Source organism: Gossypium raimondii, chromosome 10, assembly GCF_025698545.1.
Source record: "Gossypium raimondii isolate GPD5lz chromosome 10, ASM2569854v1, whole genome shotgun sequence".
NCBI lineage: Eukaryota > Viridiplantae > Streptophyta > Magnoliopsida > Malvales > Malvaceae > Gossypium > Gossypium raimondii.
In genome coordinates, this window is record NC_068574.1 from 48,306,452 (window position 1) to 48,378,540 (window position 72,089).

At 32.9% G+C, this 72,089-nt stretch overlaps 2 protein-coding genes, 2 long non-coding RNA genes and 1 other non-coding gene across 13 annotated transcripts; 4 read left to right on the top strand and 1 right to left on the bottom strand.

Moving 5' to 3' along the window:
• The first annotated feature begins 5,241 nt into the window (after positions 1 to 5,241).
• On the top strand, positions 5,242 to 6,053 carry LOC105778504 (calcium-binding protein CP1). Its single transcript, XM_012602220.2, has one exon. The coding sequence runs from the start codon at positions 5,413 to 5,415 to the stop codon at positions 5,902 to 5,904; it is 492 nt and encodes a 163-aa protein (XP_012457674.1). The 5' UTR covers positions 5,242 to 5,412; the 3' UTR covers positions 5,905 to 6,053.
• Positions 6,054 to 20,365: 14,312 nt separating this feature from the next.
• LOC105796864 (uncharacterized) lies at positions 20,366 to 25,047 on the bottom strand. Of its 9 annotated transcripts, none has more exons than XR_008190066.1 (6): positions 23,076 to 25,047; positions 22,660 to 22,700; positions 21,483 to 21,617; positions 21,056 to 21,089; positions 20,539 to 20,591; positions 20,366 to 20,470 (listed from the first exon to the last, which is right to left on the bottom strand). XR_008190066.1 is itself a non-coding variant. In XM_052622661.1 (2 exons), exons 1-2 carry the CDS (start codon positions 24,835 to 24,837, stop codon positions 22,624 to 22,626), a joined length of 273 nt encoding a protein of 90 aa, XP_052478621.1. In that variant the 5' UTR covers positions 24,838 to 25,047; the 3' UTR covers positions 22,272 to 22,623. The 9 variants fall into 9 exon arrangements, 1 of the variants encoding a protein (XP_052478621.1); XR_008190061.1 differs by having other exon boundaries at positions 21,433 to 21,617; XR_008190063.1 differs by having other exon boundaries at positions 20,376 to 20,591; positions 21,433 to 21,617; positions 23,076 to 23,397; positions 24,642 to 25,047.
• A 4,504-nt stretch (positions 25,048 to 29,551) lies between these two features.
• Positions 29,552 to 30,431, top strand: LOC128033766 (uncharacterized). Its single transcript, XR_008189804.1, has 2 exons — positions 29,552 to 29,819; positions 30,117 to 30,431. It is a non-coding gene; the product is annotated as an uncharacterized LOC128033766 (long non-coding RNA).
• Positions 30,432 to 41,420: 10,989 nt separating this feature from the next.
• Positions 41,421 to 41,527, top strand: LOC128034224 (small nucleolar RNA R71). The gene has a single exon (XR_008190355.1). It is a non-coding gene; the product is annotated as a small nucleolar RNA R71 (small nucleolar RNA).
• A 6,490-nt stretch (positions 41,528 to 48,017) lies between these two features.
• LOC128034074 (uncharacterized) lies at positions 48,018 to 48,773 on the top strand. The gene is made up of 2 exons (XR_008190145.1): positions 48,018 to 48,116; positions 48,191 to 48,773. It is a non-coding gene; the product is annotated as an uncharacterized LOC128034074 (long non-coding RNA).
• Positions 48,774 to 72,089: the final 23,316 nt, after the last annotated feature.

Below are 72,089 nucleotides of genomic sequence, written 5' to 3' on the forward strand. Positions count from 1 at the left end.
CATCTTCCGTTTGAACTTTAGGAATCCGTAGGATACAAATGACATGTCATTAAGGTTACATGATTTAAGTACTGGTCATGAACGTCCTACTGATGGTTGAGGGCCTGCATGTGTTGCAGATACTCCACAGCTCGTGTGAGCAGCATCATGTAGCTACATCCCGACCCATAGCTCGTATGAGCATACCGATTTATAGCTCATGAGAGCATATCGATCTTCAGCTCGAGTGAGCATACCGATTCACAGCTCGTATGAGCATACATGTACATAAATTGATGGATTACAATTACATGAGCTAGCCTACTATGTGTGAGCTATCCCGGGTATTAGTATTCTAAACGGTTCAACGGGCAATGTTTGGATACATAATGATAGGAGCTCGATACGAACTATTACAAGTATATACATGAATATGGAAACTTGAATTTTTTGATACATGTATTTGGGAACTTGATCAATTGATGTATTCATCCATGTTTATTGGCTTATATAAGTAATTACATGGCTAACATGGTTGGTGTATATGTGCTTAGTCATTTGGCCAAATTGTATTGGGATATGCTTGTTTACTTACCTATTATATGAATAAATGGCAAGTTAAATTCTATGTTATACAAACTTACTAAGTATAAATGCTTACTCTGTGTTATTTTCCGTGTTTTTAGTAAATCAAAAGCTTGTTCGGGTTGGAAGCTCATCGGTGCTATATCACACTATCCATCGGTTTTTTTGGTATATTTGGTTGTTTAATTTTTGTTATAATGGCATGTATTTTTGGTTGTGGTTTTTGCGATTTAACTTGGCTTGTGATTTGGCATTTTGTTGGTGAAATGGTATAGTTTTGGTATGTAAATATTAGCTTTAATACGGTTGATGATTTGCTTAATGTATTTGAATGATGGAAATTGAAATGATAGTTGAATGTGCATATTGTATATGTCTTATAACTTGTTGTGAATTGGTACTTTGCCATGGAAGACATACATGTAGATTGAGGCTAATAATTGAGTGGTATATTTGGTACCATTTGGTATGTTTTGGTAAGGTAACTATATTTCATATATTAAGGTAAATGTGCGTATAAGTTAGTTGAGTATTTTGGTCAAATAGAGTACATGATTATACACATTTACATGTTGTCATTTGAGGTGCCTAAGGGCATATTGGTTGTATGATGTTGTATCATATGTATATGACTTGTTTATGCTTGATTTCGATGCCTTGTTATTGTTTGTAAGTATTTGAAATGTTGAGTGTAGGTACATGCCAAATTGGGCAAGAAAAATGGTTTGAAAAATGGCCTATTTTCATCCTCACGGGCAGAGATATGGGCGTGTGTCTCAACCGTGTGTAACACATGGCCAGGTGACACGGCTGTGTGTCCCCTGTAGCTTTCAAAGGGTTTCAAGTCAAGCTGTTACATGACCTAGCACACGGCCTAGCACACGGGTGTTTGAGGTTATTTCGAAGTGTACACATCCTGGCACATGGGCGTGTGGCTTGGCCGTGTGACCCAAGTCAGTGAGTAACACAGGCACGAACACGGGCTGGGACATGACCGTGTGTCTCTACTTTGAATGTCCACATGGCCTAAGACCTGGGCGTGTCTCTTGGCCGTGTGAGTCACATAGCCGTATGACCCCTACAATGTTGAAATTTTTTAATGTTTTCTGAAAAATTCTTTGAGTTTCTGATTTATTCCCGACTTATTTCTAAAGCATATTTAGGGCGTTGAGGGCTTGTATGAGGGATAATATGTATGTTTTGATCTGGTTTTAATATGTTTATTGCTATGATATGAAATGTTTGAAATTTATGTCCGTTTGAATTGTAAACTCCGGTAATGCTCTGTAACCCTATTTTGGTGACGGATACGAGTTGGGGTGTTACACTGTTTGTACTTCGGTACCCCCTATTTGTTCTTCGATACCCCTAATTGTACTTCGGTACCCCTATTTGTACTTCGGTACCCCTGTTTGCACATTCGTGCCTCTGTAAGCACTACGATCCCCCTGGATATAGACCTGTGATTTCTTTGCACTTTGGTGTCCTTATTTTTGTATCTAAGATGCTCTAAAATGTAGAATAAGGTTAAAGTATGTGAACCGAGTATTGATGAACTTGATTAAAAGATATAAAGAATTACATGGAATTAATATATTCTAGTGATGATGAAATTCTTGAATACTTATAGACAATGAAATTGAAAATTTTAATTGTCATGTTATAATTTTTAAGTGATTATGTTACTTAAAGCAAGTCAAGTAAAATTTACACTATAATCTTACTAAGCTATTAAGCTTATTAGTTTATCTCATGTTATTTTGTAGTTAACAATTGTGGACGGTTGGAAGGATCGACATAAAAGCTCACACTATCCATTTACTTTTGGTAGCATTTTCATCTCTTTTTGGGTTGTGGCATGTATATAGGTTTTGTTGTAAGAAAGTTAAGATTAAAAGTTGGTAAGATATGAAAGTTATTTAGTATTTGTGATTATGTTATGTGATGTTGAATGGTAAAGTTTAATAGTATGTTTAGAATATAATAATGTGGTTGATTATGAAAATTGAATTGAGGTGTGTTAATGGATAAAGATTTGGTGTAATGTTTAGTTATAATTGAGGTACCTATGAATGGTACATTAGATAGAAGTTTAGGTTATTAATTTTGATATGTTTTAAATGTATGTTTTGATTGTTTTGGTCATGGGATGGTTTGTGTTTTTGGTGTACCTTATTGGGAAAGTTTTGGCTTGATTTTAGATTGTTTGAGGAGTTAATTTGGAAGCACACGGCCTCGGACACGGACTGTCACACGGTCGTGTGGCACACACGGTCATCCCACACGGTAGTGTGTGATCTGTTAGTTTTTGTGCAGGTTTCACATGGGTTGAGACACGACCGTGTGTCTTAAGTCAAAGAGTTACACGGCTTGCGACATGGTCGTGTGAATCAAGTTAGTAAGTTACACGGTTTAAAACATGGTTTAAGACACGGGTTGGGACACAATCGTGTGTCCCTACTTCGAATGCCCACACGGTCTGGGCTGTGTCACACGACCATGTGACCCCTCTTTCCAAATTTTTAAGTTTTTCCTAAAATTTATGTATTGATTCATTTTGATTCCCGATTGCTTTCAAACTAATTTTAGGGTCCCGTAACTTGAATTAAGGCCTATGTGCATATTTATGCTATGAAATGATTCATGTTTATAAATTAATTGAATACTTGTTTTGGATTAAGATAAATTATTCTATTTGGTTCTGTAACACTCCGATCTTGAAACCGGTAATGGAGACGGGATATGGGTGTTACACAAACTCTCATTCTCTCTGCTTGATAAACATTAAACATATAGGAGTACTCGTTATTTTCCTATGCGCTCGAAAACTCCTCAAGAACGTCTGACCTAACTGTGAAAATAAATTGAATGAAACTCTACAGTAGAGATAAATATCATTTTTTTGCGCTTCCATTAAGGGTCGTTGAAAAGGACTTACACTTCGTAGCATCAGGAGCTCTTAGCACATTCATATGATCATTGTACTGCATGAGATGTGCTTGAGGGTCCCTCCTACCTTCAAACAATTCTTTTGGGACTTTAAAGTCAGCCGAGTAACTTACAGTTGCTACTTTATGAGCTAAGGGATTGTTAGAATAAAAACCAATCCATATCTTGTGAGTCAGAATGCAAAGCTCGTACATATATACGTAGAGCATCCATTTCATTTTTCCATGGTTTTGCATGTACTTCAGGGCCTTCTTCATGCATGATGGTATTATTGTAGAGATCAGAATTGTCAGGCTGTACCTTTCTTCACAGCTTTTCATTCTGTTTCAATAACTCTTGCTGAAATGTTTGATGCTGCTTGAACCAAACATTTTGCAAAGTCATTTGCTCCCTCATTAACCTCATTTGCTCCTAAAGAGCAAAAAACTGTTGTGGGGATGCCTCCTGATCAGAGGAGAGTGATAATCCCTAACCAGATGGGATATTCAAGTCCAAAGAATTCGAGGCTCTTACATTAGCCGAATTACCCAAAATTTTCAATTGATCGACAAACCAACCAACAAATAAACCAATCTCACTAAGTTGATTACTGGAGCTAGAAGCCCCAACCTCTCTCAACAAAAAATTAATGGGGAAATTCTCATTTGGGTGTGCCATTTTGATTTTTCTTTACAAAGTGAAAATATTTTGGTCGGAAATCTATCCATGCTTATCGCACCAAATTGTTGAGTATTTTTCTCTATCGCTCTTAGATGGTGGTGTTTGCTTATTTATATGATATGGGTACTGTTCATTGATAGACATATTAGTTAGGTTCCATGCACATAAACACATCCTACCCTAGATTTAACACATGTTTATGCATTCTCATGTGCGATCTCATGTGTTACTTCGCAGAACATAGGTACCCATCTTGCGAGTTCGGTCTGAGAGCTCAGTCTGTGAGGTTTTGCGAGCTCAATGGAAATCAACCAATCCAACCTGAACCCATTCGGGTCTTGGGCCGATGATAACAAGTATTATAACAGAAATAATTTTTATTTTTATATAAAATTAATAAAAAAATCCACTGAAATTTTAACTTAATATATTTTCATCATAATTTTTAATTTTTAGCATTTCAATTAAAATTTTATTTTATTTTTATATAAAATTTTTGTTTATATATTTTATAATGTATCCATAAAAAAAACATAAAACACAATTTTTGTAATTGTTTTTATTCGTTAAAAAAAGACTAAAATCATCTCGATTCATTAAATTTACACCTTTAAAAAAAACAGTGCTCCAATTTTATCAACCCAATAGTCGCACGTGAACTCTGACCAACAATCGGTCAAACCCTGACTGTCATGACTGCATCCACTTATTAAAGAACATTGACGGGAAGAAGAAGAAGAACAATTTTCATTTGATTTAAATTTATCCTTCATTTAATATCTAATAATTGTATTATATTTACGAATTTTTAGTTGAAATATTTGGAGATTGGAATTTTAATCTAAGAAAATATTTAAAGTATTTCTCAAATTTACTTTAATATAAATTCAAATGTATTTTCATCTTTCAATTAAACTATAAAAAAGAAAATACTCGACCTTTCAACAAATTAGTATTCGTTGTTAAATGAGGTCAGTCCATACGAGGGCAGGATGCCAACATCCCACGTGCCTGCGTATCTTACACCGTGTTTTACCTTTTAAAGCCTCCAATGTCACGGGCCCCCACTCTCAGCTCTCTCTCTCTCTCTCTCTCTCTATATGAATTAATAAACCAAAGGTTCCCTAGCCCTTTCTCTCAAACCAGAAGCCAAACTTGATTTTCCTTAAAAAATATTGTTTTGACCCTAAGAAAGCCAACCTGTTTGCCCGAAATTTGAAGGAGAGGCAAAAGAAAAAAATGTGTCCATCGGAGAGAAACTTAAGTCGGCCGGCGATGGAAAAAAGTTCATCGACGGAGTTCAGGTCGGCGTTCGAGGTTCTGGACGTAGATCGCGACGGGAAGATCAGTAGAGAAGATTTGAGGATATTTTACTCCGGTTTTTGTAGCGGGAAGTCTGGGTTCGATGACGACGAGATGATTGGGACAATGATTTCGTTGGCGGATTCGAACAGCGATGGGTTCGTGGAATACGAGGAGTTCGAGCGTGTTTTAGGGTTGTCGGGAAACAAGGCGTCGGGTTTTGGGGTAATGGAAGATATTTTTAAGGTAATGGACAAAGACGGCGATGGGAGACTGAGCCATGAGGATTTGAGAAGTTACATGAAATGGGCTGGCTTTTCTGCTTCCGATGAAGATATTAAGGCAATGATCAGATTAGGCGGCGGTGATGGAAACGGTGTTTCTTTCAATGGTTTGCTTAAGATTTTGGCCCTTAATTTTGCTACCTAATATTATGTATCAAGCTTGATTTTGAGCATTTTTGGACTCTTTTCCTTCTATGTTTTAAATTTTGGTTGACATGATGAATCAAATTAATAATAGTTGAAAAAATAGAAGTCTCTCTAAAATAGGGATAAAAAAGGGAATTTATTTCTAAATATTTTGTTGTTGACAAAAAGCATCATCATTTAGCAATTACCTATATTGTTGATTATTTTGTTTTGATACTTTTCAATTTGTGGTTGCCTCTTCTCTCATTGAAAGTGCACCCACCAATATCAATATGTTTTAATATATAATTTTAAATTTATTTATTTTTTAAACTTAAGTTAAGTAATTTAATGATTATGTCTACTTTAATATAATAATTCATAAAAATAAAAAAATTGATCTAAAATAACAAAATTTTATGACCATCATTATAGGCTAATGTTGTAGCCGAGCTGAACTTGAATAATGGGTAAGTTAGAGGTGAGCTTAATTCAAAATTCGAACCTTTTGGAGTATTAATTTTTAAGTTTGATTAAGTTTATTTATCAATTTTTACGTTCAAGTTTGAACTCAAGCTCGATTAATCTTATCAGTGATTAAGCTCTTTCTATAAGGGTGTAAATGTAATTTGATAATATAAAATAGGTTAAAATGAAAATCTTGATTAGGTTCGTGAGTTATTCAAATAAAGTATTACAGAACTCAGATTTGGCTCAATGAACACCTCTAGTTGCTCAAGCTTAGTTAAAAAAAAATACTAAATTGAATTTGAGTTGGTTCCGAATCGAACTTGAATAGCTTGAGAGCACTAATGTTTCATTTAAACATGAGTATAGGCTAAATCTAACACAAACATGTATTTTCAAAGTGAGAAGGAACACACAAAAATAATTAAAATATGGAATAATATTTGATGCACAGTTGGCGGATAAGTCTGCATCATCAGTGAATAATAATATGATACATCATCATTAAATTAAAAAATTATGGAAGACTTGAAAATAAATATTAATAATTTTATTTAAACATAATTAAAAATTAATCACAATTATTATAAATAAATATTAATAAATTTTAGATTTAGGATCTTCAATTTAAAGGTTTAGGCGGAGTCTTGGACTTAGGGTCTAAGGTATCAAGTATAGGTTTCAAGGTTTTAGAATTTATTTATAAGTACTTATTATTTAATTATGTTTAAATAAAGTTATTATATTTATTTATAGGTCCTCCATTATTTTTTATTCTATTTAATGATGATGTGTCATGTTGTTATTAACTGATGGTGTATGAGACATAAGCATCGATAGTGCATCAAGTATAGAGATCTCACCATTATACCTAATGACTAGAACACTCACCTCCAAATTCTCCTCCTAAGAACTTGGGAAGTAAACACTTAATAATGTTTACAATTCGGTTTGCACTCTCTCACAAAAATAATTCCTTAACGAACAAATTAGAATGCACTTAATAAGCTCTCATACATAACCTAGACAAGCCTCATAGCATATATCAATTTCGGCTTTGCTAACATAGAAACTAAGTGAATATGAAGTAACTCCTTGAAAATAATTATTACAATTACAACATTCAAACAACAATCAATCGAAGATCTGATTTCCAAAACAACAACATAGTTTTGATCGATCCTCCACATTTCAATTGTTGATTTGAATCACTCAAATACAATCCAATCTTCAAAAACCAATGATTGGTTTCTATAAATGGATCATAGTATCTTCAATAATGCAGCATATTAACATGTAGATTTTCTTCATTAAATTATCAAATCAAATAAGAGAAGTATTTATACTACCTCAGTGGCAATCTGCAGTTGGCATTGTCGAGTGCCACTCAGCATCAATCAACTCATCTTGCCTCAACATATGCCATTTTGAGTGACATTGTTTTAATTTGTAAAATATTGATGTGGTTTTTTTTTTGTATAACACACGTTTAAATTTTTGAATAAATTTTAATTGATTTATTTTTAATTATTGTAATTAATGTAATATAGTATTTGTTGTTTGAATTCTATACATAATTAATGCATAATTTAAACATTTGTAGATCAACAACTTTTTAATAATATAAAAAATCTTTTGAAATCATAATTAAAATATTTGTACCATATTGATCCGATGGAATCAGCACTTCATGCAATTAGGGATTACGATTTTGCACAAGCAGTGTGGAAATCAGTTCTACCACGATGGTGTAGGGGTTCTTTCTTCAACTTACCAAGAGATAAATAGGTTTTATGGAATATACAAAATGAAGGTAGTTTACTAGTTCCTAAAGGTGAGCGGGCTACTTTCTTTTCGATTACCTGTTGGTTCATTTGGAAACATAGGAATGCATTTATCTTTTAATGGTTCTAGTAAAGTAGTTCAGAACTTATTAGCTCAACCTTGGCGTAGACTAAGTCCTTGGGGGTTAAAGGGGTTGTTAACCAATGGGCGTGTATGACCATAATAGTTGGTAGATGGTAGCTACTAGAGACAAATTAGGTTAAAGTCAACGTTGATGGATAAGTGTAAAGAAGTAACCCGAAGGCATCTGTAGAAGGGACAATGAGAGGGCCTAGTGGAGGATGGTTGGTAGGTTTCAAAATGGTAATAAGTATGAATGATATATTTTAGATTGAAGCCAAAGCGATCCTTGAAGGACTAAAATTGGCTTGGAATAGAGGATTCAAGTGAGTTGAATTGGAAAGTGACAACGCAATGTTGATTGAGACTATTCGGAGGGGTCTGGCACCAATAAGTGTGTTGATGAAATCAGGAAAATACATGGTTGGTGCTAAAAAACGTGGGAAGTCAAACTTCGACACATTCAGCGGAATGCCAATAAAGTTGCTGACTACCAAACTAAGGCAAATGAAGGTGAAATTGATTAACTAGTTATTCTGGAAGACCCATCGCACTATGTGAAAGGCTGGTTGGAAGAAGATATTAAACAGTCAGTGTTGACTATTGATGGATTACACTAGGATTGGAGGTCGCTTAGTCATGTTCTACGTTTATGATCTACCAAAAAAAAAAAAACTTTTGTACCATATTTAATGTACAAAATAGCTTTACTTAAGTTAGTTAATGCAAAATAGTACTCTTCAAAATAATAATTAATAAACATAAAAATGCATCAATTATTTTGATAATTCAAATATAGTACTAATAAAAATTCTTAATCATTATTAAAGCATTTGGTCAAATTATAAAAGTTGATATATCGTAAATTAAACTTTTCACTAATTAATTTTCTTTTCTTTTCTTAATAGTTGATAAATTGACTATAATAACTTGCAGTTATGATATATTATATTTGATTATATAAATGCATTATTTATAAACTTTTATATATTAAATATTAAATTAATTATTTTATAAATAATTAAAATTTTCTATTTGAAACTAAAGATTTTTTTATATTTTTGTTAATGAAAACATATTAATTTGAATATAAAGTAATTCAATATAAAATTTAATTTTTATTCATTATATAAAATATTTAAAATTTTCTTAATAAAATTATAATTCTTATTTATAAGTATGATAAATTATCTGATTAAGTAAATTTATGTAACCAAATATTTTATTAAAATTAAAATTCCTATTTATAAATATGATAGATCCTTTATATAAAAAAAATTATAATGGTAAACTAAACAATATTTTACTATAAACGATACGTTTATAGGCGGTCGAAGACAAAACATAATAAAACATATTTTTAAATATTTTATTTCAATAATTAAAAATAATAAATTAATAAAACTATAAAGATATACTTTCAACCATGCCTTGCCTTATCGCATTGCATGCAACCCTTGTCTTTGGATTTCTTCCCTCTCTTCTCCTTTCTATTCAAATGGGTTCGAGTTGATTTGTTGATGTTAAAAATGAAGATGAATCAGGGATCCATGGGAAGATTATTGCTGCTAATTGGATGAAGGTATGATAATATTTGAGTGGAGATTGTAATTCCAAACTCCCCTCAATTTCCTTCCCTCTAAACAATTTCTTATCCAGCCTTTATTATTCCCAAAACCATCTAAGCATGGTGTCATGACGATGGGAGTAAGTTTTTTTAAAACATTTGTTCTTTTAATAATAATCATCATACTAAATAATACTTAATATTAATTAATAGTAATAACAGATAACAATATAGTTTTATAATAATAATTAACCATATAATGATAACATGAAATTTGAACCTTTCCATGCTTCATTCAAGCTTGATTCATGTCGAAACCGTTTTTTGAAAACAAAAATTTAGTTGTCGACTTTAAAAACAAAAACTGGAGTCGCCACCGATCTTTTATTAAGGTGTGATCGGCTCACCTTAAAAATTATTTTGGTCTACGAATTTTCGAGAAAACGAGTTCGGGAGTCAGTTACGCACGAGGAAGGGTTAGCACCCTCGTATTGCCCAAAATCGGTACCAAATTGATTATTTGATGTCTTAGTGTCGAAAGTTTTAAAGATTTTAAAATCAACTCAAATGATGAAATTTGAAAAAGATAGTCAATCGTTCAAGTCATGTAAAAAAATCGAGTCCCAATACGTTAGGGTACAATTCCTCATAATCCCCGAACTTTGAATATCACTTTATTTTATGCGAAAATCTTCATTTTGAGAAAGTAACATGCCACACTCAATACGTTAGGACACGACAAGTTAAGTTCCCAAAAATGATTTTTATACTCATGCATTTTGAATAAAGAATATTCTCGGCTATTTAAGATTGACAAAGAAAATCAGAACCCAATACGTTAGGGCTCAATTTCCCTCGAAAATCTCAAACTTCGAATATTGCTTTTATTCAAAAAAAACATTTGAATCAAGAAAATAACTTTGATGTATGGTTAAAACCAAATTATATTTTCAAAAAGGGTATGTTAAAAAAAATTAATGTACAATATGATACAAATACTTTAATTTAAAACATATACGAATAAATATTTACAAATATATATATACAAATACAATATACAAGTAAATTTGCACATATGTATACGCCTATATAAACAAGACATATTAGTACACACAAAAGAATGACTTAAAAAGAATGTAGGTATATCTGCATATAAAAATCGTAAAAATAAAAATAAAAGTATAAAATATGCATGTGTTTATATTTACAGAAATAAAAAGTGTATAAGCATACATGTATGTATTGGAAAATCGTGTAAATACGTATATGTATATATTTAAATACTTATATATGTACAATATATATATAAAATAATAGAATATGTAAATAAAAACATTTAAAATGATTTTTAAGCGTGTACATAAATATATTAAAAGCGTGTACATGTTATCTGACGTATATGCATATATATATATATAAAGTATAAAGTCTATAAAAATTAAGAAAGTAAAATAAAAATATAAAAAAGTATGTATGTATAAAATATAATGTATGTGAAGGTTAAAAATAAAACAAAAACAAAACATATAAAAAAAAAGCATACGAATAAATATATGCGTGCTTGTTTTAAAGCTTATGAACATATATATTTTATATAAAGAAATATGTATATATACTATATAAAATGCGTATATAAGTTTAGAAATAATTATAAAAATGATAGTAAATAATATGATAATAATAAATAATGGTACAATGATAATAGCATAAAAATAATAATAAAAATAACTAAAAAAAATGGACTCAATTGAACTAAAACGGAAAAAAGTGGGGCAAATTCAGAAAATTTAGAAACAAATTAAAGCAATAAAACAAATCAAGAGGATCAAAAGCGAAAATATCCCATTGGGATAAAACATGCGGGTTTGATCGGGTTTTTGAGCCGGGTCACACGGGCTATTGGGTCACCAATATGGCACGTTTACAAGCACGCAAATACACCACCAAAACCCCCAAATTAGCATTTAACCTATCCTAAAACAGATCGACAAAAAGCCTAAAGCGCTCAATCTTTGCCGCCTTCATGCTTTCCCCACCGTACAATGACACCGCCGATCGAAAGGTAAGCAACTCCTCCTTCTTCCTTTATTATTATTTTTAAAAGAACAAAACATAAAATAGAAATAGAAAAGAAAGAAGAAGTCTCAAAAATAAACAAAACCTTCTGGATTCCTTGAATCTTGTTTTCGTATTTCTTAATATTTTCAATACAATCTCCTTTTTCTCCCTTTTTCCTGTATCTCCCCCACTCAAAATACAAATGATTGGCCATTTTATAGCCCGAGAACAACCTATTTTCACCTTTTCATTGTTTACTTTGTTTGGACTCTTTAAAAGTGACTTGTAGGTGATCGTGGGAGCATGCACGGGAAGGCGCGCAAGGCGGCGATGGCGTGGGCTGCTTTGTTGAGAGCAAAGAATCGGTTTTTTCTCGCTTAGGATTTCATTATTTTTTATTTTTTGGGCTAGGTTTAGTTTGGGCTTAGTGTTTGGGTCTTGGGCTGGGGTCAATTGGGTATTGGGTTTTAATTTTATTGGGCTTGTTTATTGGTTGGCCATTTTATAGCCTAAGAACACCCTATTTTCCTGCTTTTCCGTTGGGCAGAAAAAATTGGTATTACAGCTGCCCCTCTTTGCTCGTTATCGTGTGACGAGAATGGAGCAAAGACTTAAAAAGACCAATTTTTGCCCGGCCATATGGACCTTAGCGTTAGTAGCCTCGTTCCTTCCTACTGCATCTCCAGGGGTATAGGAACTGGTGCTTCAATCCACTCCTACTGTAATGTCAGAGAGATAGGATTCATACATTGTAGCTTCTCAAAAGAACTAAATTTGCTATCTTTAATCTGCTCCACTACAACTTCAGGGAGATAAGACCTGTAGCTTCAATTTGTTCTGCTACAACTTAAGGATAAATCTGACGCGATCTGCTCAACTGCAACTTCAGAGAGATGAGATCTGTGGTTTTAGTCCACTCCATTGCAACTCCAAGAAGATAGGATTGGTTACTTTTGTCTGCTCCACTACAACTTTAGGGAGATAAAACTTGTATCTTTGATCTACTTCACCACCAGTATGGGAAGACAAGATCTGCTTTCTTCGATCTACTTCACGCCAATACATGAAGACAAGATCTGCTTTCTTCGATCGATTCCACTGCCGACCGGGGGGATAGAATTATTGGCTTCAATATACTCCACTGCAACCTCAGGGAGGTAAAATCTGCCATCTTTGATCTGCTCTACTACTGCTTAGGGAGATAAGATCTGTAATCTTCACTCTATTCCACTGTTGCCCAGGGAGATAGAATTACTGGCTTCAATGTACTCCACTGTAACCTCAGGGAGGTAAAATTAGCCATCTTCGATCTGCTTCGCTGTCTATGCAGGAAGGCAAGATCTGCTATCTTTGATCTACTTCACGCCAGTACATGAAGACAAGATCTGTTTTCTTCGATCCACTTCGCCACCAGTATGGGAAGACAAGATCTGCTTTCTTCGATCTACTTCACGCCAATACATGAAGACAAGATCTAAAATCTACAATCTATTCCACAGCTGCCCAGGGAGATAGAAATACTGGCTTCAATGTACTCCACTGTAACCACGAGGAGGTAAAATTAGCCATCTTCGATCTGCTTCGCTGTCTATGTAGGAAGGCAAGATCTGCTATATTTGATCTACTTCACGCCAGTACATGAAGACAAGATCTATTTTCTTCGATCTACTTCGCCACCAGTATGGGAAGACAAGATCTGGTATCTTTGATCTACTTCACACCAGTACATGAAGACAAGATCTGTTTTCTTCGATCTACCTCACCACCAGTATGGGAAGACAAGATCTGGTATCTTTGATCTACTTCACGCCAGTACATGAAGACAAGATCTGTTTCTTTTCAACCTGCTCCACTGCAACTCAGGGAGATAAGGCTTTATGATTCCACCGACCTGTTCTCTGTGGAAGGTGACCTGTATGATTTATTTTATGAACCTAATTATGCCTAGGATGTCATGATCAAATGAATCAAATGCTCCTAACTAGACATGTATGAATGACATTTGAATGAATGTAGAATGTCATGAAAATGATATTTTAACGCTTGAGTTATCATTACTCCAAGTTTATTAAGGTTTCATCACTAATGTGTTATAACACATTTTTGCTCAGCTGGCGTCTCCAAAGAAACACTTAGTCAGATTGCCCAACTGTAACCTTCAAAGTTTAATCTACTGGGATGCAAAAATTTGTACCATCTTTCTCTCGTTGTAACCCAAGAGTAAAAGATTTGGCCTTTTCTCAATTCCCTACTATCACAATTCAAGGATACAGGGTGTGAAACTTTTTGGTCTCTTACACCATTCCCAGGGTGTTGTGCCAAATGCTTATGCACAAATGAAGAAATCTTCTCCAAGAACAACTTCTTCTTATTATTCGGTGATCATTGCTTTCTTGTTCATTGAAGCTTTGTCACCAACACGATATCTTGCCATTTTGTTAGACAAGAAAATTCAAAGGGATAGTCTTAATTTAGACTCTTCTTTATCAGATTTCCAACCTAGTGCGTTCTAAACAATAGTCCTGTTTGAGGTTCCTATATTATTCAGAAACTTCTAGAGTAATATGCAAAACTTCCCTTGTGAAAGTTTTATTAGTCCATTAATCATTATTCTAATGCAACATGCTTGCAAAAAAGATTATGGATAAGAATAGAGTTGGTTCTGAGCATAGCTTGAAATGAATAAGTTGTCAAAGATAATAAAGATAAATGACAAAGAAATGTGTATATTGGAAATGAATGAAGTGTTCCAAGAATAACAAAAATGGTATAAGGATTAGGTGCCCCAGATATCATAGCTTGAACTTCTCTGTACAAACTTGCTGAAGACCTTTCTGGGTCTGACATGTGTTTAGGAGATCTACCATACTCTATCGATGCCCCAAGATGTCGCATACCCTTTCCTACTGATTCGGTATAGCAAGACCATCAGATATCCCATTCGATCGAGATTTGAGTTGCTCGATTACTTTATGCCCCATTCGATCAATATTTGAGCCGCCCTTTTTCGGGTTTTCAACTCAAATCCCCTTTGGTCTAAGGCGCCCTTTGCGAGTTTTCACCTTAGCCTCTCCTTTTTTTTTTTACTCAAGGCTCCCTTTGTAGGGTTTCACCCTGGTCTCTTTTTTTTTTGACTCAAAGCGCCCTTTGTAGGCTTTCACCTTGGTCCCACCTTTTTTAAGCAGAGTATTTCCTGACTGAATCTGAGTTTATAGGACTTTGTAATTTTTTACCATCCATCTCACTCAAGATCAAAGCTTCTCTAGAAAAGGCTTTCTTTATAACATATAGACCCTTCTAATTTGGCCTCTATCTTCCTCTAAAATCCTTTTGTATAGGAAGGATCTTTTTCAACACTAGTTCCCTCTTGTGAAATTCTTTGGGACGAACCTTCGGGTCTTCCTCTTAGGATAAAATGTAGAGAAATGACAATTCGACTTCAATGAGTAAAGCTATGATAAGCCAAAGAGGAGGATATTGCCCCAGCAAAGAAAGTTTACTGCATCATTCATAGCATCGATGTTGAACCTACTGTCCATTTCTGACATCATGCTGTTATTCAGGTTACAAGCTAGTGCTTAACCCGAGCATATCTGGGTATGACCATGTGAAGACATCATTGAATTCTTGGGGTAGCTCTATAAGGTCCCGCCTCGTCTTTGTGATCATGTCAATTCCAATCTTCACCAAGCTCACAATTTGTGATAATTCATTGTGATGTAGGATCTGTCTATCCTCTTATTCTATCACCCTCCTCAAGTCTGGAGATAAGCTACAATCTATGTCATCTTCAAAGTCATGAGATCCCTCTAAACACATGTCTCACTCAAAAGGAAATTTTGAGTCTGTAGCAGCGTCACTCATGACATTGATATCTGGGGACCCATAGTAGGTATCCGAGAATATACAAAAGAATGTATGAATAATATGAATGAATGGTTTGGCAAAAAAAATCCAAAAAAAAATGAAAAAAACGTAAAGAATGAAAGAACATTTGCTCAAAGATGATTACAATAATGTATTTCATTAAAATAATAATGTTCAGACGTGAGCCTATTTCACAAAGAAATCCTTATTGCTTCTAGGCTGAAAGCAACAAGTGTGTTCTGAACATTACTCTAACAGACTCTAAATACTTCAGGGGTTTCCTCCGCAGTCTCATTATTTAGAACACCTCTAGGGCAAATATCTAACAAGGACCCTTTAAATTGTATCTGCATATATGGCATCGATGTGCAAATTTCTCACCACTTCTTCATACATTGCAGTCCCTCCATCCTCAATCATGATTGGGTAGCGGATTTCCTGCGCTAGACGAGTCACCAAACTTGACAATACCCATGTTGATAAGTCTTTCAACTTGCTTCTTGAAGGCAGTGCATTTCTCAATCGAGTGTCCCGTAATTCCCGCGTGGTAGTCACATTGTGTGTTCGCATCATACCATTCAGGATACGGAGGTTGTAGAGGCTTCACATGAAAAGGGGAAACAACATGTGCATCAAACAAATTTTGATACAGTTCCTTATACGGTACTGGGATTGGTGTAAACTGGAACTTTTCAGTCTTTATGCCGGAATCTTGCCTCGATGGATTTTGTTGATTACCAACCACCTTTCTTGGCTGAACAGTAAGTGATTTAGAGTAACCCGTGTTGTTCACCTCATTTTCTCTTCTTTTTGAGACTGACCTCTTGTTACTCTCCTCTATATCAATTTTCCCACTTCTTATCGCATTTTCGATCATTTCACCATTCATAATTATGTCAGAAAAGCTTTTTGTAGCATTTCCTAACATATGCGTAATGAATAGGGCTTTCAGTGTGTTAATAAATAGCATGGTCATTTCTTTCTCCAAGAGCGGTGGCTGGACTTGGACTGCGACTTCCCTCCATCTTTGTGCATATTGTCTGAAGCTTTCACTCGGCTTCTTCTCCATGTTTTGAAGGGTGATTCTATCAGGAGCCATGTCCGTCACATGACTATACTGTTTCATGAATGTTTGTGCTAAGACCCTCTATGAACCAATCGTGGTCCGGCTCAGCTGATTGTACCACTTAGATGCTGCCCCTGCAAGGCTGTCTTGGAAACAATGTATTAAGAGTTGGTCGTTGTTAACATATCCCGCCATCCGCCTACAGAACATGGTGATGTGAGCTTCTGGGCAGCTTGTCCCATTGTATTTTTCAAATTTAGGCATCTTAAACTTATGAGGGAGTACTAAATCTGGCACTAGACTCAGCTCTTTTGCGTCAATGCTTCGATAACTTTCAGTGACCTCCATCGCCTTGAACTTCTCCTCGAGCCACCTACACCTTTCCTCTAACTGTTTCGGTAACTCCTGCTTCATTCTTTCCTTCTCAGCCGCTTCATCCAAGTCAGGAATGGCAGAGTTCACAGGGTTGTTTTCGGGATTAGAACCCGATCCAGCTTGGAAGTTCGAAATACCAGCCCGTAACTGCTGAGGCATGATGGTGACGGTGGACTTGCACGGGTATTCAGCTTGAGTTCGCATATATGGAGGGGTGAAACCTGGTAGATAGAGAGGTTCATCATCATTTCCCTCATCGACATCTGCCACGGGGCCCTTTCCTTTATCACTTCCCTTAGTGATCAGTTGGGTTAACTTTGCCACTATATCTTCTTGGGATTCTCGCATCTTCTCAGACATCTCTTGTTTCATCTTGTCTAACCACTCCTGCATTTGTAGCTGAAGCCGGTCTTGCATCTCCTTCTGGTACTGTTCGAGCTTTTCTAATCTCTGATCCATATCTTTTGTCTTTGCTCGAGTGCCGTATCGATGTCGGGTTGGTTGGTTGGTTTCCAGGTTAACTGAGCAATGATTTTAACTTATTAGGATCATTTAACGGTGTCTAATGCATATAATGTAATGAAATGCAAATGCATGAAATGAATGCGGAAAGAGACGTTGATTCATATTCAATTCTTTACTAGAAATCTTCACTAGAAAACAAATCTATTTACATAAAGCGGATATGTATACGGCTTCCCCCTCGTACTCCAAGCGAAGATATCGACCATTCGGATATTAAGATGCATCTCGCGAATTTCAGCTCCTTTTTGTTCGATCTAAGTCGCAACTCCTTGCTCACTCACGTTCATTAGCTTCTTTAAAAGATTGGAACCTTTGATGACTTTTGAATAAACTTTGACAATTTGGATCCTTAGGTCATGCAGCAAAGTCGTATACTCCTCTTGTTAGGCTATTACCTTTCGTGTCACATTTTCGTAGACTATACTCGAACAACCGTATTATCCTCCACCTTATCAAGAAACCCGTTTTCCCTGGCAAGTTCTCTATTAACAACCAAACGTGAATCAACATCTCTTTTATATGATGAAATGCCATGCAGTCAAAAATGTCATGCAGCCAAAACAAAACACACAAGTTAGTATCATGCATAAAATCATAATTCAATGTACACAGGAAATTATAAAAGCACCTATTCAGGACCCCTCTAGGGTTTGGTATAGCTCTACCTAGGGTAAGCTCGCTATATGAGGTTTAGTTTCTAGAGTAAGGGTACCCGAACCAGCAGATTCCTCGATCCTCACCCATTATAGGCTCATATGGATCGAGTTCAGTTCAGGGGGATACATTTCCCTATGGCTGCACGGAGATGAAAATCTCACGAATACATAGGTACAGATGTATCCCGAAAGTGGTCCACTACCCTGCACGGAGGTGAAAACCTCACGAAGGACTAGTTTCTCGCTCCCACTTAAAGGGTAAAACTGACCATGTAATGCAAAATGTAAATGCAAATACGAAGTTACTAACACCATGATGGAAAAAAAATCAACGAGTATGAAGGGAACTCATGAATTTTTTTAAAAACCTTTTGATTTCCGACACAAAGACAAACATAATCAGTTTATGGCTCGACTCTCCGTGTCCCCAGTGGAGTCGCCAAGCTGTCGAAACCGTTTTTTGAAAACAAAAATTTAGTTGTCGACTTTAAAAACAAAAACTGGAGTCGCCACCGATCTTTTATTAAGGTGTGATCGGCTCACCTTAAAAATTATTTTGGTCTACGAATTTTCGAGAAAACGAGTTCGGGAGTCAGTTACGCACGAGGAAGGGTTAGCACCCTCGTATCGCCCAAAATCGGTACCAAATTGATTATTTGATGTCTTAGTGTCGAAAGTTTTAAAGATTTTAAAATCAACTCAAATGATGAAATTTGAAAAAGATAGTCAATCGTTTAAGTCATGTAAAGAAATCGAGTCCCAATATGTTAGGGTACAATTCCTCATAATCCCCGAACTTTGAATATCACTTTATTTTATGCGAACATCTTCATTTTGAGAAAGTAACATGCCACACCCAATACGTTAGGACACGACAAGTTAAGTTCCCAAAAATGATTTTTATACTCATGCATTTTGAATAAAGAATATTCTCGGCTATTTAAGATTGACAAAGAAAATCAGAACCCAATACGTTAGGGCTCAATTTCCCTCGAAAATCCCAAACTTTGAATATTGCTTTTATTCAAAAAAAAAACCTTTGAATCAAGAAATAACTTTGATGTATGGTTAAAACCAAATTATATTTTCAAAAAGGGTATGTTAAAAAAAATTAATGTACAATATGATACAAATACTTTAATTTAAAACATATACGAATAAATATTTACAAATATATATATACAAATACAATATACAAGTAAATTTACACATGTGTACGCCTATATAAACAAGACATATTAGTACACACAAAAAGAATGAAATACCACTACACCAAAACAGGCTTTTAGCGGCGTTTATTAGCGCCGCTAAAAGTATTTGCGGCGCTTTCACTAGCGCCGCAAAAAATGCCGCTATTGACAACGTCGCTAACTTTTGTGGCGTTTATTTGAAAAAACGCCGCTAAAGAACATAATCTTTAGCGGCGCTTTACCCACAAACGCCGCTAAAGAACATGACCTTTAGCGGCGCTTTTTTCACAAACGCCGCTAAAGAACATGATCTTTAGCGGCGCTTTTTCCACAAACACCGCTAAAGAACATGATCTTTAGCGACGCTTTTTCCACAAACGCCGCTAAAGAACATGACCTTTAGCGGCGCTTTTCCCAAAAACGCCACTAAATGTCAAGTTCTTTAGCGACGCTTTTCCCACAAACGCCGCTAAAGATCATAAAAAATAAAAAAAATATTATAGAAACATCACAAATCCAATTTAAAAATGTATAATTTAATTTGAAAACGTATTAAAATGAAAATTCATGAATAAGACATAAGGAATCACAATTGAGGTACATTGATACCAATAGCATGATCAAAAAACTTAATCACGTACGGAAAACACATGGTTAGACAGAACTTTTACATTTTAATACATCATAACCATAAGCGGTACAATTTTCTACCCTAATTGCCGCACCAACTGCGGTTTCAGTTGAAGAACCTTGATTCCATTGACCACTGCACCAATTTTATAATTTAGAAATCGAAATCCACCGAGACGACATGGTAAGAAAGTGATACAAACCTTCGGGTTTGGAATGATCTCCATCTTGAGTGCATCAGCTTCCACAAGCCTCTTGATAGCATTCAGGTTGACCCTCTTGTAACATTGACTGTTAGTACTAAGCCAAATAGACAATTCTAACATGTTAAGGCAATATGACTTACAAATTGTTTGTATTGAAAATTTTAAACTTTTCTATAGACTTGAACTCATTGACCTGTTACAAAGAGAAAATCATGTCAGCCTCAACCATAAAGTTTAATTATGCCCCCAATCCAAACATTCATTGGAGTTTAATTCACAATATAACTTTTTTTTTAAAAAAATCTAAACATTCATCTCATTGGAGTTTTTAATTCTTTGATTTGCCTCAAAATCAAACAAACCAATCAAAATGAACGTGCAGTACCTAAAAGCATAAGTTCATAAAGCCATAAACCCTACTATATGCTGTGGTGACACTTCAGTGGAAAACCAAATAGACACATTTTAAATGAAAAGCTTAATTCCTACCATGTATAACTATAACAAACTATTACAGGCTATGGAAAATGTCTTACTTGATAACCATCATTTTATTTAATTTGTTGCACTGGTTTGAAATAGTCAGAAAATTTCTAAATTGGAACAGAAAGCTGTATAATATAAGAAAAGAAGAAAATAAATAGATTCTAGACATACTGGGTTGATATGCGCAGCAATTCATAAACCATATCTGTAACAAGTCAAAAAAGAAATGTAAATACATAAAATAAAATAAAAAACATTATAAACAGATTTAACCAACAAGGAAATATGAAGAAAATATTAAAATTTCAGTAGAAGAAACAGAATGCTAAACCTATAAGACATTAGGCAAGTTCAAATCACAAATGGTCAACACAAGCAGCATACTTCTTGATGGCATTTCTATCTACCTAATCCTCACTAATATATTTTATATATTTCTTATGCATCATGTTATTTCTTTGTTTTTTTCCATTACTTTATATTGTGTTGGAACAACCTGCAATGTATTCAAAGTAATGTTTAAAAGGAAAACCAACTCCATAACTCACATTTTGCATATAAGCAGCCTATCATTCCCTTCTCCAGATCCATAACTCACATTTTGCATATAAGCAGCCTATCATTCCCTTCTCCAGATCCATAACTCACATTTTGCATATAAGCCTGAATCTAGGAATCTTCCTGCAGAGAATTAATGCTACTGCACTTCTTCAAGTGTGCATGCATAATCTACCTGCAGGATAAAATTCAACCCAAGGATTTCAAAGAGAAATGTGAGTCAGACAACAGTACCAAAGAAAAGCTACACCGTTAATGCTTGGTTATCATGATACTTTCACCTTTGACCTTGTGCAGCTTCGGAAAATGAGGACACAATATATTCCTCTTAAGGGATGGGGAGGGGGAGCTTAGAGATGTAAGGGCCTTTTTTACTGTTGACAAAACTCTAATTAAACAAAATGTTTACATGTGTACTTAGGGGTCTAGGCAATGTCACGTTCAATTTGGCTTAAAAAAGTATATCAATCTTCTGGCACTCATAATTTTCTATAAGCAATGCCACCATTCAACTCCTATTACTCAAACTCCTTGAAATGCTAAGTGAAATATGATTCAATGCTTTTACTAAATTCTATTTCGTGATGTCTAATGCACACCACAATGCAAAGGCCGACTTTGGCACCTTTCAAACTGCAGTAAAACAATTTTACAGTGAAATATTTGGAGAGACAGTAACTCGAACATTTCCCATCTTGTTATCAATGTTGGTTATAAATTTTATGCATAATATGCAGTACCTACTACATATTCTAATAATTTTAAAGACTGTACATATAACACAAAAATAACTACAGCTAATCAGAGTAAAATTATACCAGTATTTTTTGCAAAAACATACAACCATAAACTTTCATTTGCAGAAAAATTAAGTTACACCCTATGCTGAAGCTTTGTAAAATGTAAATGTAAAATGTAAAAATTTTATAAACAAAATTAAAAATCTAAATGCAACCTTTGTAAAATGTAAAATCTTTTATCTATGAACCAATTAAAAATGTATGAAAAAAAAATCCTTTATCGAAATAAGTAAATTTTGATTAACCTCACGGGGTCGTATGTAGTTAATGAGAATAAACGTGAGAAAACTGTAAAAAATTATTAATTTAAAATAATGCGTATGCAACACAAGGCCAGAAAGAGACGAGATATCTGTAATATATACTTTATATACACATAAATTACAGATGTATACAAAATGTTATGCACAAATATACCATTTCTTTTTTGTTCTTGAGATCACCAAAAAGGACGCCACCTGCAGCAAATGAGCATGGAAATGTCAAGAATAGTTAGTGAGTGAGTGAGTTCATTAACTTTATCAAAGGGCACTACCCATCCACAGCAAGCATAAAATTTATATATCATATGTGAATAAGTCTAATGGACACCAACTGGACTTGCCCGATACTTGACAAAGATTGAACAGAATATCAAACCTAAAAAAGAAAAAGAGAAGAATAGGAACACACTCAAAATATGTTGAGGTGCCTTCCTGTTTGTCATTTTAATATCCTACTATGTAAATAAAAATCCAATATATACCCTTCAACAAAATTCTAGAACACATATAAAGACAGACATGCACCACAAATATAAACAAGGAAAGCAGTGAAATAGCAGAGCATCATACCCAACATAGTCCTGGCACAAATTTTCATGTGATGTAGCTTGGAGAATTAACTTTTGAACTTGCAATTTTACAGACAAACCATGTTCCACTTCTCGGTTATCTCCAAAAGTAAGGAACATCATCGTTGAGTTGTCGAATTATAATTATCAGCAATAGCCCAATAAAGGTTTATATGGAAGGGCCTATGCCTATCTATTCTCATCATATTTTATGTTTTGATTCTTTTCCCTATGATTTCTCCTTTTTTTTCTTTTTTTTTCTTCTAAGCAAGGTACATCCAACATCCCATCAGCTAAAGACTTGTTCATATCCGTACAAGAAGCTTCAATCAAGGTAAGCATAAAATTTGTTAAGTATCTTTGTATTAAAGAAAATAATCAGAAAACTTTATGAATTGCATTGTTTCACAGATGTAGTCGCAATAAAATTATGGTGAATATGAAACTCTTGTTTGGAAGAAAACTAAAAAGTGTAACAAACAAAAGGATGCACTCATCCTCACCAACTTTATGATTTCATGCGTGTATAAATATAAACCACTTCATGCATGTAAAAAGATAAACCAAACTTCAATGCTTCCTACTTTAACAGGGGAGATTCTGAAAAGAGGCAAAAGAACTTAAAGAATAAAGCTTGAGCAGCAATGGATTATAAATCAAATTAACCAGAAAAGCAAACATATTGTCTGTGCACAACAAGAACTCTTTGTCAACAATGGTTGTTAAAAGAGTAGACAGACACAATGCAAATTATGAGTGCTAAGCTTATGGTACCAAACAGTATACATTCAACCACACAACACTAAACACTGCACATCAGGATACACGTTTTATTTACTTCCACAACATCTCTAACCCGCAATTAATAGAAACCAAACAAGAAAGGGAAGTTTGAATATTCCCAAAAGATAGTGTGCGAATAACTCAACAACACACCAACTCCATGAGATATGGCTATTACCAAATAACTCAGTGCCAACTTAAACACCTTCTTCCTGATCATGCGTTCACTTAAAAATTAGTGTAATCAGTTAAATTCAGCAAGATTTTAACGGAAGTTTATACTGAATCAATTTATTGTAGTTAAATGAAGAAAACAAATCAAACCAAACTCTCTGTAAGCCACAACAAATTAAATACAGTTCTGTTTCATTATTCAGTTGTTAGACTTAAAAATAGTTAAGAGTTCTATAATATAATTCACCTAGTTACACAAAGAACAAATACCAGTTTTATTTCATAAATAAAAATAAAAATTTTAGATTAACAAAAGTCAAGATTAACAAAGCACAATGATTTTATTGAGGTTCTTCAGCACAAAGCAAAACAATTCAGCAAGACTCCAACAATCCTTAACACCCAATCCATTAAAGACGAAAAAGAAAACTCAAAACAGTATCTATAAAAGAACTAACATAGTGCAAATTCCTTTGCAGGTTCTAAAAATTCAAGTTAGAAAAAGCAATAATTTAGCTCAAATCTGGAAAGAAAATTAAAACAAAAAAAAACTAGTGAAATGAGATTAATATCCTTTCAGGAAAAGAAGAAGAAGAAAAATAATAATAACCGCTTATTTTGGTCATCACGGCAAGGTATTTGGAGCGAAGAACCCTCCTATCTGTCGCATCCTCTTCTCGATTCGGTTGATTCGACTCAACATCCGCCGACTCATCTCGGGCCTCTCCCGCCACCTTGGTTCGAACCGGTTCAGCAGATGCATCACCCTTATCTGTTTGTTTTTCTTTCTTCACATTTCTCCTCATAATTTCAAAGAATTTGAGTCTAAAAAGAATAAAAAAAACTAACGAACAAAAACCGTAGACAAAGAAATTAGCAATGGAAGAAGATTTTGTAAATCAACAGTAAAAAAAAAAGAGAAAGAGAAAGATGGAGAAGAAAAAAAGAACAGAAAATGATTACAGTTTAAAACATTTTAATTTCTCCCTCCCATTCTTTCTTTTCGATACTCACTTTCCCGCTACTAATTTTCTACTCTCTTATATATAGATATATAAAATTTTAGTGTTTTTATTTCTTTTAATTTTTTAATTTTATTTTTATTTTTTTATAATTTTTACAATTTTTACAATTTTACAATTTTACAATTTTAAATTATTATATTCAAATTATTATATATTGCATATCAATTTTAAATTAATAATCTTTACAATTTATTATTATCTCTTTTACAATTATATAAAGAACTTATTTAATATATAAATTAAAAAGTACTAATTAATCCAAATCTTAAACCCTAACCCGACCCCAAATCCCTAACCCCTAAACTTTATTTAATATATAATTAAAAAGTACTAATTAATCTAAACCCTAAACCCTAAACATGAAACCCGACCACGAATCCCTAACCCCTAACCCCTAAACTTTATTTAATATATAAATTAAAAAATAATAATTAATCTAAATCCTAAACCATAACCCGATCCTGAATCTCTAACCCCTAACCCCTAACCCCTAAACCTTATTTAATATATAATTAAAATATACTAATTAATCTAAACCCTAAACTCTAACTTAACATCGAATTTCTAAACCCTAAATCCCTAACTCTTAACATCTAACCCCTAACCTAACCCTTAACCCCTAACCCTTAACCCATAAACCTTAAATCACATTAACCCTTAAACCAGAATCCCTAATCCATAATCCCTAATTTCATAATCTATAAAACTTAAAATTGTAACTCCTAAACCAATCTTAAATCCTAAATTAACCATATATATACCCTAAACCATATTTATTAAACCCTAAACTATAATGATAATTAAATTAAATATTTTAAAATTAATACTATCTTATCTCTTACAATTATATTTGAAATTATTTAGTATATAAATTAAAATCAATCAGTCATGTACCCAAAAATTTTAAAATTATGGCTTAATAATAGTATTTTAATTTTTCTATTTTTAACAAATATTTTCTATGTTTTTATTTCAATTTATTTCTACGTGTCATTATTTCAAATTAATCCATTTATAACAAATATTCATTTAAAATTAAATTGAATTTTAATTAATATAAATAAACAAATTAAATAGTAATTAATTCAATATTTTAAAATTAATACTATCTCTTTTACGATTAAATAGTAATTAATTCATGATGAAGACGGTGGTGGAAGAGAGAAACACTCAGGTGTTTTGAGGATACCAATTTTAGGGGGGAAAATTTAGGGGTTTCAGGGGGAATTTTGGGATAAAAACGCATAAAAATTTTGGGAAATTTTTTATAAATTGATTTATTTTTTGCGGCGTTTTTATAGAAAACGCCGCTATTGCTTACCTTTAGCGGCGCTTCCTATAAAGAGCCGCAAAATTTTTTCATTTTGAACAAAACGACGCCGTTTTGCTATTCTAACAATTTTTTATTTTTTTTATAAGTTGATTTATTTTTTGCGGCGTTTACCTTTAGCGGCGCTTCTTATAAAGCGCCGCAAAATTTTTTCATTTTGAACAAAACGACGCCGTTTTGCTATTCTAACAATTTTTATTTTTTTATAAGTTGATTTATTTTTTGCGGCGTTTTTATAGAAAACGCCGCTATTCTACTTTAGCGCTTCTTATAAAGCGCCGCAAAATTTTTTCATTTTGAACAAAACGACGCCGTTTTGCTATTCTAACAATTTTTATTTTTTTATAAGTTGATTTATTTTTGCGGCGTTTTTATAGGAACGCCGCTATTGTTATTCTTTAGCGGCGCTTCTTATAAAGCGCCGCAAAATTTTTTCATTTTGAACAAAACGACGCCGTTTTGCTATTCTAACAATTTTTTATTTTTTATAAGTTGATTTATTTTTTTGCGTTTTTAGAGGAACGCGCTATTACTACTTTTAGCGGCGCTTCTTATAAAGCGTATAAAATTTTTTCATTTTGAACAAAACGATGCCGTTTTGCTATTCTAAAATTTTTTATTTTTTTATAAATTGATTTATTTTTTTTTGCGTTTTATAGGAAGCGCGCTATTATTACTACCTTTAGTGGCGCTTCTTATAAAGCGCATAAAATTTTTTCATTTTGAACAAAACAGCTGCTTTTGCTATTCTAAATTTTTTATATAAATTGATTTATTTTTTGCTTTCATTTTGAACAAAATGACATCGTTTTGCTATGCTAAAAATTTTTATTTTATTTTTATAAATTGATTTTTATAAAATAAAATAAAAAGTACTCTCAAAATAAATATTGTATATTTTAATAAGAAAACAAATGATAAAATGGTTGTAATTAATTATTAAGTTAGAATTATCTAAATTAAATAATTACCTATATATCCATATCATTTTATTTCATTTTTATTTTGTATTTTTTCTTATAATTTGGTCCTCTCCAAAATAAATAATTATACATAAATATCCATATCAATCTATTACTTTTTTAACTTATTTATTAATTCTATTTAAACTAATTTAAATATATCAAATGGTTTAGACTACATTTTTTAAATATAAAAGCATTAGTTAATTGTATAAATTTTTATCATTTAACAAATCTCAAGTAAACCTTAACCTTAAACCCTCTAAATTAACCATTCAATACATATAAAATCTATCTATTATATATCTCTTAAATAATTTAAACTATACTCATAATTTCAATATATTTGATTTATTATTATTATCTATTTTACAATTATATAAGAACATATTTAAAATATAAATTAAAAAATAATTAATCTAAACTCAAAACCTTAACTCGACCCCTGAATCCCTAAACCTTAAATCTCTAACTCTTAACCCCTAACATCTAACCCCTAACCCCTAAACCTTAAATCCCAACCCTTAAACCATAATCCCTAATTCATAACCCCTAAATCCATACTCCCTAAACCTTAAAATATGAACTCCTAATTCGGCTTTAAATTTTAAATTAATCATATACCCTAAACTAAAAACCCTAAACAAATTTATTATTATCTCTTTTACAATTATATAAGAACATATTTAAAATATAAATTAAAAAATAATTAATCTAAACCCAAAACTCTAACTCGACCCCTGAATCCCTAACTTTTAATCCCTAAACCCCTAACCCTCTAACCCCTAAACCTTAAATCACGACCCCTAATCCATAATCCCTAAACCCATACTCCCTAAACCTTAAAATATGAACTCTTAAACCGGCCTTAAATCTTAAATAAATCATATACCCTAAACCAAAAACCCTAAACAATTTTATTATTATCTCTTTTACAATTATTTTAAATAATAATATTTTAAATTTTCCATGTGTTTTATTTCAAATTATTTCTACGTGTCATAATTTTTTTCTGAAGATTTTAAATATTCAATTAGAAATAAATTGAATTTTATTTAATATGAATAAACCAATTAAGATAAAATATTTTTAGCGGCGCTTTTCAAAAAACATCGCTAAATCCCCGAAAGCTCAGAAAACGACGTCGTTGGGCTTAGGTTTTTTTGCGGCGCTTTTCCAAAAACGCCGCTAAAGCCCTGGCATTAGCGGCGCTTTACCAAAAACGCCGCTAAATCCCTGAAAGTTCAGAAAACGGCGTCGTTAGGCTTAGGTTTTTTTGCGGCGCTTTTCCAAAAACGCCGCTAAAGCCCTGGGCATTAGCGGCGCTTTACCAAAAACGCCACTAAATCCCCGAAAGCTCAGAAAACGGCGTCGTTGGGCTTAGGTTTTTTGCGGCGCTTTCTCAAAAACGCCGCTAATGATTTTTTTTAGTGGCGTTTTCCGTAATGTGCTGCTAATGATCGATCATTAGTGGCGTTTTTTATCCAAACGCCGCTAAAAACGCCGCTAAAAGCCTGTTTTGGTGTAGTGTACCTAAAACCAAACTTAAAAAGAATGTAGGTATATCGCATATAAAAATCGTAAAAATAAAAATAAAAGTATAAAATATGCATGTGTTTATATTTACGAAATAAAAAAGTGTATAAGCGCACATGTATGTATTGGAAAATCGTGTAAATACGTATATGTATATATTTAAATACTTATATATGTACAATATATATATATATAAAATAATGGAATATGTAAATAAAAATATTTAAAATGATTTTTAAACGTGTACATAAATATATTAAAAGCGTGTACATGTTATCTGACGTATATGTATATATATATATATATAAAGTATAAAGTCTATAAAAATTAAGAAAGTAAAATAAAAAATATAAAAAGTATGTATGTATAAAATATAATGTATGTGAAGGTTAAAATAAAAAATAAAAAAACAAAACATAAAAAAAACGCACGAATAAATATATGCGTGCATGTTTTAAAGCTTATGAACATATATATTTTATATAAAGAAATATGTATATATACTATATAAAAATGCGTATATAAGTTTAGAAATAATTATAAAAATGATAGTAAATAATATGATAATAATAAATAATGGTACAATGATAATAGCATAAAAAATAATAATAAAAATAACTGAAAAAAATGGACTCAATTGAACTAAAACGGAAAAAAGTGGGGCAAATTCAGAAAATTTTAGAAACAAATTAAAGCAATAAAACAAATCAAGAGGATCAAAAGTGAAAATATCCCACTGGGATAAAACATGCGGATTTGATCGGGTTTTTGAGCCGGGTCACACGGGCTATTGGGTACAAGCCTGCAAATACACCACCAAAACCCCCAAAATTAGCATTTAACCTATCCTAAAACAGATCAGCAAAAAGCCTAAACTGCTCAATGCTGCCGCCTTCATGCTTTTCCCACAGTACAATGACACCGCCGATCGAAAGGTAAGCAACTCCTCCTTCTTCCTTTATTATTATTTTTAAAAAGAACAAAAACATAAAATAGAAATAGAAAAAGAAAGAAGAAGTCTCAAAAAATAAACAAAACCTTCGGGATTCCTTGAATCTTGTTTTCGTATTTCTTAATATTTTTCAATACAATCTCCTTTTTTCTCCCTTTTTTCCTGTATCTCCCCCCCACTCAAAATACAAATGATTGGCCATTTTATAGCCTGAGAACAACCTATTTTCCTGCTTTTCCGTTGTTTACTTTGTTTGGACTCTTTAAAATCTGACTTGTAGGTGATCGTGGGAGCATGCACGGGGAAGGCGCGCAAGGGGCGGCGATGAGCGTGGCTGCTGTTGGGAGCAGCAACTGGTTTTTTTTCTGCTTAGGATTTCTGTTATTTTTTTATTTTTTTGGGCTAGGTTTAGTTTGGGCTTAGTGTTTGGGTCTTGGGCTGGGGTCAATTGGGTATTGGGTTTTAATTTTATTGGGCTTGTTTATTGGTTTGGGCCCGGGCATTATTGGGTTTGTACAATTCAATTTTGACCCAAGTAAAAAATCTTTTCATTGGATTAAATAGAGCGAGGTTTGCAAGCCGTCCGACTTTGGAATACTTGGTCTGACACGTATTAAATTAAGAAACATGGGCTTGTTGTTTAAGTGGATCTAAAGGTATGCTAATGAAGAAAACTGCCAATGGAAGAAAATTATTGTTGCTATTTATGAGAGTAGGGAAAGTAATTTGCTGCCGCATAATTTGTCACACTATAACAAATCATGGGTATGGAGAAGTATTGTGCATCCGTTGACTACAAATGATTCTATTAGGAAATCCTTTGTGGATAACCCTAAAATATTGGCCGGTAATGACGAAAAGATTAATTTTTGGGCTGGATGCTGGGTAAGGGAGTTCTTGCTCAAGTCTATTTTTTCGAGAGTTTTCGCGCTTGCTGTAAAGAAAGTTGGGAATATTGTTGATTTCGGTTTTTGGCTTGATGAGAAGCTGGTTTGGCATGTGGAGCATAAAAGACCCCCTTTTCATTGAGAGAAAAAGCAGTGTTTTGCTTTTATGGGTGTGATAAATCAATTTAATTTTTGCAAGGAGAAGGCCGATGTGTTAATTTGGACTAAGGTCAAGGATCGCCCATATACCCCTAAGACCCTTTGTTGGTTGGTGTCAAGTGGGGAGAACCAAAGGGCGAAACTTTGGAAATTAGTGTGGACAAAACTTGCACCCCGAACGTGGAATTCTTCGTTTGGATATTGGTGCATGGTAGAGTTGCTAATAAATCTGAGCTATCCAAGAGAGGTACCATTTCTTTCAACTCCAATATCTGTACCCTCTGTTATAAATATGAGGAAACTATTGATAAATACGGCAAGAAATATGTTCCATTTGGATATCCAAATGGTTCATCCAAGAGACCCCAAAGATTTTTTCCTATCATGGATGTTCGCTTGTGTGGATCATAATTACGTTGGTATTGAGAGATTAGCTTTTTTTGCTACAACTTGATCATTATGGCTGTTAAGAAATATGTTATATTTAAAGGGTTGATAGTTGATAAGAAGCAATTGATATTCTTGATTAAATCCAGATTGGAATGGTAGAGCAGTTTGAGGTGGTTGAAATAGCACAATTCCATATCTAAAAAATACAAGGTTGTAGAGTGTTTGTGTTATTATAAATAGAGGTAGTTTCTCCACCTTTAAATCATCCCAAAATTTGTCATTTCCTTCATAAGGCAAAAATTTCCCTCCTCTATTTGGATTTTTTCACTTGTATCTTTTACAGTGAAATATATTTGGTAGTGTCTAAGGATGTAGGCGTAATTTGTTAAACCTTATTAAAATTCTGGTGTTCTTTATTTTATTTTATTTTTTCAATATTTTTAGGGTACAATTGTAGTGATATATTGTGCTATTAAATTACATTAGAGGGAGATTCTATCTAGGAGGTTGGGTTTTAAGCGGGACCGTCTACGACTTATCCGATCTTTTCTAAGAATTGAACCTAGTTTTGTTTTCTAGTACAATAATTTACTCTTTTTTACTTTATTCGCACAACAAATGGTATCAGAGCCGAAGATTATTCGAAGTATGCTCTATGGTTGTGGCTTAAATTGATCTTCCATATTAGGAAAGATTTCCTTGGGCACATTGAAAGATTATGATTGAAATGTTAGACAGTCCAAGAGCTCCAACATTGTGCATGTGGGTGAGATTGGAAGTGACAAATACAGGTAGTGAAGATCTTCGATGGCATGGGCCATTTTGGTATATGGCAAAATGAGGTTCTAGATGTTGTCTTTTATCAAGGTATAAACATTGCCATTTGATGAGAAGAAACCAGATGATATGAAGGAGAAAGATTGGAAAATTATCAATCGTTTGGCATGTGGTACAATTCGGTCGTGTCTTTCTCAAGAGCAAAAGTATGCTTTCTCAAAGGAGACTTTTACAAATTGATTGTGGTTGAAGAAAGTTTTTTGAAGAAAAACAGTCAAAATAAGCTTCAGGTGAAGAAAATGTTGTTTTGCTTAACTTATGTTCTAGGTACCACTATGAATGATCACATCTTCAGTTTTAATTAATTAGTCACTGATATGGAGAATATGAATGAGATCTTCAAATATGAATATTTGGCTTTGATGTTGTTAGAGTCACTTATTGAAGAGTTTGTGTTCCTCAAAACAACTTTACTTCACGGGAAAGCTGATGTATCTCTTAGTGTGATATGTGCTGCTTTATACAGTTATGAACTAAGAAAGATGGAAAATCATAGAAATTCAACTAGAGATGTAAAAGCTTTGGTAGTCCAAGTTCATCCATAAACTCGGAGTAAATTTTATAAGGGAGATCCAAGTCAAAAGGAAAACCAAGTAAAGATAAGTATGATTTTTGTCGATAAAAAGGACACAGGAAGAAAGATTACCCAAAGTTGAAAAATAAGGGTAAATTTGATACAGGGAAACTTGTAGTAGAATCAAATGTAGCTAAGTGTGAGGATGAAGATTTAGATTTCTCACTTGTTACATCAGTAACTGGCCATTCTGATGTATGGATATTGGATTCAGCTTGTAGCAATCATATGTGTCCTCATTTAAAGTGGTTCTTTGATTTTAAAGAACTAAAAGGGTGGATATTCCTATACAACAGATAATATCCTCTTACCACATATAGGATTGGTTTTATTCAATTGAAAAATCATGAGGAATCAATCATAATATTACATGATGTTCGTTATGTACTAGATTTGATGAAGAATCTCATTTATGTGAGAACTTTAAAATCAAAAGGTTTCGAAGTGAGAGTTAAAGATGGTTTGATGAAGATTATTTTTAGTGCACATGTGGTAATAAAGGAGGTTCACAAGAATAATAACTTGTACCACTATCTGGGTAGTATAGTTAATGGGACAGTTGGTGCGACATCAACTGATAATCGAGAGTTAGAAGCACTCAAGTTATGGCATATGTGCTTGGGGCATGTTGGTGAAAACTCCTTGAACTTGCTCATAAATCAAAGATTATTGAAAGGATTAAGAACATGTAAATTGGATTTTTGTGAGCATTGCATCAAAGGGACAGACAAGGATGAAAGTTTAGGACTGCAATCCATGATACTAAAGGCATCTTGGATTATGTTCACTCAAATGTTTGGGATCACTCTAAAACAAACTCTTTGGAAGGAAAATATTATTATGTAACTTTTGTTGATAATTATTTCTGAAGAGTGTGGGTGTATACAATGAAGAAAAAGGATGAAGTGTTAAGAATTTTCCTTAAGTGGAAGAAGATGATGGAAACTCAAACGGGTAAAAGGATCAAACACCTTCGTACAAACAATGGTGGAGATTATAGAAGTGGTCCATTTTGCAAACATTTGTGAAGAAGAGGGCATCATCATAAATTTCACTTCCAAATTTACACCACAACAAAATGGGGTGGCAGAATGCATGAATCGAACGTTATTGGAGAAAGTTTGATATATGCTATCACATGCTGGATTTGGTAGAGAGTTTTTGGCTGAAGCTATAACATATGCATGTCATTAATCACCTACCATCGACTATAATTGAAGGAAAAACACGAATAGAGAAATTGAGTAGAAGGCCTGCTACAAATTATGATTCATTACATGTGTTTGGTTTCGCTACGTACTATCATGCTAAGGAATCAGAGTTTGATCCAAGAGCTAATAAAACAGTGTTCTTAGAGATCACTTCTACCAAAAAATGTTTTCTCCTATGGTGTCCAAACATGAAGAAAATTATCTTCAACAGAGATGTCACCTTTAATGAATCTACCATGTTCTTAATGGTACAAAGAAAGCAGTCAGATGATACTCATAAGTAGGTGGAGTTTGAAAGAATGGTGATTCCAAAAAATGAAAAAGTTAATGATTCTCATATGGTAGAAAGAGAATCTAGTAAGGAGGATCCAATGGAAGAAGGAGATTATAGAGAAAGGAGGTTCAGACCTAAGGACTTTCACAACAACTTGAATCAATTGCAACTAATAAGCCAAGGAGAATAATTGAAAAGCCTATTCGCTTTGCTAATATGACAGCTTATCGATTCCCAATTGTAGCTGATGTCATTCCTGCTACTTTTGATGAAGCAATTGAGAGTTTTGAAGAAGAAAAGTGGAGGATTGTCATGAATGAAAAAATACAATCCTTTCATAAGAATCAAATTTGGAAGCTAGCTAGTTTACCGAAGGGAAATAAGACAATTGGGTGAAAATTACTGTTTGCAAATAAAGAAGGATTTCTTGGCCAAGATGAGGTGCGCTACAAATCAAGATTGATGGCGAAAGATTATGCCCATGTAATGCCCTTGACCCAACCCAATCTACCGAATACAAATCTAAGATCTTACGCCTTATACAGATGTAAACGCCTATCTATGAGTATAACAGAATCTCTTATGGCCTGCATTATATAGTTACATTTACAACTCAATAAAATTTTAGACTTTCCTACTTTATCTCTTTGTCTACTGTGTACATATTGAATTTCTACTTATGTGAATTATGCGCAGACTTTGACGCGCCACTTGTTTTCCTCTGTATGCATAACAGCCCAACCCACCGCTTTCTTAGTGTAGCCCTGACATCATCCCTCAACACAAAATCCTTTATAACCTAAAATAGAAAATAATGTTTGTAAATTCATAAGAACTTAATGAGCTAAACCTCAAAATACCTTTTTTATTTACTTTATGTCAAATATGTTATTTTGCACATCCATGGGATATTTCTTGACTTTTCTTCCTTCTTTGACGGGTACAATATTGAGGCTACCATTTTTCTTTCTTCAGAACCATTTCCCTTCTCTTAAGCGTACTATACTTAACATCTCCTTACCTTCTATATTCTTTCTTAAATCTTATCTTTACATAATCCTTAGCCTCTTGATTTACCTTATTATCAAACTTAATATCTTATTACATACTTACTAATCTTGTCATTTTCTTCGAGTGGGGTAGACTACGCCCAATACTTTCTTACTTTAGTGCACTTTCTATACTTACTTTTAACTTATATCTTTTCCTCACCGCGTACTCTGATGCACATTAGCCTTTCTATTAATCCCTTGTAACTATACGAGGTTCACCATTCATTAGGTGTTCGTACAAAGGTGTTGTCTTCAAATGGTCATCACGAGATCTGTTCTTTAGATTTCGCCACGAAGATGTTCCTTTCCAAAGATAGCCATATAAGCTTTCTTTTCAGAGTCTCACCACAAAGGCATTCTTTTAATAAAGATAACCATAAAGGTATCCTTTTAACAGAGATAGCCACAAAGGCTCCATTTAACAGAGTTAGCCATAAATGCTTCCTTTAACAGAAATCGTTATAAAGGCTTTCTTTTAACAGAAACAGCCATAAAGGCTTCCTTTAACAAGGATAGCCATAAAGGCTCACATTTAGGGAAATTGCCACAAAGACATTTCTTTAGGTTGCACCACAAAGACGTCTCTTTACGAATTACCATAAAGGTATTTCTTATCAAAGATGTGCCACAAAGGCATTTCTTTAAACAGAGATAGGCACAAATGTGTCCTTTTACAAGAGATTGCCACAGAGGCATTCCTTTAACATTCAGTACTCACCACAAAGACTTTTCCTTCAGAGTATTTCCACAAATGCATTCCTTTAACAGAAACAACCACAAAGACTCACTTTTATGAAAATTAGTGTTTTCAACAATAGAGATTTGCCTAAACTCACCGTTGTGATATTTAACCCTCATCGTTGGTACTCACCCAACTGTCCTTTAATTCTTTTCCATATAATGCCATAGCCTAGCCATGGTCTTACACTATATGGTCTTCAAAGTGTCATGGTCATGGACTTGTCCTTATAAGAGATTCGTGTTTTAAGTCCGGACGAACCCTTTTAGACAACTCCGGAGACAGACACAGACATTTCATCCGGACTCATACTTAACAAACTTATTCACATTTGACTTACTCTTGACAGACTCTTTCACAACAAAATTATTCATGCCTTTGATGCTTTGTGAACCAACTAAAAATGTGATTAAGGTAAGTGCCCTATCAATTAATCGTATAGCTACAGTGAGCAAAGATATTGTTCCCACGAAGACTAAAAGTACTAGTAATTACTGTCTTTCTATTATTCAACTGAATAATTCGAGTGATTGATTAAAAACTAAACTTAACAAAATAAATTAACTAACGAACACGAAAAAGAACAAAATAGGAAAATAATCGGTTAACAACCAAGAAGAAAACAATACCCAGGAAAGAATTCAATTAGACTTCATATGTCACTATCAATCTAAATTACACAATTTCTTTACTTAGTATCTTGATACGTAGAAATCCCTAAATTATGCTAATATCTTTTTTGAGAGTGAGAGCAACTGCTTTAAATTGATTAATTAAAAGTTATTTCTAATTAAAAATCCTATTATCGCATTAACTTGATCTATGGATTTCCCTATTAGATTTTGACTTTAATCCGATAGATTTATGTCGTTCTATTTCTAGGATTGCATGTAACTCCACTCAACTATGCAATATCTACTCTTAAACAAGGTGTATTCCTCCTCTGGTTTAAGCACATCAAACATGGATAAATAATCTAGAAATATCAAACCAAGAATTAAGTACACATAATTGAGAACAAGATCTAAGTATTTATTGTTTAAAATAAAAATCAAATGACAGAATCCATCATAGGGTTCATCTCTCCTAGGTATTTAGAAAATTAGTTCATGCTTGAAAATAAAAACATCTAAGATACAAAGTAACCGAAAGAAATAAAGAAACCCATGATAATCTTCTAAGAAATGAACTGGGAATCTTCAATCTTGACAGAGATCTGCTACAGAATTGGCTTCAATGGTTTTTTTGAGTTGTTTTCTTAATTATTCTATGACGACCCTCTCTTATATTTTTCATGTTTGTCATATCTACGTCTTAGAATGCCCGAAAAATCTAAAAAACACGATTTCCCATAGTTTAGGGTGCAAATTCATGAAATCGACACGACCTACACATGGCCATGTGGTAGCCCGTGTGGCTTAAACGACCTTGTGGACAAGCCGTGTGGAAGGGTCAGCTCGTGTGGCTCATGTAGCTTGCTCCGATTTTTTGATTTTCACTAATTTTCTCCCAAATGCTCTATTAAACATCAAAAAATGAATTTAAAGAATAAGGAGCATAAAATTCACACTTAACATCGAATCATCACCCAAAAGCGCATTAAGAATGAGGTTAAAATATGTTACTTTTAGCACTTATCAAATATCCCAAATCTTAAGCATTTGTTTGTCTTCAAACAAAATTCTCAACCCACATTCAAGTTAACTTATCTCAATTTATTGTTTTCACTGATAATGTCTTACGATAATTACAGATAATCATGCATTAGAAATTCACACTAAAATGACACTAAACAACATAAACAATCCAAGTAGATAATTTTAAGCTTTAAAAACATTAGACATCTCCCTTATCTCAGTAATTACCTGAAATTTAAAATCAACAAGAATTAACATCCTCACTAAGGATTCACTCAAAGCACTCAAAGTGTTTAAGGTTTAAGTAATATGCACTCAATAGTTGAACAAGAAATGTCATTACCATAGGCTTGCTTGAAAATCAAATCTCGACCACTATATAAACGAGATGACACATCAATCAAGAGGTCTTAATTAGGTTTTAATGAGGCTTAGGTTTAGGGTATGGAACATGTCAGAAGAGTTGATTATAATCGAGAGTTGAGTTGACAAGTTACCAAACTTGAAAAAAAAATCAGATGTTTAATTAAAAGAATTTACATCAACAAAAAATAAAGAATTAAAATGAGCATTTCAACTGAATATGAAACTAACGATTCAAGCTCAATCAAAATTTTAATTTCTATTTTTTTATTTTTTTATTTTTTTAGAGTAAGAAATTCATCAATACCAATAATAAAACATAGTTAGGCAACTAAACAAATCAAATCACAACAAAAAAGGTAGTAAATAAGGAAGAAAATTTTAGAACATCGATATGGGTTACAGGTTAACATTAATGGGTGAAGAAATAAATTTGTTAGGATCAACGGGGTTTACTAAGGATTAATTTAATAGGTAAGCTAATTAAAGGTTAGGCGGATTAAATCCTAAGTGCCTCTATCATCTCAGTATATCAAATCAATAATGTGGTCTCGACATGCATAACTGAAGCAAGTTCTAGAATAACAAATCGAGTTGATATACTCACAATAAAAAACAAAATGAGCACAAAATAAAATAACCTCTTCATCCCCTACCCTTAGCACAAGTTCACCACTACCCACATCAATAGCAGTTCTAACAATGGCTAAAAATGGTTGACCTAAGATTATGGGTACCTCAACATCATCATCCATGTCCAATATAACGAAAATCAACAAGAAATATAAATTTATCTACTTTAACAAGTACAACCTTAATGATACCTTTAGGATACTTAATTGATCTATCAGGTAATTTAATACTCATCCTAGTTGGTTTTGATTACCAAAGAGCAAATTGTTTGAATAATTTTTAAGGCATTAAATTTATACTAGCACCCAAATCAACCAATGCTTTTTCTATATTTAAGCTACCAATCAAATAAGGAATAGTACTATTTCCTGGATCTTTAAGCTTGGTGGGTAGTTTGTTTTGGAGAATGACCGAGAAATCCTCATTGGGCTCCATATTTCACAAGTCGTCTAACTTCCTTTTATTTTTTAACAACTTCTTTAAAAATTTTATATACTTTGGAATTTACGAAATGGCTTCAATAAAAGGTAAGTTAATATGCAATTTTTTTAAAAGTTCAAGAAATTTACCCTATTTTTCATTCATGTGGTCTTTCTTCACTATTGTCAGATATGGAATTCATGGTTTATATTCTCTGACCACCGGCTTATGCTCTTTCTTGCTTTCCTCAACTTGTCATTTTTCCCAATAGCTTCTAGATTCAATGTTTTTTCGGGCTCGATGAACCTTTCCACGCTTCGAACAGTGATTGTGTGGACTTGCTCCTTTAGGTTAGTTTCAGTGTTACTAGGTAGGCTACCTTGCTGTTTTTTCGAAATCGATTTAGCGAGCTATCCAATATGATTTTTAAGCCATTGAATCGATACTTGCTAATATTTCAAAGCTGTCTCAGTGTTTTGAAATCTAGTTTCGAACACCGAAATAAATTTCGCTAACATCTCCTCAAGGTTTGGTTTCTTTTGCGAGCTTCCCGTTAAATGCTCGTCAGAGCATCCCGACTGGTTGTGTTCTGCATATGTTGTAGACACACCCACACTCTTATGGGCGTTCTGTTTATAGGTTCTTTGTGAACCTCCTGTTAAAGTTCTCTTCGGAGCTTCCCGTTAGTGTTTGCGTGAACTTCTCGTTATATGGCTACCTGGTGCTTCCTGTAAATTGCTCTCCGGAGCTACCTGATATAGTCTCCTGTGAGCTTCCTATTAGTAAGCCCAAATAAGCTTCCCGTTACATGCTCACATGAGCATTCTGTTATATGGCTTGAGAGTGTGTTTTCTGATTAAGTACTCTAATGAGTACTCTCGAACATGAATTGACGGATTTCTAATTTGTACACTTATGTGTACTACCCTCGTATCCATTGAGATTTTAAATGAATCAATGAGTGAGAATCTAACAAGAAGACAAGTGAAAATCAAAATGAAATTAATATCTGAAAATATATGAAATGCATGGAATTTGGTATTTGATGAGCTCATCTTTGCTATTAATATTTACATGAAATGAATAACTAATATATTTGTTGAGATTGTGTGCTTAGGTATGGCCAAGTTATTTGGAATATATGTGAATGTTTACTTAAAGTACAAATAAATGGTAAGCTTATTTCCCGTTATACAAACTTACTAAGCACTAAGTTCTTACTCTGTTTCATTTTCCCTGTTTTATAGTACTCGGAGGCTCGTAAAGGTTGGAATCTAGTCGAGCTACATCACACTATCAACCGCTCTCATTTTGGTATAAATAATAATTTGACTTTGGTATAATGGCATGTATAGGCTATTTTGGTCATTGTTGGCACCTAAATGTTGCTTGTAACTAGCCATTGAAATGGCTTGAACTTGGTATATTTTGAAATGCATGTATATATATAAATATGGCTTTAATGTGTTGGATATATGAAATTGGTTAAGTTGGTAAGATTAAATACATGCATGCTTGCGATGAATTGTCATGCATAAGACTTAGTTTTGGCTTAATTTAAAAGTCTTGATTTGGTTGGTGAACATGTTTAAGTGTTTATATAGGTGAAAGGTGAAATTGGGTGAGGAATAAGGCTTGGATATAGCCTTATTTTGTCCACACGGGCAGAGACATGGGTGTGCTTCTCAATCGTGTTTGACACACAACCACACGGCCTAGCACATGGGCGTGTATTCTAGCTGTGTGTCCTCTGCAGCTTAAAATTTCAAAACAGAGTACTTGAAATTGATCACATGGCCTGGCACACAGGCGTGTGACTTGGCCGTGTAACCCCTGCATTTAATTAAGTTGCAAGTCAGAGAGTTACACGGGTTAGGGACACGAGCTTGTGCCCTACCTCATATGCCACACGGCCTGAGACTTGGGCATGTCACTTGTCCATGTGAGCCACACGGCTTGACCACATGGGCTTGTGACCCTTGAACCTAGGAAAAAAAATTTAAATTTTGTGAAAAATTCTCTGAGTTCCCAATTTAGTCCCGACTCGTTTCTAATGTATGATTTGAGTCTCGAGGGCCCATAGAAGGGACAATATGGTTAAATTATAATTAATTTTCGATACGATTGTAAAATAACATGAAATATCTGAATATGATCTATAAACTCCGGTAATGCTCCTAAACCCTGTTTCAGTGATGGATACGGTTTAGGGGTGTTACAGGTTGTCTTGATTGGCTTTGTTCTCATGACTTGCCACTGATAGTTATTCAATGTCATCTCCTCAATAAGTTCTTGGGCTTCCTCAAATGTCTTATTATTCAATGTTTTGTCAGTTGTTGCATCAATTATCTGCCTAGTCGAGGGATTCAAACCATTGTAAAAGGTTTGAACTTGTAACCCACAAAGGTAACCCATGATGAGGGCACCTTCTCAGAAGATCTTTAAATCTCTCACATGCATCATATAGTATCTCAAGCTCCATTTGGGCAAAAGAAGAGATGTCATTCCTCAACTTTGCTGTTTTGGCTGGTGAAAAATATTTCGATAAAAATTTCTTAGTCATTTGAGCCCAAGTCGTGACAGAACCCCATGGAAGTGAATTCAACCACTGTTTTACATTGCTCTTTAAAGAGAATGGAAACAATCATAAGCGTATGGTATCATCAGTAACGCCATTAATCTTAAATGTGTCACAAATCTCTAGAAAGTTAGCCAATTGAGCATTCGGATCTTTATCTTGCAACCCATCAAACTGAGCATATTGTTGCACTATTTGAATTGAGTTCAGCTTGATCTTAAAATTATTTGCAGCAATTGTCGGTCTAAGAATACTCGATTCAACTCCAATCAGAGTAGGCTTAGCATAACCATACATAGTCTGAAGAGCAGGATGTGCAGGAGGTTATTGATTATTTTGATTATCTTCCATCTCCACAATAATATCATTTTGCTCTTGATCATCTATTAAAATTTGTTGATATTGTCTTACTTCTTTAACTTCTTTCTGATTTTTGCGAGCAGTCCTTTTAATCTCACTATCAAACACTAATGATTCCAACGAGTTGCCTCTAGTCATAAACTAAAAGAACATGTATAAATCACACAAAAGAAAAAAATTAATTTAAAAATTAAATTAAAAACAAAAATATTAAAATTTAAAAAAATGACTAAATTAATAGAATTTAATTTTCCTAATATTCTAGTCCCCAACAACGGCGCCAAAAACTTGACATGTCATGAACCAACTAAAAATTTGACTGAAGAAAGTGCACCTATCAATTAATAGTATAGCTACGGTGAGAAGATATCGTTCCCATGAAGACTAAAAGTACTAGTAATTACTGTTTTTATATTATTTAGCCAAATAATTCAAGTGATTGATTAAAAACTAAAATTAACTAAATAAACTAACTGACGAGCATGACAAATATCAAAACAGGAAAATAACTGATTAACAACCAAGAAGAAAAACAATACCTAGGAAAGAATTCACCTAGACTTCATCTGTCACTATTAATTTAAATTACACAATTTATTTACTTAGTATCTTGATCTGTAGAAATCATTAAATTATGCTAATATCTCTTTCGAGAGTAAGAGCAATTGACTTTAGGTTGATTAATTGAGATTTCTTTCTAATTAAAACCCCTAGTATCGCATTAACTAGATCTATGGATTCTCCTATTAGATTTGACTCTAATCTGGTATATTTATGTCGTCCTATTTCTAGGATTACATGCAACTCCACTCAACTATGCAATATCTACTCTTAAACAGGGTCTATTTCTCCTCAGATTTAAGCACATCAAACATGGATCAATAATCTAGAAATATTAAATCAAGAATGAAGCACACAAAATTGAGAAGATCTAAGTATGTATTGTGTAAAATAAAAACCAACCGATAGAATCCATCACAGTGTTCATCTCCTCTAGGAATTCATAAAATTAGTTCATGCTTGAAAATAGAAACATCAAAGATACAGAATAACCAAAAGAAATAAAGAAACTCATGATAATATTCTAAGAAAAATCAATTGGGAATCTTTAATCCTGATGGAGATCTGCTTCAGAATCGACTTCAAAGATGTTTTTCGAGTTGTTTTCTTAAATATTCTATGATGGCTCTCTCTTTTCTTCGTATGTTTTTCATATATACATCTTAGAATGTCTGAAAAACCTAAAAAACATGATTCCCTATAGTTTAATGTGCAAATTCACGAAATTGACACGACTTACCACATCGCCGAGTGGCAGCCTGTGTGTCGCACACTATCGTGTGGCTCACACGGCCGTGTGGATAAGCAGTGTGGAAAGGTTCAGCCCTTGTGGCTCCTGTAGCTTGCTTTGATTTTTTAATTTTCGTTCGTTTTTCTCTCTTTTTGCTCTCAAATGCTCTATTAAGCATCAAAACATGAATTTAAAGGATTAGGAGCATAAAATTCACACTTAACATTGAATAACCACCCAAAAAAGCATTAAGAATGAAGTTAAAATATGTTACTTTTAGCACTTATCAGTCTTCAATACACACATATACACAATTTACTCATTCAGACACATTAACTATTAACCTTAGAGATCATATCCGTTTTCTATACAAATCATTCATGCAGGTTCATCAGACATACATTTCTTATAGAATCATCATATCATGCATATTTAGTTTATTTCCACAGAAGGTTCTAACATGCATAATACATTTACAAAATTCAGCTTAGAGACTCACCTCATAACCTAGAAGGCTGTCAAAATTCAAACCTAATTCTTTCTTGTGACAACAATAGCTTGAGTTCCAGATCTTTCATTCAACTAGATGCTACGGCTTTCTCGCCTCATCAAGCAGTGACACTTTATTAGAACTCATTCGTATAACCTTTTACCTTTAATTTAACTCAAGTATATCACTTTGCCTTATTTCTTCAAGTATACTCATAGATTTGCATTTCCTTAGCAAACAAAGTCATGAAACATACCTTGTTGGGAGGGGGCTCACTAGTAGAAAACCAGAGTTCTAGACTTGTATTTTTGAGAGACCTTTCAGAGCCTAGATCCATATCTTCAACTCAGCTTGAAGGATGAGAGGAATTCTGTTTGTTTCTCCCCTTTTTATAAACAGAGATCACTTCTTGAAGAAGTGAGAGAAAAGTTTCTTATTTCTTACCCAGGTTACCTTGATATTTTGACCTTTGTCGCTATGGATATTTGACATGCGTCCCAGTCCTTATAATCCACTAGATAAATGTTTAACAGTTGTAAAGAAATGAGTACATATATTTACATAACATACCCTTAGGCCTTAATCCATCATTTGTCCATAGTCATTACGTTAGAGCGTAGCTGGTACCTTAACTAATCACACTTGGCGCCTCATGCCTTATTGGCGATGACCCTATAATCCAAATTTCCTTAATACCTTACTAAGCTTCTTTTTCCTAATTATTTATTCCTTTCTAAGGTAGTTTCCTGCCATAGTCCACTATTGGTTACACGCCCACTTATCACGTCAAGAGTATCAATGGGGCACACAATATTTCACCATTTGAAGTAACACTTAGTTTACTTATTAAGTTCAGAGCTCACCCAAATACCGAACATTACCTTACTTTTAAGAAAATCTTGTTCAAACATCGTGGTCTCAAGCTTAGCTTAGATGAGTACCTCACCGTTCTTCTTAAACACTTCACCCAAGTTTTTATTGAAATTTGTTAAATGTCACATCAGTCATTCAGTAATCTTATCCAAATCTACAATTTTCAAGAAAACTAATTGAGTACCTACCTTTGGTCCTTAACTATCTCGGTTCTCATTTGGTTGGTTCCTAACTAATGTGCTTTACATCTTTACTAGCTCAAAGTTATCGGATATTTTACACTACTGACGTAAACTCATATCATAAAGATCATTTCTCTTATCTATAACGGAGCCCGCCCACTCTATGTGCCATCAAAACTTTTGGGTGAATCTTTCCCTAGCAGACACACTTCTTGAGCACTATGTGCCAACCTAGTGTTAACCAAGATCAAGGCGTCACAGGCGTGCTCAAAGGGTTCTTATACTTAGTCTAGTTCTAACATTATACATAATTGAAATTTATATCATCTGTCTTATTTCCATAAACAGTATCCAAACACTAAGGCTTCGTTGGGCGGGGTGTTACTGCCCAAAAAGAGGGAATTGGTTACAATGAAGTATTTTATACAATTGTGAAGTATTCCTCCATTCGAATTTTATTAGCTTTGGTGGCACAGTTGGATTTGGAACTAGTTTAGTTGGATGTAAGAACTTTTTTTACATGAAAACTTGGAAGAGGAAATTTATATAACTCAGCCAGAATGATTCAAGGTTGTTGGAAAATAAAATTTAGTGTGTAAACTTAAAAAAATCACTGTACAATTTAAAGCAATCTCCGAGGCAGTGGTACAAGCGATTTGACAAGTTTACGATAGAACAAAGGTACACAAGAAGTAAATATTATCAGTGTGTATATTTTCACAAGCTTCAAGACTGTTCTCTCATATATATTATTCTTTATGTTGATGATATGTTGAAAACTTTCAAAAGTCAAGAAGAGATTGAGAAGTTAAAGACACAATTGAAAAATGAGTTTGAGATGAAGGATTTAGGAGAAGCAAAGAAAATTGTAGGGATGGAGATAACTTGAGATAAAAGCTTGAAGAGGCTTTGTTCGACTCAAAAACAATATCTAAGAAAATTACTAAATCATTTTGGCATGAATGTAAAGTCATAACCTGTTAGCATTCCTCTTGCTCCTCATTTCAAGCTTAATGCCTCTATGTAGCCAAAGAATAATGCAGAATGAGAATACATGTCAAAGATACCATATGTGAATGATGTTCGTAGCTTAATGTATGCAGTTGAAGTTGTGAGAAAGTATATGCATGATCTAGAAAAGAAGCATTGGCAAGCTATGAAATGGATTTTGCGATATATCCAAATAAAATGGATATTGGATTGATTATTGAGCAAGAAGATAATCAAGGTGTGGTTGGATATTGTGATTTAGACTATGCTGGTGATCTGGACAAATGACAATCAACTATTGGTTATGTGTTTACTCTTGCAAAGGCACCAGTTATTTGGAAGTCTACTTTACAGTCAACAGTTTCCTTATTTACTACAAAAACGGAGTATATGGCAATCACTGAGGTTGTAAAAAAGGCAATTTGGCTTCAAAGGTTGTTGTTAAACTAGAAATTAAATAAAATTCTGTTAAAGTGCATTGTGATAGTCAGAGTGCTATTCACTTAGCAAATAATCAAGTTTATCATGCAAGGACGAAGCACATTGATGTCCAATATCATTTTGTACAAGAGATTTTGGAAGAAGGTAGAGTAAAGATCCAAAAAATTTCAACCACTAAGAATCCTACAGATATTATGACTAAGGTTGTGACTGCAATCAAGTTCCAACTATATTTGGACTTGGTCAATGTTAAAACTTGAAATTTGAATTGAAGGCACTATGAACTGTTGTTTTACAAGGAGATTGAAGATTTTGAAATTTGCTAAGGTGGAGATTTATTTAAATAACACAATCCCATATCTAAAAAATAAAAGGTTGTGGAGTGTTTGTACTACAACAAATAGAGGTGGTTTCTCCATCTTTAAATCATCCCAAAATTTGACATTTCCTTCATAAGGCAAAATTTCTCCTCCTCTATTTGTAATTTTTCACTTGTATATTTTGCATTGAAATATATTTGGTAGTGTTCGAGGGCGTAGGTATAATTTTTCGATCCTTGTTAAAATTCTGGTGTTCTTTATTGTTTCTCTTTCAATATTTTGTAGGTACAATTGTAGTGATATATTGTACTATTAAATTACATTGGAAGGAAAGTTTGTCTAGGAGGTTGGGTTTTAAGCAGGATCGTCTGTGACTCCTCTAATCTTTTCTAGGAATTGAACCTAGTGTGGTTTTCTAGTACAATAATTTATTCCTTTTTATCCTAGTCGCAGAACAGTGGAGAGGGTTACTTAGCATAACTATGGAGTTTATGCTTGCTCCTAAGAATTTTTCGAGTCTTCATAGGTCAAAGAAAAGATGCAATCGGCTCAATTGGATGCCCCCACCTGTTGGTTTTGTAAAATTCAATATGGACGGGCTATGAGCGGCATTTTAGGACAAGCGGGCATTGGTGGTATTCTTCATAGTTCTGATGGTGTGAAGTTGCTGTTCTTCTCAAAGCATATCGGGGTTGCGAATCCAAATTTGGTTGAAATTCTTGCGATTAAAGAAGCGTTGAGTATTTTGCTCTCACAAGCTTATGGTTGAAATCGATAATAATGTGGCTGTTGAGTGGATTCAAAACCCGAGCAAAGCACCACATTTGCTAAAGGACATTAATCCCTCGATTATTGTGAGAATCGTAACAGAAGAGAGATTGCTCTTTTTGCAGGTGCCTAAGAAGGTAAATGGCGATGCGGACACTCTAGCCAAGGCCGGTAGTTCTGTTGGTCAAGATATTATTTTGATTCTGTAATCCTTTTTTGTTGTCCGATATTGTGAGAATCGTAACAGAAGAGAGATTGCTCTTTTTGCAGGTGCCTAAGAAGGTAAATGGCGATGCGGACACTCTAGCCAAGGCCGGTAGTTCTGTTGGTCAAGATATTATTTTGATTCTGTAATCCTTTTTTGTTGTCCGAAACTCATTGTTTTGTGCATGAGGGACTGTTTCGCTACTTTGGTAGTTGGGTGCATGAGGGACTGTTTCGCTACTTTGGTAGTTGGGTGCATGAAGAACTGTTTTACTATTTTTGTTGCTGGATCGACTTTATTGTTGTATTTCTACAGACCTTTCGTACCTTTTCTTGGTTTGAATGAATTCCTAACTTTAAAAAGAATGATTATCCATCACTTAAATTAGTATTTATCAAAAAATCTAGCATTTAAATACAAATTTCTTGGTTTGTGGCCAACACAAAGCCAATGGCTTTGCAACAATGTGATCATTACCCCATCTCACCTTGGATGATTTGTTGATACTAAAAAGTCTAGCCCTAAACAGTAAGCCTGCTAGGGCTATAAAGCCCTAGCCCCTCCTTTCTCGCTTCATCACACAATATTCCCTCCAAGTTGAACGTGGTACTACTTAACCCTAGTTTTACTTTCCTTTTATCATATTATATATATTACGACCATAACTTTTGTCATTTCAGGTCTTAGAGGTTTTGTCGATGATGCAGAGATTTGAAGCTATCTTTTTCGCCATCTTGCTGCTTGTGGCAACCATGGAAGCTGATGGAAAACGAATGACCCTGGAGAAGGAGCCAGAGCCAAGTAATCATCAGCTGGGTCGAAAGGTCGACGTCGGAGCTAAAGATGGTATAGATCTAACCGCCGTCGACGGTGCCGGAGAAGATGACTCCGATGTGGCCCTTTTGGCTTCCCAGAACAAAGTTACGACAGAATCACGTCACCATTTCTTCCCAAACGAAAGCAACCCTTATAGACACAATAGACCTTGAAACTGATGATCACCTTGCAAATTGCTAAGCAATTTGGTTTGAGCTTTACCAAATAAAACTGGAAATTAACATGTTAGAATAACCTAAAAGCATATATGTATATGTATATGCATATGAACATGTTAAGTTTCCATAACAAAATCAGTGTTTAAAGAAGCGTGTTCAGTTCAATCGTATGAACTATGTGAAAATCTGGGTTTTGCACCTACTTAATCAAGATGTGTAATCAGTGTAATACAATTTGTATGAAAGAAAGAGACCAAACTTAACTAAATTAATTGGTTCTGCTTATGGTTAAAGAGAATTTAATTTATTTTCTCTCTTTTCTCCTGCTGCCAACAGCTTGATTTCAAGGGCTGAGCCAAAACAAGAAAAAAAAAAAAAAAAAAAAGAAGCTCGATTTTAAGAATTAAAGGTTAAATGGTGAATTAGAAATTCATCTATCCTCCTGCGTTCTAAAATCATTATTTAAATTGATTTAAGGAATATAGATTATTTTTCAATTGATTTTAACAATAATTATTTAAATTTTTATTAAGGTTAGTCTCTAGTTCAAATCTAGGCAACTTGTTTCATTTTTTATTACTTAAAAAATAATATTTAATTGAATCCGATGTGGTGGTCACCGCTCCAAGTGTGACTTGAATTTGAATCGAACTAGTTGCATTTGTTATTTGGGCTTTTACCATGTTATTATAATTCACCAAAAAATAATATTTAATTATTAATTGTACAAAATAAAACGAAATTGTATTATTTTAATTGGTTGAGAATTTTATTCATGCCTATTTATTTTCATTTATAAAATCAAAAGTAGAATTGGATTTTTTTATAAGGGTAGAGATAAAGATTAAAAATTTTTATAACAAGTGAGGGTAAAGATTATTCAATAATTAAACTTAACTAATTGAAGATTTCAAAAATTCTATGGGTGAATCCAGTAGCCAATTCACAATTTTCAATATTCATACATAAAATAATACATTCATAAAACCAAAATGAAATAAAAAGTCACCAAACAAAGTAAAAGAGTAGAACTTAAAGTCTAAAATCTCTGTTTCTAATTTATGGAGACAAAACGTCAAGTGTAATTAATTTTAAAAAATTAGAAAAGAAAAATGGTTTTATGTAGATATAAATCAAATCAAGCAGCACCATGTTGAGCACTATTAAATTCACCATCTCAAAGCACAACACATGTGACGAAGGCATATGCTTTTGTGGGCTTTGAAATTGCGAGTTTCTCGCAAAATGTTTCCCCTTCTATCTACCAGTATAATTCAAAACCACTTTGCCTTTCTCTTCCTTTATTTGTCAAACATATAGCTTACAATTCATAAAAATCAAGTGGGAACGAACTTTGGTTTGAGGGGCATCACATTATAATTGAGCAAGTCCTATATGTAATTATATGAAGCATTCGAAATTCAAACCCCCCAAAACCACCATTTTTTTTTTATTATTTTCCATATAAATATGGATTTTCTTTATTATTTTTATAAATGTTATAGAATTAGGATATATATTTATACAGTGGTTAATGTGTGTATATTTTTAATAAATTCATAATTATACGGATTGAGTCTTACCTTAAATAGTATAGACATTGTTGTTAATGCACGAGAACGTAGGTAGCATATTATCCTTTTATTTATGTGTTGGAGAGGGGCTGTGAGTAGTTCTAGGCATTGTGTCAAAAAAATATTTTAAAAAATATAGATAATATATTATTTAACAAAAATATAATTTTAATAAATGTTTTAAATGGTTATTTTATACTTTCACCTCGTCATTCTGCTGTAATTTTTTTTTTTGGATAAGTTGATAAAAACATAATAATAATTGATACTCAAAAGGAATTACAAGACATAAGGTAAAAATCCCTAAGAACACAAAGAAACCATTGTCAATTGCACCTACAACCTTACAAAAATGTATAGAGCATACAACCCCAATACAAAAGCAAAATAAATCTTGGAATCTCACTATTACTATTGTTTTAATCAATTCCATCCTCCCACCTCTAAAATCAAAATCAATTTTTATAATATTTTCAAAAACATTTATTAAAAAAAATGCTCATGATTTATGTTGGATAATTTATTTGATGTATGAGAAAACTTTATTAATGAAAATATCATCAAAAAATGGAACTCGTTTCAAAAATTTCACTCCTGAAGTGATATAAACGAATCGGACCTTCTATTTTATATTCAACGAGATGAACTGGACCATGTTCAATTATTTTGAAAATTTTAAAAACAAAAAATATATATTAATAAATAATACAAATCATAAAAAGTAAAATGAACCAAAACTGAATGAAAAGAAGTCAAAATAATAAAAATAAAATTTCAATCTTACCAATTTTAACTGTTTTTATGGTTTTAAGTTTCAGGTTTTAAATGATTCCAGTTGATTCTCCAATTTTCCGATTCAATTTATATAGTTGACTTATTAGACTAAACGATTATGGATTTAATTGATTAAATTTATTGGTGTTATCTGATTTCTGAATTCATAATATAAAATTTTAATTTACAAATAGGACATGGATTAATATATCCGGAGATATCTTAATTTAATAATTTGCACTTACTTGATATCTAAATTTTTTCTGGACTTAATTAGTACTTCAACTTGAAAACGTAAACTAAATTGATATTTTTATTGGTACCTCACTAGCCCCATTAATTTTTAGTCTGTTAGTCAATAAAATATTGATACATGCCACAAAAATAATAAAATATTTTTTTGAAAAAAATTAGAAAATTTATTTTTATTTTGCATGCATAATGATCTTGGATAAATGATTGTCTAAAGTCAATTGAATATGGATAACCATTTGTCTAAGTTCATTCTAAAATTTCTTAATTATTTATTTTTTATAATTTCAAAATAACAATATATTTTTAAATAGACTCCTATATTTTTAAAAACTTTTAAGTTTTTAATTTTTATATTTTAGAATTTTCTTCTATTTTAGGATTTTTTTATTTCACGTGCACGGGTATAGGTACAGGTACATTCTTAATGTGTATTTTTCTACTCATAATATGGACAATTATATTCGCATGCATGAAATTAACACATTTGATATTGTTGGTAACATTAAAGTACAAACATTTTGTCGAAACTTTTTTTGAGATCGACTTTATTTTTAAAAAACGAAAATGGGAGTTGCCACCAACACTTTTTACTTAAGTGTGATTGGATCACTTCAAAACTCGGCCATTTTAATAAAACGTTTGATTTGTTAAAACGATAATATTCAGTCATACAAATCTGAAAAAAGGGTTCGGGAGTCGGTTACATATGAGAAAGGATTAGCACCCTCATAATGCCCAAAATTGGTACCTAGTTGATTACTTGATGTTTTGGTATCGAAAATTAAAAACTTGAAGAGAATTTAAAACACGATCCCTTTTTCTATTAAGACATTACTTAATTAAATTAATTTTCACAAAAAGAGCTTATTTCAGGTTAATCGAGAAGAAAGGATCATGTCCCGTAAGTTAGGACACAATGCCTTAAATCCTAGAAGACAAGAACAAATGCCATTTGTTCGTTACTTAAATCTCGTTTTTATTATTGTTTTTGAAATAGATATTCGGCTATTTCAGTTTTAGAAAGTAGTCATATTCCGTAAGTTAGGAACACGACTCTTCTAAATCCAAAAAATAATGAACGTTACCTCGATTTTGAATATTTTATATGTTATATAAAACGAAGATAACCCTTTTTAAACAATAAATGTTTCTTTTTTAAAATGAATAAACATATTGTGATATAATACATGAAATGATGATAGTAAAATAAAACGAAATAGCCATGTAGGTAAAAATGGAAGGATGATATTAGGTAATAAATAAAAGATAAAATATAAATAAAATAAATAAAAGAATGTGTTGTTAAACGATGATAGCAATGCCACTACAATAATAATGAGATTATCAATTTTATAATAATAATGGTACTAATCATAGCATAGTTATATAAATTATTAAAATAATGATAATAATAATGATGAAGGTAAAACAAAAATAAAATGTATAAACGAAAAGTAAACGTAAATAATATAAATCTAAACGTTAAAATAAATGACATTTATTAATCAAACTAGGGATTAAATTGAAATTTAAATGACAATTATTTCAAAAGGACATAAATAAATGGGTAAATGAAGAAAAAAAATAAAAGGCTAAATCAAAACATAACAAAATTAACAGTATAAATCATTAAGAAAAAGACATAAAAGGACTAGATTAAAATAGGATGAAATATATAGGGACTTGAAAGGCAATTTTCCCCCAAAAATTCACACGTGTCCTTCTCTTAATGGGTCCACAATAATCGAGGGACCAAATTGCACAAAAAATAGAATAAAAGGGTGAAATTAAAAGAAATAACAAACAGCAGTAGGACAAAATTTGAAATAGTGAAAATGCAGAAGGGCCAAAGAATAAATTAGACCCTCCCTTATCGAAAATGCACAAATCTTGCGTGGCTCGGGTCGGGTCTCGGGTCGGCCTCGAAACGACACTGTTTTGGGTATCTATTTCCTAAAAATCGCCCAAGGATCAGAATAAAATAAAATAAAATTAAATGGTAAAGTTAAAAGGCAAAAAGGGCTACATTGTAAATCGCCTAAAAAGCGGCGGGACCAAAGGAGCAAATAGACCCCCCGCATCAAAAACACAAGGATCCTGTGTGTGTCGGGTCGAGTCTCGGGTCGATTTTTGGGTTAATTTTCAAAACGACACTGTTTTGGGGTTTATAGACCCAGGACAAAACGACGCCGTTCTGAACTCCTATTTAAGTTAAAAAAATTCCGAAAAAAAATTATTTCAGCCTTAGTTTTTTTAAAAAATCGAAAACCTCTTTCTTTTTTCTCTGAAACACACCCTAGGACCGGCCACTAGTCCGACGAGCCTCCACGACGGCCACCGGTCGCCGGCAATGGGCTCTGCCATTCCTGGTAACCGAAAAATGCAAAAAGAGTCCCCTTTTGGCCTTTCGACAAAACTCAAATATAGGGTCGATTTTCTTGAAAAACTCGCCAAAAGTCGAAAAAAAAACCTTTTGGTTTTAGGGTTTTTTAAAAGGGGTCACCTTTCATCGGAGGTGGCACCTCGGCCACTCTCGGTGGCAAAACACGAAGCGTCAGGTAAGTTCATTCTTTTTCTTTTTTTTTATATGTTTTTTTATATATATAAAAAGATTCGAAAAAAAAATAAAAGGAAAAAAAATAAATCACCTTCGAAATTTTATATTCTGTTGGTTTTTTATTGCTTTTTCTGTAAAAAAATTACATTGTGGTTGTTGTGGCTTTTATAGCTGATTTACAACATTGTTTATTATTTTTGTTTTTTTTCTTTACTGTTTGCTTTTGCTGTTTATGCGCTTGTATCTGTCCTTTTTCCTCTTTTCTTACAGGTGGCGAAGTCAACGGAGAGGAGAGGCAGACCTTTTCCCATTTTGGTGAAATGGCGGCAGAAAGGGCAGACCTTGGGATGAGGATCCTCGGGTAACATGCCTGTGAAGGGAGGAGTGGCGCAAGGGGCATTAGGGTTTCTGTTTAGTTTTTAGTATCGTGGGCTTTAGGGTTTCTTCATTTGGATCATATTGGGCCATATTTGTTATAAATGGACTCTACTTTATTGGACTTTATTATTTATTTTTTTGGTTTTGTTTATCTGATTTCTATTTGGGCCATTTATTTGTTTGTAATTTGGGCCCAGGCAAAATTTAGCTATCACACACTTAGTATGTTTTGTACTATCATTTAAATTTCTGAATGAATTGATGTTCAATTGTGTTGGTGTCACAAGACAATCGAACATCAACCCGAAAAATTACAAATATATATATATATATATATATATACTTTGGTATTTAAAATATGTGATGTTATTTAATAGGTGTATCTTTACATAAGATGTCCTTTCATAGGGAACTACCTTTTAATAAGATTATGTTATTTTACAAAACAACTTTATATAAAATTACATATTTATAAAATAAAATTATGTCTTTATAATACAATTACTTGATCAATAATTATAATTTATTAGACTGATATACATAATTAAACATTATTAACTACTAACATTATAAATTAGTGGCTATGTTTATTTTTTTTTCAATTTTTTTTTCAAAGTTGACAATACTATGTGGGTAATATTTATGTGCAATATTAGATTATCTTGTAATGTCACTTGACTACTGACAAATGATGTGGCAAACCCACGTTGGCATGCCATCAATCTATGAGTAGAGGAAAAGAAGATTGTTTAATTAGTGAATATCCTAGCCTTCTTCTAAACAAAGTTATTATATATATATAATATATACATAAATCCTAAAGTTTGAGCAACTAAATAAATAATTTCTTCGAAAAAACGTATAATTTACCATCTCTTATATAGATATTTAAAAAATTAATATATTATTTTATCCAACTTCAACTATAAAGAATAAAATATATTAATGTAATGTTCGTAATTAGTGCTTGTTGAAATTTAGCTTAATTATTGTTTTGATTGATTTATAGGTTATATAGAGTATTTAGTCCTACTTATAAATCAAAGTAGCATGATTATCCTAGCCAAACATTGATAGCTTTTGGGAATAACTTAAGTTGCTTATATTTTATCATTTAAACGGTCTTGTTCATCATTCCAGAAAAATATTCTCTCAAAAACTCATTCATTTGTTATCAAACTAAAAGAGATCATAATAAATATAAAAAAAATAGTAACACCATGCATGCATGCATGCATACATACATACATACATACAGTTTTAAATTTCCACAGTATTTAGAAAACCAGTTAGGGTTTTATCGTGTTGTTTCTCGTGTCCGAGCAACAAAGGTTTGTCCAAGACTACGACCATATAACAAAACTCCATTAATTTAGGTATGCTTGGTTTCTTTATTTCATGCAAACTGTATTACACTAATTACACATCTTAATTAAGTAGCTGCAAACCTAGATTTTCACGTAGTTCATATATCTGAACCAAACAGTGATTTTGTTCAGGAAGCTTAACATTTTCGTATGCATATACATATACGTATATGCTTTTAGGTTATTCTAACATGTTAGTTTCCAGTTTCATTCTCAGGCACACCCTATTCGGTAAAACTCAAGCCAAGCTGTATTAGCAACTACCAAGCTTATCAGTGTCGTTCGTTCGGGTAGAAATGGTGACGTTGAGGAGCGGTCGTAACTGCATTCAGGGAAGCCAAGAGGGCTACGTCGGAGTCATCTTCTCCAGCACCGACGTTGGCAGTTAGATCTATATCGTCTTTGACTCCGACGCCGGCCTTTCGACCCAGCTGATGATTACTTGGCTCACGCTCCTTCTCCAAGGCTATTCGTTTTCCATCGGCTTCCATGATTGCCAAAATCAGCAGAAGGGTTAAAAAGATAGGTACAAAGCTCTTCGTAATCATCATTGAAGAAACTCTAACCCCTGACAAATATAAAATTACAGTTTCTATTTCTGTTAGTATATATTTTTCAATCGGAAATAAGATTTCAAAAGTAATAATAATGATGACTAAAACTAGGGCTAAGTAGTACCACATTCAACTTGAAAATAATATCGTGTGATGAAGCGAGAAAGGAGGAGGTAGGGTTTTTATAGCTCTAGCAAGCTTGCCTTAGGGCTAGATTTTTTACAATCAACAAATCATCCAAAGGGAAGGTCGGCGTATAATCACATTGTGGCAAAGCCATTGACTTTGGGTTGGCCACAAACCAAGAAATTCATATGTAAATGACAGATTTCGCGCACCAGTGCGCCTAGATCAAACCAATATCGCAGGGACACAGCAGTAGAAGACTACAATGCGCTTTTCTCCACGCATGAATTACATCAATTGAAGCATCTTTTTCCTTCTCAACAGCCTATAGCAAACAGGCCTTTTCATCTTAATTTCTTCATCACGAATCTCAAACTCCACCAATTTCTTGTCTCCTCAGCACGATTAAACTTTCCAACAGTAGTCATTGAACTTTTGAAGTGCTCAACAATATCACCTTCAGCGAAAACCCTCCAGTGTTTGCTTCTTGCATGCTAACCCGCATATTAGAGAGTGATGATTCTCTATTATTTCCCTCACTAGAAGGATCTTCTATTGTTGTTAAACCTTGGGACATTAAAACCAATCCAAAATTCAAGACAACCAACCATTATTTTTGTTACAAAATATAGACATCACATATATAAGGATAGTAATTACATGTTTTTATTTATTATTATAAAAGAATCCAAATTAAAAGTGATCTAATTTGGTTGAAGTCTATTGGATTTTAGTTATTAAATAAGGTATGGGTCAAATATGTGTAGATACACTAGTAACTAATTTCTAATTGATGATGGGTTGATTAGAAATTAGGGTTAATGTGCAAAAGATATATATTAGGTTATGATTCCCAAATTACACATACGTAACTTTTTTGATATCCCATCTTTAGAAAAGAGAGAGTCACTTTATCTGAATTACTTGTGTGCTAATTTGGAAAATCAAAACTATAAGATCGAAGATTCTAATGAATCAATGAATTTAGGTATGCTTCCGCATTTAATTTTGTTCTTGATAATTTTACATGACAAATCCTAATTTATTAATTTTTGTAAAAGAATTTTACGATTCAAGAACAAATGGCATCCGAGTCTCGTCATGTTGAACCATTGAGAACAAATTGATTCTTTATTATTTTTGGGTTAATTCGTTTTTCAAATTTTATAGATTTAATATTTGGATTTGGTGTTTTTTTATCATACATGCCAAATATTTTGGAGTTATGTTGATTAGGGTTTTTGTTAGGATCGATCCGATTAAGCAACAAGTAACAAAAAATAGCGAAATAAATTTAGAAATTGAACACAAATTTAAACTGGAAAAACCCCTCCAAAGAGGATAAAAAAACCACGGGAAAAGATAATTTTACTATAATGGCAAAAGAACGAAAAGTACAAAAGATGGAGATAAAAACTAAACCCCGAAAATAAAGAACCCTCAAAATGTAAACACAAAATTCTCTAAATGTGTTATGAGTTCTAATCTAATGGGTGTATTTTCTAAGGTTGTAAAAGAACCTATTTATAGGCTAAATTAGTAAGACAAACAAACTATGCTAATAAATGCTAAATATATTATACTAATAAATACTAAATCTTCTAGAAAGAAAATATATTTTGTTTAACTTGACTTGCAAGCAATCTCTTAGAATTTGGGTCACACAACCCTAACAATCTCCACCTTCACACGAATTCTTACAACGCCATCTTTGCTAAAGCCCGCCACGGGCCTATTTTGAACTATGCAGGGAATTAACTAAGTCAAATATGTGCTTAGAAGCTGGAAGACTTCTAGCCTTCGACTTGTGCACTGCCAAATCAAAACTAACTCGGGTCTGATTTTTACGAACACAGTGCTCTAACTTTTCAAAACCTATATCCAAAAGAGAACCTCTCTTCAACGAAATGGTCATACATTTTTCCCTCCTATGACCAAGTTACCTCTGCTCCAAACGAGTTGACTTCGACTCCGTAACGGACAAGGGGCGTCCGATTTCACCGGTCACTGTAGAACTTTCTAGAATATAAAGACTGTCAGTTCTTTTACCTTTTAACAAAACGAGAGCTCCACAAGATACTTTAATGTCGCTCGACTCGATGTTGATTATGCATCCTTTCAAGTCTAAAATACTTAAGGAGATGAGATTTTTTCGTAAATCAAATACATACCTAACATCTGAAAGTATCCTAATCGTCTCATTGTGTATCCTAATTTTAACAGTGCCAATACCAATTACCTTACTAGATGAATCGTTTCCCATGCGCACAACTCCACCTTCAACCGAACTGTATGTGGAGAACCATTCTCTATTGGACACATGTGGAAAGAACATCTCGAATTTAGGATTCACTCGAACATGAGCTTGGAGTTATCGCTCGTTGACACTAACAAGAAATCATCACTGCTTTCATCGGCCAAATTAGCACCAGCTACATCTTCTTCTTTACTCTCAGCAGCTCTTTTATTTCTCAGTTTATAACAATCTACTTTGACGTGACCTAACTTTTTACAATAGTGACACATTTTGCCTCGTTTATTTGATGCTACAAAAACGGAAGCTTGCCTATTTTTCTTGCTATCCAAACCAAACTCATTATCGAGTTTGTCTCTACTCAACAAATAACCCTTCACATCTTCGAACGAGAGTTTGTCTCTACCATAAATCAGGATATCCCTAAAAGACTTGTATGAAAGAGGTAAAGAGCACAATAATATCATAGCTTGATCTTTATCATCAATAGGAACCTCAAAGTTCTTTAAATCATTTAAAAGAGTAATGAATTGACTGATGTGATCTCTAAGAAGCTCACCTTTGTTCATGCAAAATGTAAATAGACGTTGTTTCAACACTAAACAGTTAGCCAGAGACTTAGTCGCATAAAGAGTTTCTAAACTTTTCCACAAGGCATATGAGGTGTTCTCCATCAATACCTCCTACAATACCGTATTTGCGAGGCACAAATAGATTGTAGACAAGGCCTTTTCATCAAGCTCTTCTCATTCTGTTTGATTTAGATTCTGAGGCTTTTTCCCGGTAACAACCTTTTTCAAGCCGGTTTGAACTAGAATTGCCATCATCCGAACCTGCCACAGATTGAAATTTGTCTTACCATCGAACTTCTCAATTTCAAACATTGTTGTTGTCATCTCTGAACGGGCTGATCTATGAAAATTGAACTAGCTCTGATACCACTTGTTAGGATCGACCCGATTAAGCAACAAGTAACAAAAATAGCGGAATAAATTTAGAAATTGAACACACAAATTTAACGTGGAAAAACTCCTCCAAAGAGGATAAAAAATCACGGATAAAGATAATTTTACTATAATGGCAAAAGAACGAAAAGTACAAAAGCTGGAGATAAAAACTAAACCCCTAAAAACTCAAAAAAAATCTTCAAAACGTAAACACAAAATTCTCTAAATGTGTTATGAGTTCTAATCTAATGGGTGTATTTTCTAAGGTTGTAAAAGAACCTATTTATAGGCTAAATTAGTAAGTTAAATAAACTATGCTAGTAAATGCTAAATATATTATACTAATAAATACTAAATCTTCTAGAAAGAAAATATATTTTGTTTAACTTGACTTGCAAGAAATCTCTTAAAATTTGGGTCACACAACTCTAACAGCTTTTAATCTTGAATTTTCAATTTAATTATTTATGAAAATAGGTGTGATTATCTATTGTGGTTGAAACAAACTTTATATAATATATATATATATATATATATATATATAACACAGTTTGTGCTATATATAAATATATAACAGTTTGTGCAGGTTTGGGTTTCATTAGAAACTATCTACCATATATATTTGATTATATTATTTGTGAGATTAAATGTTTGGTTATCGTATAGTTGCTTCGTAAATTTGAATGGAATGCTTTGGTGCAACGTCAATTAATCTTTAATGCTTAATGTTTTGCATCATAGTTGCTGTTGAATTTTACTAATTGTATCGCCTACTTCGATTCCTTTTATTGGTGCATGATTGCTTGTTTTAAATTTTATTAATATTAATCTATAAATTTTAATTATTTATGTTACCAAGATATAAACATATATATTGGTTTTAAGTTTGGTTGAATAATATTTGGTTTTGGAGATTTCAAATATTTAGTTAAGTTATGATGATATGATTTATAGTTTGAACTGTGAGATATGTCAACTATTATGATGTTGATTTTAATATTTAACTTTGATGTATGTTGCTTTGAAAAGTATATAAATACATATATATACTATTATCTTTTAATTTGATTGAAAGACAAAGTTAAGAGAAATATTTTGAAACAAATAAATTCATATTTTGGCTTTGGGTTTTAATTAAGGATGTCTAACATTTTAAATATATTAGTTGAAACAAAATGCCACTAAAGCATCCTCTTTATGTAGATTACTTTATTTAAAATATCAAGATGATTATTTATTTTGTGATTCATGTGTTTATTAATTGACCCAAAGGTAAGTTAATATTTGGAAGAATTCCAACAACATCTATAACGATAAATGTGTGACAATTATAAGGTACTTTATGTGAGCAATAAGTTAGTCCAAAGATTGATTCATTGTTTGGCATAATTTATTGTCAATGTTTGATTGTTACAACAAGAGTATCACTTACTGTTAATATTACTGTCCAAAGACTTGATATTAATATTGTGTTTGATATCTTGAAAGGAGATTAGCCACAATTTTGAATTTATTGTTTACTTATGAATATTGGTGTGAGCTTGTTTTTATCTATTTTGTTCTATATTCAGCTAGTTCATCTTTTACTACCATAATATCTGCTAATATAGTGTTTGATTGTATGGACATAGAAATTGCGCACCAATGGAAAAACAACCTGCACCTCTCACTACGGTAAGCACCCCTAATGCTAAAAGGGTTTTTGAGAGGTAGGGTTGTTCAAACTGCATGAGTCTAATAATCATGAAGCACAACATTCCAAAAGCCTTTAGGGGCAGAGAATTTGAAGAGTTTACTCAAGTTAAGTGTTTCCTTAACGAAATTGAGAAACATTTTGCCAAAAATGATAATGTTGATATTACATCACTTTTGACTTCTTTGATGTCTATGAAGCATAAGGGTCAAGGAAACGTGAGGAAGTACATTATGGAGATGTTTCATGCTGCTTCAAGACTTAAGGCACTTAAAATCGAGCTTTCTGAGGAATTGCTTGTTCTTATGGTTTTGGTACCGCATCCTGCACAGTTTAACCAATTTAAAATTAGTTACAACTGTCAAAAAGAGAAGTGGACTCTAAATGAGCTCATTTTTCATTGTGTGCAAGAGGAAGAAAGGTTCCTAATAACAACCTAAAATGCCCAATTACTTCCACTTCTACTGATTTGAAGACAAACTAAACTGATTGTTTCCGAATGAACAATAATATCCAAAATTTTCCAACAAAGAAATAGAAACTAAATTCATTCTAAAAGACAGTACAAAAAAAAATGCCTTTTAAATCTAAATAAAAATTATTTCCTAATAACAACCTAAAATGCCCCATTACTTCCACGTCTACTGATTTTCCATTGCCCACAAAGATGTGTCTTTCACCATCACTTGGCTTTCGGTACCTCAGGCAACCCTGCATAGAAACACTTATGTGAGTAGTAGCACTAGAATCTATCCACCAAGTGTTTCTAGGTACTAAAGCTAAATCAACCTCAGAATAGACGAAAGTAAGAATTATACCTTTCTTTACACACCAGGTGTGATATTTGACACATTTTTTCTTCACGTGTGCAGACTTGTTACAAAAGAAACAACTCTTTGTAATTTGTAACATGTTGTTGTTTCTTTTGAACTGGACCTTTAGTAGTTTCATTCTGATATTTTCTTTTCTTGCCTTTGTCTTTAGAGGCATTAGCCAAATGAACTAGTTATTTAAATATTTATGACAACATTTATTTGCTAGAAATAGTTGCATCTTATAATGAAACCTTGCATGTGGAATCACATGGTATTAAACGCAAATCAAATAAGAAAAATTTAGCATCATTATGACATAGGCGCTTAGGTCATATCTCAAAAGGTAGAGTTGATCATCTTGTGTCCAATGGTATTTTAGAGTCCCTTGACTTCACAGACTTTGATGTCTATGTCGATTGCATCAAGGGAAACAAACCAAAACCAAGAAATTGGGTGCCAACAGATCTTCAGATGTCTTAGAGTTAATTCATATTGATATTTGTGGGTGATTCCCTACGACACCTTGGAATGGTCAACAATATTTCATAACGTCCATAGAAGATACTCACGTTATGAGTATCTATATCTCATTCATGAGAAATCTCAGTCTCTAGACGTGTTCAAAGCTTATAAAGCTGAAGTTGGGAATCAACTCAACAAAAGGATTAAGAATGTCAGATTTGATCGTGGTGGTGAATACTACAGTAGATATAATGACTCAAGTGAACAGCATCCAGGACCAATTACAAAATTCCTAGATGAATGCGGTATTGTCCCACAGTACACCATGCTAGGGTCACCTAGTATGGGTGGTGTAGATGAAAGACGAAATAGGATTCTTAAGGATATAGTAAGGAGCATGATAGCTTATTCTACCTTACCTTAGTCCCTCTAAGGAGAAACATTAAAGACAACAACTTACATTTTGAACAGAGCACCTACTAAAGTAACTGCAAAAACACCTTATGAGCTTTTGATACATGCACAGATGGGGTGAAAATTATTAAATTCCAATCACCAAAACTACCATTTTTCAAGCCTGGGAAATCAACATACTTGCGACAACTTTTTGGATGGGATCTTGACATTTTTGGGTTGAGATGTCTCCATGGTGTTTGAATATCTATCTCTTAGCTTCGAAACACATTTTGAATCACTCGATTTTGAGTGTGGGACCTCAAGTTATGACCGCTTTAGTGAAGACTGCGTGAGCAGAATTTCTGAACGAGATTATGACGGGAATTACGAATTTCGGGCTTTTAATTTGAGTTTAAATCATATTGCGTTTGGGTCTTAGGCTTAATTTTTATTATATATGAGCCCAATATTGTATTTGTTAGTTCTTATTATTTTATTCCAAATTTTTTATAATTATTAAGTATTTTAAATTATTTAGAAGTTTTATGTTAACAAGAATGTTTAGTTTAAAACTACTTCTTGTTTAGATTAAATTAGAATTCTAGTATACTTAAGAGTTTTATTTAGATTTATTTAGTTAGCCTATATATAGGCCTTTGCACTGTACACAATTCAGACAATTCATTATTATTCTATTTTTCTTTTGAGTTAATAAATTTTCTCTGGGTTTTTCTTTTCAAAAATTTCTCTTAAGTTTCTTTTAGAAGAGTTTTAACAATCTTTTTAAATTGTGGGGATCGTCTTTAAACCTTTTCTTACCAAGGTTTCTATCTTAGAGGGGAAATTAGAGCCACTTAAAGGGGGTTGTGGATTCTTCGTGTTTCCAAGGCTTCTTAGGACTTCTACACATCACGTTCTATCTTTCCATTTATCTTCTTTATTCGCTTCATTAATCTTTGATTTATTATTTTATTTTATTTATTTATTTTAATTGTTTTATCTGACTTGGATTCAATTTCGTTTCAGGTTGTGTCAAAATCCAAGTTTCTTTCCGAACGTCTAGAGCCTTGTAAATCAAATCTACGACTTTGAAAAACTTTACGATCCACTTTCGCATTCATCATTCTCATCCTTTATCATTTGGTATCAGATTTGGGTGTTTTAGGTGTTCTTTTTATTTTTATAAATTGATTTCTAGAAAACAGCCTCAAAACAAATTTTTTTATCCCTATAGTTTTCAGAAAAAAAATATTTTTTAGTTGGTAAACTATTTTCAAACGATCTAAAATTTTACATACTATTTCTTGGCACTATTTTAGAGTATAAAAAATATTTCTCACAAAAAAAGTGATCGAAAAAAGTAAAAAAAACGAAAAAAATAAAAAATAAAAAATTTCTGTGGGTTAAAGTTTTTGCCGAAACTTTCGAGATTAGATCTAAATTATTTGATGAGGCTCTAGTTTAATTTCGTGATTTTTGGAAATCAAGAACACCTCGAACAAAGTTTGTCAAATTGCTTCGCAATTTTTCAGGTTTTCGAGTTTCAGCAATTTTCATTGACTCTTAGCTTTAAGTTTTCATTTGTTTTTACTTTTTATTTTTTCGTTTATGCATTCTAACACTTTCTTGTCTCCTGTGTTAGTAGGTTAAAAAACGTTGCATATTCCTTCATCCATGTAACAGAATTCTTTGATGTCTAAGCCAATTTTGGACTCATAATGATATTAGGTTTGCTTTGATAGTTTGATTCTAATACATTTTGATTGATTGATATAGAGACTTTTTAAAAGACTCGCAAGATTATTTCTTACCTCATTAAGAATTTGATTTTTATTTCTGAATGCATAACAGTGAGGTTTGCTTAATTATTCTTTTCTTGAGTGTTGTGTTCTTTTAAGGTTTTCATTATGATTCGTAATACTATGATTGGGAAGTTGAGAAGGGATCAAGAGGTTAGATATGTTCGAGATCAGTAACGTGACACTATTCTAGACACAATCAACAAAAATTTAGAACGTCTAAGTACCAAAATTGAGTGTCGAAATCGTATTTGGGAAGATAAGGTTGATCAGCCTCGTCTTCGTGTGAATAACGCTCGACAAGTCTTATACAAATAATGAGACTTTGGTTAATAATGATTGTATGCAACATTTTTTTAACTAAACCAAAGTTCAACATTCTACCATTTCGAGGGAAGTATGATCCCGAAGCATATTGTGAGTGGGAATCAAAAACTGAACTTATGTTTCGTTACTATAAATGTTCGGAAGAGGAAAAAGTCCAACTGTCGACCCTTGGATTTTTAGATTATGCATTGAGTTGGTGGATTCAACTTGGAATTGATCGTCAAAGAAACTGAGAAAGGGTAATTGAAACATGGGACGAGTTGAAGTAAGTGATGCGATAGCGTTACGATCCTTCTTATTACTATAGAGAGGTCTCAATGAGACTTCAACGCCTTGTTCAAAGTAATCAATCTGTTGTTGAGTACTTTAAGAAGATAGAGATGCTTATGCAAAGAGCAAATATACGAGAGGATGAAGAAACTACCATTGTGTGATTTGTAGATGGCTTGAACGTTTCGATAGCCAATGCTCTTAATCTTCAAACCTATATTGATCCTGAGGAGATGGTACAAGGAAATTGAGATTGAGCAACAATTTCAGCAACATCAATCTCGTCCATTTCGCGCATCACACTATTATCGAGGTAAAAGTTCTAATTCTACTTTCAAGAATTTGAAACCTTCTTATACTATTAATAAGTTGCTGCCAAAACATGTTGAGACTAAACCTTTTGAGTGGAAAAATGTGGCTCCTACAAAACATTCTTCTACATCTTTCAAGCAGCTCATATCTACTAATTTTTCAATAAAACAACAAAGAGCTCGTGGCATTGAATGTTTTACGTGTAAAGGGCATGGGCACTATAGTCGTGATTGTGCCAACACGAGAATTTTGTTGATCAAAGAAGATGGAGAACTTTGTGTGTAACAACCCGTTTTTTAGTGGGCACTATAGTCGGGGCCACCAAATCTGACGAGTAAGTTCGTAAATATTATTATTTAATATTTACGAGTCAAATATGATTTTTAAAAAGGGGTTTTGATTTGATAATTTATGTTATATAAGTGATTTATTAAGTTCAAGTGGTTTTAGAAAATAATGTATCGAGACTTATCTTTAAATATTCAGATTATAGAAATACCACTGAGTTTATACTCAGTGTATGATTTTGTTTCCCGTGCGTAAGTTAGATACTTCACTTTTGATCGCCGATTCAACATCCAACAATGATCCTGAACTCAAATGTGGTGATGGTTATCCTTTGTGTTGGCATGTACCTAAGGTTTTTAAATAATAGTTATTTTTTGGTTTGATTGTAAATGAGGTTATTTTTTGTGTTGGCATGTTTGGTTTTATACGTATAAATATGTGTTTGTTTTTTAAGTTATATTATGGCATGGTAAATTCAACTAAATCTATATAGGTGCATGTGAATTTAATTTTATATTTAAGTGCTAATGAGCTAGGCAAAATTGATTTGAATTTGATATGTTTATAATTTGGATTAAAATGATACTTTGATGACTTGTTTTGATGATATGAAATGTTTGAAATTTCTGTTTGTTTGATTTGTAAACTTCGGTAATGCTCTGTAACTCGGTTCCGGTGAGGGATACGGGTTGGGGGTGTTACATTGTGAACCGAAAAAAAATGATAATAAGAATTCTTTCCTTGAATCTATATAGTTAGATGAAATAAAAATTGTTAGAGTATGCCCAAAGATCAATCATGAGATGGTTGTAATAACATACTTGATTTATTATGTTTATTAATATATATGCGTTACCATTATTATTTGATTTCTTTTCGTGTGTATAAATAAACTGTTTTATAATAATGTCCCGAGAATAATATGATTATTCTTAAAAGGTCTTTAGTCAAGTATTATTGTTGGATAGGACAACAATAATGCATTAAGACTAACATGTAGTTGATTGATGATAAACAACATATTGGACTGACCCGTTATGAGTATGTTTCTTGGAATATTATGTAATTGTCACGACATTACTCATAGTGATTAATATGTATATGATCCTCAAACTTGAGATCATCATAATCCCAACATTGTGAGTTGTATATTTTGATACAGTCAAACGTACACCGTAACCGGTTGTTCTATAAAGGCTGATGTTGGATGTACCACGATCTATGTAGAGGGATATGGCTGATCGATATAGGATAAGTCCCTCCTACATAATGGGAGTAATATCTTAGGCCACTTGATTGAGTGAGACTAGAAATGCATGGCCATACTCGAATAAGCTGATATGAGATGTCATACTTATTTGTATATCATAGTCTACTTAAGATATCAAGGAACATGGAATGGACTATGCAAGTGTGATTATTCCATGACTTGTGTCCAATCCAGAGATAAAGAACTTAAGGATTATTACATGAAAAGTTAATCATAAAAAGGTTATGTCGAATCATGATTTCTTGTGACTTAGGTAGCAATGATGCATTGCTAGGTGCCACTCATTGTTTGTAACATTGGAATCGTTCTAGTATTATTGCTAACTTTACAAGAACCTACAGGGTCACACCCTATGGTTGAAATGAACGGAATAAAACATAGTTGGTATTATGTTTGGTTGTCGCTTGAATTAAATTAATTATAGAATTAATTTAATTGGGTAATCAAATATCGAACACATTATGTACAAGGTTGTTGTACGCATAATAAGAACATGAATTTGGTTAGTATATAAATTCAAATAAATATATAGTTTACTGAAATCATTATTATAATTAATGTAATTATAATTTTCAGTTTAAAACATTGTTACATTTATTTAATTTCTAGAAACCCTAAAAATAGATATAAAAATCCCATTTTTTCTTTGCTTGGGGTCTAGTAGCCGTCAAAGTAAAGTCTTTTCAAAATAGTTTTGGGGATTCCTTCCGTTCATTGTCAACTGGGTGGATTACGTAGAGGCCGGAGTCACGATAGATTGCGGCTTGGTTCGATAGTAGATCAGATTACTCATTGCTGAGGCGTTGCTGTCTACTCAGAATAGAAATTTGGTAATTTCGAAACCTTTATTTCACCCCGATTCGTTCCTCACTTCCCATATCCCTCTCACGAGTATTTTGAATATTCAATTCAGTACAATATATCTCAGTAGGAGAACATGATGACAAAGAAAAAAGAGACCTTTAGTGACAAAAGTCCACTTAATGGTCTAAATTTGGTGAGTGAAAATCTATATGAGGTAAAATTGGAGAGCTCTCAAGTGGAAAAAGAAAATGAAAAGCAAGAAAATACCCATACAAAAGTGAGGAATGATTATGTTTTAACTAAATCTAACTTAAATTTGTTTAGTGGTGTTTCTTTGTTACAGGATTTCAAGGATCCATTGATGAACTCTCAAGTATATTACTCTACCATCGATAGACAATTTTACTCGTGGGAGAGAGGTAAGTTGAACATTAATAATTCTCCACAAGTACTAAAAGGTAAGAAAAATAATGATACATCAGAAATTGAAATATGAAGGCATACCTTGAATGTTTTTGATAAGTATGCCATGATTTTATTTTTCCTTACGACATGCTTTCTCGTGGGTTAAGTTTCAATAAACAATGGTCTGAAAGTTCAATTGATTTTATGTGTTTATCTAGGTATTTAAAGTTTACTTTTGTTTCATTCGACATGTTTATTAAAGAATCTCATGAATTTGATCGTGCAACAAATTTTCTACCTTAAACTCTAAATATGAATTTTTACATAATAATATTAAACTACTTGATTTTTATAATTATACAAAATTCTTGACTCATCGTTGGAAATTCTTATGGATGACCATGCATATTCAAAGAAAGTTACAAGTTATTTTTTACTTGAACACTCATGTGCCTAATATTTCTTTATCTAGTGTTGATGGTTTGTTTTTGAAGGAGAGATATTTGAGTCATACTGATTTGGGATATCAAAATCATATCTTTGATCCTGGAGATAGTTTTGGCGCACAAGAAAGCTTAGGTAAGTATTTTATTCAATCTATTGTTATTTATTCTAATACATTTTCTTTCTATGCATCTAAAGATTCAGGGACGAATCTTCTTAAAGAAGGAGGAATGATGCGAGTCTCAAGGAAAAATTTTAGACCCATGAATGTGATGGACTCGCACTACCTCAAGGCCTAACAGCAATGTCAAAGGCTAAGCAAATCAAATCAGGATTCGATCAAAGACAAGATTTGAGGACGAATCTTTTTGAGGAAAGGGAGAATTATACATGCACAGATGGGGTGAAAATTATTACATTCTAATCACCAAAACTGCTAATTTTCAAGCTTGGAAATAAACACACTTGCAAAAACTTTTTGGATGGGATCCTAGCATTTTTGTGTTGAGATGTCTTAATGGCGTTTGAAGATCTATCTCTTAGCTTTGAAACGCATTTTGAATGACTCGATTTTGAGCGTGGGAGCTCAAGTTATGACCATTTTTGTGAAGATTGCGTGAGTAGAATTTTTGAATGAGATTATGACGGGAATTACGAATTTCGGGCTTTTAATTTAAGTTTAAATCATATTGGGTTTGGGTTTTAGGCTTAATTTTTATTATATATGAGCCCAATATTGTATTTATTAGCTCTTATTATTTTATTTTGAATTTTTTATAATTATTAAGTATTTTAAGTTATTTAAGAGTTTTATGTTAACAAGAATGTTTAGTTTAAAAGTACTTCTTGTTTAGATTAAATTAGAATTCTAGTATACTTATGAGTTTTATTTAGATTTATTTAGTTAGCCTATATAGAGGCCTTTGCATTGTACATAATTTAGACAATTCATTATTATTCTATTTTTCTTTTGAGTTAATAAAATTTCTCTAGGTTTTTCTTTTCAAAAATTTCTCTTGAGTTTCTTTTAGAAGAGTTTTAACAATGTTTTTAGATTGTGGGGATTGTCTCTAAACTTTTTCTTGCCAAGGTTTCTATCTTGGAGGGGAAATTAGAGCCACTTGAAAGGGGTTGTGGATTTTTCGTGTTTCTAAGGCTTATTAGGACTTCTACACATCACGCTCTATCTTTTCATTTATCTTCTTTATTCGCTTCATTAATATTTGATTTATTATTTTATTTTAGTTATTTATGTTAATTGTTTTATCTAACTTGGATTCAATTTTATTTCAGGTTGTGTCAAAATCTAAGTTTCTTTCTAAACATCTATTGCCCTAAGTCAAATCCGCGACTTTGATAACTTTCACATTCATCCTTCTCGTCCTTTATCAACTTTGGACAAGTCGGAAGCCTAATCTAAAGCACTTTTATATGTAAGGATGTCTAGCTGAGGCAAGGCCTTATAAGCCACATGAAAAGAAATTGGACTCCAAAATAGTGAGCAACTACTTTACTGGTTATTCTAAGTGATCTAGGGGCTATAAGTTTTATGATCTCATAATTACAAATAATTTTTAGACAGAAACTGCAACATTTTTTTTAGGATGTTGAGTTTGGAGGGAGAAATAAGGTTAGAGAAATTATTTTTGAAGAAGAATTTGATTCTAACTCAGTTCCTGCTATCACTTTTGACGATGTTCGGGCCCTCATACTTATCATTAATCAAGAAGTGAATCCAAAACCTCAACAAGAAAACATTGAATAACTCTCTATTCAATATGAGGTAATTGTTCCAGAAGAAAAAACTCAACAACCTCAAGAACAAGTGTCATTAAAGAGAGGTTCAGGAGAGAGAGGAGAAATGCTATTTCAGATGGTTATGTTGTATTTCTCCAAGAACATGGATATGAAAATGGAACAATGGAAGATAATCCAATCGACTTTCATCAGGCCATGAAAAGTCTTAATTCTCAAAAGTGGATTGATATTATGCAAGAAGAGTGTAAATATATGCAACACAATAAAGTTTGAGAACTTATCTCATTACCTGAAGGTGCAAAAATAGTTAGTTGTAAATGAATATTTAAAACCAAGAGAGATACAAATGGTAATGTGGAAAGGTATAATGTGTCTTACATCTAAAGGATATACTCAAAAAAGCGTATTGATTTTATAGAGACTCTCTTCAGTTTCATTGAAAGACTTTTTTAGGATAATCATGGTACTTGTTTCTCATCTTGATCTTGAGTTACATCAGATGGATGCTAAGACTGCATTTCTCAATGGCAACATTGAAGAAATAATTTATATGGTGCAACAAGAAAAATTTGAGTCGGAAGACCCAAAGAATATGGTTTACAAATTAACAAAATCTATCTATAGACTTAAACAAGCTTCCCGTCAATGGTGGGGCAAATTTCATCAAGTAATTGTCTCATGGGTTTTGAAATGAATATTGTTGATGTTTGTGTGTATTACAAATTCAGTGAGAGTAAGTGCATATTCTTGGTTCTATATGTTGATGACATTTTGCTTGCCACTAATGATATAGGCTTATTGCACAAAACCAAAAGATTTTTATCTAAGCATTTTGAGATGAAAGATCTTGGGGATGCCTATTTTATTTTAGGAATTCATATACATCGAGGCCGATCTCGGGGTATTCTTGAATTTTCACAAAAGAGCTATACCGATAAAGTACTCAAAAGGTTTGACATGCAATGTTGTAGACCAGATGACACTCTTGTTGCTAAAAGAGACAAATTTAGTCTTACTCAATGCCCTAAAACTAACTTTAAAATTTAGGAAATACAAAAGATTCCCTATGCATCAACTGTTAAGAGTTTAATATATGCTCAAGTATATACGAGTCTGAATATTGCATACATTGTTGGGATGTTAGGCATATATTTAAGTAACCCTGGTATGGACCATTAGATAGCAACCAAGAGGTTTATGAGGTATCTTTAGAGAACAAAATATTACATGCTCACTTATAAGAGATTAGATCATTTAGAGGTCGTAGGGTATTCATATTCAAATTTTGCTAGGTGCCAAGATAGCAGGAAATCTACATCAGACTATATTTACCTGTTAGCTGAAAGAGTTATATCCTGGAAAAGTGTCAAACAAACACTTATAGCTTCTCCCACTATGGAAACAGAGTTTGTAGCATGCTATGAGGCATCAAATCATGGAATATGGTTGTAAAAATTTGTCGCTAGGCTACGCATGTTGGAGAAATGTAGAAAGACCACTCAAATTATTTTGTAACAATAAGTCAGCGGTGTTGTATTCCAACAACAATAGGAGCTCATCTAAGTCAAAAGATATTGACATAAAGTTTCTAGTTATGAAAGAGGGAGTACAAAGTGGACAAATATCTATAGAGTACATTGGGACAAACTCCAGGATAGCAGATCCGCTCACAAAAAGCTTTATCACCCAAGGTCTTACGTGAGCACACTACTCATATGGGTGCTATATTATTTGAGGACATCATAGTTTAGTGGG

Bases quoted from the DNA above. Each gene is read 5' to 3' on its own strand.
- LOC105778504 (XM_012602220.2), top strand. From the start codon at position 5,413: ATGTGTCCATCGGAGAGAAACTTAAGTCGGCCGGCGATGGAAAAAAGT.
- LOC105796864 (XM_052622661.1), bottom strand. From the start codon at position 24,837: ATGAGGAGAAATGTGAAGAAAGAAAAACAAACAGATAAGGGTGATGCA. The intron at 22,701-24,641 runs GTTATTATTATT...CATTTGCTGCAG, and splicing joins CGTGATGACCAAAATAAGCG to GTGGCGTCCTTTTTGGTGAT.